We start from the raw sequence: 72,089 nt of genomic DNA on the forward strand, positions 1-72,089 counted from the left end.
GTTTTTGCAGAAAAATCTTGCCAAATTGGCATTGCTTTTCTTATTATTTATTATTATTCATTAAGCTAGATGGCTAAGGCTAAGAGTGTGATTTGTTTTCCCTGTGTTTTATGCAGCTGATACCCAACGTGGTGAAATATGAGAACTGGACATCTGTCACTGGAGACCATTTTGAAGTTCCTGCTACAATCAGAAGAGACCTTCAAAAGAAGGGCCATGTCCTGCAAGGCCTAGCCGGTGGGACTATTAGCCAATTTATAGTTCATAAATTAGATGCTTTGAAGGGAAATGGAAGCACTGGAAAACTTGTGGCAGTTAGTGACCCAAGAAAAGGAGGGTTCCCTGCCGGTTTCTGATGAGCCATTCTGTGGGAGTTGGGACGGTTGGAGAGGCAGATCTTTGCTCTCTTCTAGTAGTATCATTTTCTCTCTTGCTTGAAGAATCAAATTACCTATTTGATTAAATGGTGGCAATTGAATATTGGATTTTTTTATAAAAAATGAAGTTCATTAATGCTAAGCTGATTACATTCAGAAAAGACAGTGGACTGAAAAATGCTAATTTTTTAAATAAATTCTCGAGATAAAGACAGTTATTAGATCCATAAAAATGTTAAAAGTCAATGAATTTTAAAATTCTTCAATATATACGAATATTAATTAAATATATAAAAATATTTGAATACATAGTGATATAAGAGTATCGACAAATCTAAATATCTATATAAGCAATATACTTAATATAAATATCAAATGTTGCAAATATTTATACTTTTTAATTGTTTCTTTAAATTTTTTTATGAGTCAATTGATCAATACAACATTGCAAATATTTGAATGTATACATTTTTTAAAAAAAATGATATGATAAATTAAGTTTGTAATTGTGAAATATTTAATTGTAATCATAAAATGAATAAAAAATATTTTAAGAAATAAAATAAAATTAACATCTAATAAATTATTACAAATATCTTTATTTATAAAATATATTTTGACTATTTAATTTATATCATTAAAATAAAAAAATAAATATAAAAAAATCACAAAGTAAGGGATGCATCCTAGTTTGATTGAAAATACAAATGATACACCAAATTACAGCTTTAACAAAAGCAATTTGACCAAGGAAACAAACATAGAAAAAAGAGGGTTTTTTTTTTTTTTCTGATTCTTTTGGTGATCAAACAAATTAATATATGAGACTCATGGCAAGGTTCCACATCTGTGACAAACTTCAACAAGTTAGCAGTGCTGCCTAAACGAGGCTTGAAGCCGGGGTACTGCCGGAGAGAATCCTTGGCAATGAACCTGCAAACAAGCACTACAACGGAAACAAATTGTTTTGCTTTTCAGGTTGAAAGTATTTTATGAACCAAAGAGTTAATAGTAAGTGCAGCTCTTTTAGCATACTCTGAATGTTTCAATACATCAGCAACCTTTCACAATTATGCATTGGCCTTGTTCATTATACAGGAAAGGGCACTTAAAAAATTTTACATGAAAGTTTCAACTGGGAATATAACTTAAATTTAGAACCTATATATATCCTTTCAAGAGTATTTATAATGTACAACACAGCATTGAAAATTGATTTAATCACCACTTTCCCCTAGGTAGAAATAACTACTCATATGCACAACATCTCAGATCTCAGTTTGCTGGAAAGCTGCTTCAAAAAATGTCGGCAGCATAAATTGATGCTAATTATGTTTGTAATGGCATTTACCAAAAGGCACCTCTGTATGCAGGAATAAAGATGCAGTGATCGTCTACCATCATGCACGTAGGATCTTCTACCGTAAAGGCTAGGCAGGCTCATGAGGACGGGTAGCCCATAGTGTACTCAAAGCCCGAAGACGCTGGAAGTATTCTCCCAAAGCAAGTAAGCCTCGAGCAGCCTGGCGAGTTGTTAGGATGCGAGACATCTGCCGCAGTGTTTCCTGCTGAAGGTGGTCAGCCTGCATATAGAAAAATATCCGACATTAGTTTAAACTTGAAAACATCACTCGGATGCCTTTTCTTAATCTCTAAAACATTAATAAAATTTTATTACCGAGATTTTAACACATCAAATTCTCCTAAACGTGATTTTAGTAAACAAGGCAATGTTGTGCTCATACATTGTGACGGCAACTACCTTCTCTAATTGAACTGAAATGGTTGTTACCAACCTAGTTCACAACAATAAATCTATTAACCAAGACCTCCACGGTTTAGGACCTTTCTGTCTGGGAAGCCATAGGTTTTCCAAAATAAGATAATTAGAAAATTCCAAGGATATCATGTAACCCATATTACCCATCATAATAGGTGCAGCATATATTGTTAGACATCATTTTGAAATGCAAAAGAAACAAGGATTGATTAAAAATCCAAGACTTGCCTATTATAATTTCACTTCAAATGCATGGATAAAGAACCAACTGATGGGTAAAATATATGGACTATGAAAAGAAGAGCAAAAGCAGAGAAAAAACTAATTCCAGAAAGTTCTTGGAATAAACTCATGTGTGGCACCTGGCATGATGCAATTTGTACCTGGTTCACAAAGCTGACTAAAGCTTCTAACTTCTCCATTGCAGTAGCCACCTGAGGAATGTAATTACCTTCACCCAGCTGACCAGCCGCCACAGTCGCAGCCACAGTTTCCTGAAGTTTCTCCATACCTTGCGAAAGGGCATCTTCAGCTTGCTGACACGATTGTTTCAGGTTACAAACTTCCAAAATTTGCTGTTCTGTCAAGGGGTCAAGCTGAGGCACCAGCACCTGTAATCAGTATATAATCACAAGCAAATATTATTCAACATTTAGCAATAGAACATGGACCAGAATTCCAATAAAAAAAACAAGAAATTATGCCCTTCAAGTAACGTGGGAGTACAGAGTTACTTTGCTAAAGAAGCATTGATCAACGAGTGTGCTTAATGATAATTGGATGGAAAGACCAAGAAGAACCAACATTAGGGTTACAAATGGCCCAGTTCAGTGCTTGTGCCGGGAAACTAAATATTTCGTTCATGATAAAAAAACCCAGGAAAACCCTAACAGAGAGTAATTACAAAAGATTATCATAGAAAATCATTATACATAACTGTTTTTTGTTTACGTATGCACAAAGGGGAGGGGCGGGGGTATTCTAATATGGATCAGCAGTTTCTTTTAGGATAACTGAAATATCAGTTTCAGAGGGAACATGTGAATAACTAAAAGAGATCTGTCTAGATCAACAGAAAAGCATTCAGAAGAACATAATATCCACTTGATGAGTTACATATCACAGCAATGTTATATAGACAAACCAACTAACCAAAACGGATAGATAGAATTACAATTCTCTAACCAAAAGGGATATGAACAATTAAGGAGAGAAAGGCCTCTACGTTGATCAAGTCAAGATAGACAAACCTATTAACTGAAGAAAAAAGCAAGATAAACAAAGAGAATAGATTTGCTTCGCAAGCATTGTTTCCACAGACCATGGCTTCTGAGATCCAAAAATAATCAAAGAAACTTTAAATCTTTTTTTAAAATTTTAGACAAAAAAATACGTAAGTTAGACAAGATAGAAATTATTTGTGCATATACATCCACCAATAGACAAGTCAAACTAACATAGTCGTTCATTTAAAGTTTCATCAGTGCCACCTGCAGAAAGAATTTGCAGTTAGACCCTCAGCTATAGGTTCTTCCCCTCAAAAGTCCAACATGCAAAAAACGAATGCATGATCTACAATTAATTAAACTAAATTATGCATCACCTTAAGAAGTTCTGAAGGGCGAAAGCCTCCAATCCAAGAAAAAAATTGCTCTGCTGATGTTTTCCACATACCAGACATCACATAGAAAACATCAGCCTTTGCAGCAGTTGATTTCATGCGGAAAAGTTCAAAATAATGGCTCATGCCATTTTCAACTAGCATGCGAAGCTCTATATCACTTATATGGGCATTCAAAGCAGTCCTCAGTTCACATATTTGTCTACTTTGTTCTTCCATCCAATGTCCATATTCCATCTCAAATGTGGCAATCCCTGCAGAATTCTCAGATTGGCTAATCAATGAAAACACTAAAGAATAAAAACTAACTTGTAATGAGAAGAAAAAGGCATCATAGTGAATTATTGAGAAAGATCGCATTTAACACGTCAAAGAGTTTTCAATGAAGCTTTATATCATACCATAAAAAATTTCAAGGTGGTCTGACAATAACGGACCAACTGTCAATGTAAAATGCCTTTATAGCACACAAATACAGAATGTAGTTTAATTTTTATCAAAAGAGTGTAGTTTCTGATATTATTTATACAATAAGCTATATAATCTTCAAGTGCATGTGAAAGGAGGTAGCAAAGATAGTCTATGCACCCCAGTTGGCTCCAGAGATATGACAAGTTGAGAGAAGTTGAAATATGTTTATCTCGTAAGGTGTAAATCGACACCAGTGAAAAGAACTACTCACTCATGAAGAGATAAATACAGCTTCAATTAATCAAAATCATAAAAGTGGGCTTGAGAAATATGACACAATGAGAAAAGTTTAAGTAGCTTCTCTCTAGAGGTGCAAAATTAACTCCTAAAGAAGTTAAGATCTTTCATAAACAATATGCAACTTCCCTAGGAAAACTTGTAACTTCCAATAAACAAAGTGTAATTTCGACATTTTTTACTTGAGGAAATAAAGTCAGCTGCAATTCTAGAAAAAGTTTAAATACATTTTCTTAGAAGACAAGAAATGACTGGCTCATGTTGGTTTCACTAAGATTTCACTAAGGCGCAAGGGGGGGGGGGGGGGGGGGGGGGGGTTGTTAATAGTAATACTTTGGCGTGCACATATAGTTGCACATAGAAAACTTGTCGGTTAGGAATATATAATCTTTAGAGGAGAAAAAAATACAAAGAGTAGATAGAAAATAAGAAGCATCTAATATAAGGATATCACCGGGACATTATTAGCAATATATGACTTCAACTTGGGCATTATTCTCTGTGGTGAGAATATGTTCCAACAAAGTTTGTTTAATAAAAATGTTATCAGGGGCCAGGATGAGAGAGTTTCCTTTCCCCCAAATAATTGGTAGGTAACAATTTTCAAATTCTAATTCATGCTTTCTCAGAAAAACCATTCTAATACTTAATCTGATGGTGCAACATCAATCTAACCACATAAAAGTAGAAAGAATACATGATTGTAAGTCCCAAAGTACAAGAATTTTGAAATGTCAGATACTGAAACAACTAAATAATCTTACAGATTATCAACAATACAAAGCAATATTTGGAGCAAGGAGTTCAAAAGTAATAACAGTAATTGCCAGTGCTTTTACAAACAAACCTGAGTTTACTGCTCCAGAGAATCCAAGATGACCACTTTCTAACCCACCACCCATATAAGGACCCTGCAGTAATGGATTTATTGCTTAAGTGGCTTTAAACATTTTTAAAATGACAAAAAAGAAAAAAAGAAATAGATATAATATTCATCTTCTTCAAACCTGCTGCCTCACTCGTTCAAGCTCTTGCTCCAATTGAATCAACTTTAAACGACTATTTTCTAACTGTTGAACATATGCCTGAAAGGCAATGCCAAAAAAGTTATTACAAAAATTCACATGTGCCCTTCTGGCCATTTGTTTCAGTGCACATCCATATCCATATTACCTTTTTCCGCAAACGGCTTTTACGAGCAGCCTCACGGTTTTGTGCGAGACGTCTTTGTATCTATAGAAATTAAAGGTAAAATGCACAAACAGATTAGACCCATAATAAGGTAAACAGATTATCACCAAACTTACAACAATTAAAATGACAATTATTCTATGGATTTAGCAACTAACAAATCAAAATGCTTTGAGGTACACAAAATTTTTTTCCATTTAAATTAGATTGTTCAGATAACAAGCATGTTAATTAAAGAAGTGGATCACCATTGAGCTACACACAGTTGCATACAAGCCTAGATATTAATAAACAAGGAAGCCTTATTAGTTAGTGGAAAATAAAAATATCTCCATGCTAACAATAGAAAACTACAAAACATCAGATAACAAAGTCATTAGCACGAACTAATGGGAAAAACAAACACCATAACTGCATTTCCAAGACTCATCTTAAAAAAGTTAAAAGTTTCCATGCATTTACCACACTTCAGAACCGCAAGATTTGAAAACACTGCAAGCAACTACTCTTTTAGGAAACACAAGTGAGCATGCACCAAATACAATTCAGAGGGAAGAAAAGGGGAAACAATTAATTACAATCCAAGATGGCAAAATAAGAGCTTGTTTGTTTGCAAGAAAAAAAAATGCGAAGGATGGCTGAAATCTGCATGTGCCAGAAAATGATCAGGGAAAAAGGAATCAAACCTAGAAGTCCAGGAACTGAAAGTGGTAACATCTTTTTCAAATTCCAAAGGAGAATCTATCAACAAACCAATAGGTACAATCTATCCAATATCATACAGCATCATCCAGAACAATATTTATATCCATCAAAAAGAGAAAAGAAATAAACAATCAGCATCACGTACAATTCACACTTACCTTATCAATAGGTTTAGTTGCCTCTTGGTCATACTTGTTAGAAGGTGCTAGCATTTCATGTGAACCAGTCTCAGACTGGAAAATGAAAGTAACAAAGATTACTTATCTTCAAAATCAGATAAATGTGTTTTAGCTACCAAGCAAAAGAATAATATCTCCAAAATTTGCACCTCGTTCTCTAGCTTATTATCCACTTCTACAATCACTGATGCAGATGTAGTTGGATTGCCATTACTCTTAAAATTTTCTCCCCACATGCTAATCTGGTGGATAGGCTCATAGATATCCATCCTTCTTGAAGGTATAAAGGGGGTGGATGGAGAGTTCATGCTTCTTGAACTGATAATGAAGGCAGCTTTTGCATAAGTTATATTGATATTCAAGGCATTTGAGAGCTAAAGTCTGGAAGGAAACAACACATAGACACATATAAGCTTTGCTCAGAGAGTAAGAAAACAGGCATAATAGCAAACATGTGACCAGAAACAGAGAAGATGGTTATAAAAGTTAATTGACAACCCTCAAAATACTAAAATGACAAGATGCAGCACAAACAAATGGAATCTACTGAAAATTTTATATTTTGCTTTGCTAGGTAATGTTCGTAGGTTTACATGTTTTCCGCATATTTTAAGACAATTCCAATCAGATAACTTACATTCTAAATTGAGAATCACCCACCAATAACTCAACACGTTTAACTAAGGAAAAAAAGGCATAGTCAAAGTGACCATGCATCATGTCTTTGATTTCCCAAACATCATGCTGATAACTAGATCACTGGAAACAGTTATCTCTGTGAGAAAGAAAAATAAAAGAATTCCAGGAAAGATAATGGACATTACTTTCTGATAAAATTATCCATATTTACTGACTGCAAAAAAAGGGGGTGCATTTTTCCAATACAAACCTCATTTAAAATAATTTAAAAAAAAAAAATCATTCATGATTTAAAATGACAAGTAACCATTTTATTGGTTTTATTAGAGAAATAGAAAGGATCAAGATTTCCATCAAGGAACACCTTCTACTCTGACTATTTACTCAATACATTAGATGTACCACTCAAGTCAATGCAGACTGTCAGCTGTGACTAAAAACAAAACCCTTGATCTGTGTATCAAAATTTGGGAGAGAAAGAGAGAGATGGTTAAATTTCAAGATTACAATTGCAGGCACAGCTTGTTAAAGATGGCCCCATTATGGTATAGATAGAATGAGTGTTCCTGACGGACTTAAGCAGGTGACCATCAAAGAGAGTACAATCAACCTCAATGACCTCTCAAATGCACCATGGAAGTTTCGTTAAAGAATTGAAGAAACATCTTAAAAAGAAAATAATAACAGTAAATTCCTTATTCCTATCATGGCACTCAAACAAGCATGGCATTAAAATTTTCTATTGGCTACCACTTCGGGAAAACTAATTCAAGAGTAAACAAGCAAAATCTAGCTCCTAACTGTCAGAACCAATGAGAAAGGCGTAAAAGATACCAAGAAATAGAAGCAAAAGAATTGTCTTAATCTAAAATTGATCTTTCAGTTTCAATTTCAAAAGAATCATTTTACAGGCTCCCATAACAGCTTCAACAATCACGATCCCCGTACTTCTGAAGCAACTAATCCTATATTCCTATTACCTTATAACCATTCCCTCTCTGCAAATAGTGTATCCACGTATGCAGGTTTGTCTATTCTTCTTTCTGTTTTCCCCCTTTTGACTTACTTTTGCTATTCTAAAGTTAAAGTTCCCATTCCTTCCCCAGTCTAATTCAGTTTTGTCACTATCTGCTGCTGAAAAGTAACTTCATAATAACCCTTGACGATACTTACATTGTAAAACTATGGTTAGCCTCTTCCTCTTCTATACGGACATTATAGAAGCTTAGCAGTTAAGAAAGATAAATCTCTGGTAACATTGGCTTTGGCAACACTGTCAATGCAGTGCGCAGTCATGGATTATAGTGAACAGTGAATAAAGGATGGACAGTGATTTTTTTTTTTAACTTCCTCAGCTTGTATCGTTTATAACTCCACTGAAGGGCAATCAGTAATGCTAAATCAACTTGAATTTAGTGCTTTCTAAGAAAATACTGACCGAGTATTTGTACCCAAGTGTAAGAAAAGATTGAACACCAATCATGACATCCCTTTTTTCATATCATTCTCCTCTATCCAGCTTAGTCTTAAGCTGTCAACTCTTGCCATTATTGGAGCTCACTGTTAACTTGTCTCTTGTGTTCATGGTGGACCTATTCGTACTCACAAAATTCTTCATTGCCATCAAAACTAGCAAGATATTCTTCCAAAGGACCTTCCCTAATATGCACAAACCATTTAACAAAACTTGCAGAAAAACAGTTTCTTTGGCTTCAGAATTAGATTGGATGGGACTGGAACTATTGCATGTCCTACTAAAACCGACTGGTCAGACTAAAACAGAGGAGAAGAACAAAAAGTAAACCAAATAAAAAAACTATGAATATGAATCTGGATAAGGAGGATATGTAAACATCTACTGGAGACATTCAATAATAACAAATTTAAAAAAATAAAAACTCCCAAAATCAAATATGAAAGAAAACATTATAATCCTAATCAATATTTATTCCATCTGTTTTCACTTCTCAATAAAATTCCAAATAATTCAAAAAAAAAAAGACCAAAAGCATTTCATCGAAGAGAGAAAAGAAAGCAAAGATGCATAACTAACAATTAAATACTAAACCCAGAACTAATCTAATTAGGCAAAAAAAAAAAAAAAATACTGCCACAAGGAGGAAAATAGAAAAGTTACCCAATAACTTATTTCAACTGAAAATCCATTTTTTGAACTCCCAAAAAAAAAAAAATCAGTACTTTATTAATTTCCATCTTATAAGAAAAAAATAACAGAGGAAAACTCAACTTATAAAAAAAAAATTAATTCAAAGAATAACAACAATACTACAAAAAAAAAAAAAGAAAGAAAGAACCCTTTGTCTAAACAACTTAACCAGCTTCAAAAAATAAGTTTGTTCTTTAGTGTTATGTTTGCTTTTAGTTTTCCCAAACTTTCTCAGGAACCAAACACCACGAAAAATTTTCCAAAATAGAAAGGAGTAAAGAAAAAAACCAACCTTTTGCTTAAAGGGTCGTTAGAACAAGTTTCCCGCTAAAACTTGAGGTCCAAAAACAGCAAAAAGCAAAAGCAGCAAAAATACCCGGTTGAAATCCAACAATCAATGGCTCCTTCTTCTCTCCCAAACCCCTCAGTTCCATCATTCCCAACACCAATCCTACTGGGAACACGACACCTTAAAACACTCTCTTCAAACTGTTCCGTATTTTTTATTTATTATTTTAATTTTTTTCCCTTTATTACTACTACTATATTAATTTTCATACAACTATTTTGTATTCTTTCGTATAATTTTCTTTTTTAAAAATATTAATTGCATTTGTCTCAGTGTTATCGCGATCTATAGTGAGTCAACACCATAACCATTAACATTTTTTTACATTTTCTTTATAAAAAAAATTTTGTTTTAAACTTATCATCTTCCCACCATTGCTAATGTGCGCAGCAGGTGCTTCTTATCCTACGCACCTTTGCCCACTTAACCTACGCATTATCTCACCGTTTTTCGGGTGAAAAATCGCCATTCTATGATCATAACTGTAATTGGTACGAGACTTGAATCTCACTATAAAATATAAAATTTTTTGTGGGGTTTACATAGATTTGAATTATTTTAGATATGATTTTCTTAAAGTTCATATATCAATTGATATTAGAATTACCCTTCGACAATTACAATTGTATGATTCAAGTAGTGATATCGGTGTTGCAATATTAGGTTGAGGTTAGATTAAATTAGTCCAAACCACTTCGCATCGCCGTTGAGATTGCCAAACTTGATCAATTGTTTGATCTTAATTGCAAATGATATGCGAGTTGAATCCCGTATCAAAAGGATTTCTTTGTAAAATTTATGTGAACTTAGGTTCTTCACTCTAATAGTTTGCTTTTGATAAGTGTTTTTCTTATAGTTAGTATAAAATTAATGTTATGCATATTTTTAAATTATAATAAAATTTTAATTTTTTATATAAAATTTAAAAATTTTTAATGTGATATATAGATTATAAATGTATATATTAATATGATATTTTAAAAATTATTTATATATTACATATCATCATTTAAATTAATTATATTAAAAATAATTATTATTTTAATTCAAATATCATATTAAATATTTTTAAAATTAAATAATAATTATCATTTTATTAATTTATTTTAAATTTAAATAACATATTAAATATTTTAAAAATTAAAATATTATATTAAACATTTAATTATAATTTAAAAATCGTGACACTAACGAAATTATATCACCTTCAAAGCGGATAAATTGAGAGAGTAATGTTCAAGCGCTGATTAAGAGCGTGGGGGAGGGAGGGAAGGGAAAGAAAATGGCAAAGGCAAAGGCCAAACGTGTTTCGCGGGAGGAGTTAAGGCGTGTCTTAACTCGCATAGCAAGCGCGTGAAATAGGCGCTTTTGAACTTTTTGTTTTTCTTGATTTTGTTGTTTTGGTAGTGGCATGGTATGGGCAACGGCAAATGGATTGGGAATTTGGGGGGTACTTTGCACTTACTATTTTGGACTTTTGACTTTTTGAGAGTGAAAACAAAAAAAAGAAGAATATTAAGATTTATTACTATTTGGGGTTTTTTTGTAAATACTAAGATTTTACTGGGGTAAGAATAAAAATTTGTAAATACCGTATTGATGGCATGTCATATAGAGAAATTTGATAACATTTTTACATGAATAAGGATTGAAATTCAAATATTGTCGATTTCTTATAAATTAAGATTACATTTGACACATAAGATTAATAAAATGATAAGATATTAATAATTTTATCATATTTTTATTATTCACTTAAAAAACTTTATTCTTTAAAAAAGTAAAAAAAAAAAATTTAATTCATAAGAATAACAAAATATATCTTATTATACTCTTAAAAATTATATCAACAATTTAAATTGTATAAACTTAAAAAAAAATAATTTTAATCAATAAATAAATTATTTTATCTTAATTCTTATGTATATCAAATATAAGATAAAATGATATTATTTAATATAATCCTATTTATAATACTATCTTATCATATCTTATTATAATCTTATGTACCAATCATAACATAAAATTTTAAAATAAGTACAAAATGTTATCGTTCAGATTAGACAATTTCAATTCGATTGAAAGCATGTTCTTTCTTTGTTTTTTGGTAATGTAATAATATGGCTATTAATATTGTTTAATTTTTTAATAAATACTTCATCCTTCCCATAAAACACTTTGATAATAAATTTTTTCAACTTTGTCACTAAATTTTTAGATGTTTTATTAAACTAATTTCAACAAAAATAGCTACTTGATCAAAAATTAAAAAAAAAAAAAACAATAACCTACTTGATTCAAAGTTTTTTAGCAGGCTTTTAAATTTTTAAATAACAAGATTAGAAAATAATATAGTCAAAATTATACAAGTTTGACTAAAACAGTCATGATAAATACTATAGATGAGCCTAAATGGATAAATTAGAATTTGATCTCGTCGACAAAAAGGATAAATTAGAACTTTTAATCTTTAAAGTTATCAAAATTTAAATTTTGATCATTGAAATTAAATATTTAGAATTACACCAACTAATCATGTAACTGTTGACATGATAAATTAGATGTCAATAATACTAATATGTTGATAATGTCGAACAATAATTTAGAAAAAAATTAATGATATTCTTATCTTTAGAATGGTAGTCACTAAGAGCTAATATTTTAACAAAAAGAAAAATAGTCCCCTAAGGTGTTTAATATCTTTATTGCAAAGAAATTCAACTTTCCAAAAACATGAATTAATTATGCAAATGATAGAAATTAAGATATCTTTAAGTACACTGTAACAATGGGATAAAAACATCAATAAATAAGCTTTTGCTTTTGACTGCCATTGAGCAAGCATCAATATGGCAAAAAAATAAAACTGAAAGGGGCTTGCTTGCAAACTTTATGTTCTTAACTTTTTAAGAGTAAGTTTATGTTTTAGATATAGAAAATAGAACAATGTATGAAACAACAATTCCTCTTCCTATTATCAAAAAAATTTATATAAAATTTGAATTTTAATTCAATTGATTCGAACAATCATCATTAAAAAATAGCATCTAGTAATTTGAAATTTATATCCTAATGCCTACATCTCTTTCTTTATCTTCAAGTTGTGGTATTCTTTATAAAAATAAAATTAAAAAAACATGCATGTATGTAAAAGATCAAATTGAAATTATGGGATAAGGCTCCTCTTATTTTGCATACAAAAGCACATGCTTTACATACAATCTTATATTGAAACTGTTATATTAAAAAAGTGGTATTACCAATAATAATTAACAGTATACACACTTCATCATATGGAAATTAAGTATATAAATAGTGGGCAATGCTTTGTTTAAACCACTTACCCATACACCTACAATATTAGGGTTAGGAGTCCAAACCCTTTATCAAATAATAAATTAATAATTATCTTCAACTGCTTGATCTAGTGGTCAAGACAACCTTAAAAAAGACATCAAAGCTGGGGTTCGAACCCCAATCTTCTCCCTCCTTCTTAATGTAAAGCTCTGTCTTGCTTAAATGACAAAAAAATAATAATAATAATTAAAAAAAGAAAGGAAAGAAAGAACAAAATCCCATTGCGGAGACTACTCCTAATCCATAAGCTAAGGCTGTTAATTAGTTTGAGACAAAATTATATGAATAAATTATAAATAAATTCTTTTTTTATTTAATCGGAAGTTTGGTGATCAGACTTAATCAAGAATGCATGACCCTTCCTCTCGTTTGCCCCTTCACATCTTGCAGGAGGCAAAGCTGAATCTGATCTCAACGTATCCAACTTGTCTCTCTTAACTTCAATTGTTTATTTATTGCATTAGTATTTGTTTAACCTCTTTTTTTTTCTCTTAATAATCAAATCAAGTTTGTTGCTGGTTAATGGGGAATTCTTAAAAATAAATCAGTTATAATTCGCTTATTATTATGAGAGCATATTATTTATAATCATTATAATATAATTAACTAATTATAATTTAAAATTATGTGAGGTCCATCAAAATTTCAAAATACACATTTAAAAATGCTGAATCCTTACATAATATTTTATAATTAAACAATTGTAGTATTGTAATAAAAAAAATTGTGGGTGAAATGCTTTCTATTATTGTGTGTGTGTGTATTATTATATAAGAGAAATTTTACTTACACTAGTGTAATTCTTTTTTTTATCGTTGGATTAAAATTACTAAATTTAAAAATATTATTTTGATTCAAATGAATTATAAATTTAATTTTGATTTAAAAGTCTAAAAAATGTAAAAATTACTTAATATAAGTGAATTTGTACTCATATAAATAAATAAATATATAAATATTCCTGCTTATGCTATTGTTTAAATAAAACTTTAAGATATCAATCCTCTAATTAGAAAAAAAAATCAAAGAAAAGTTATCGTCATTAATTCAAGTCAGAATTATTAAACTTCCTAAGATTTTTAAGGATCAAATCGTCCTATCCACTATTTTCATAAAAAAAAATGTTGTGAATTAAAAAAAAAAAAAAACACTTCACCGTTAATTTTGATTAATATTGCATAAACAATATCACTCCATACCCTAAGGAAATATCCCAACCATTAGATTTTAAAATTACAATTAAAAGGTTGAGATTTATGAGATGCTTGAAAACAATTTTGTTTGTCAATGAGTAATTCGACCCATAAATAGATTTATTCTAAAAAAGAGAGTAATTCAAAATCATATTGTAAAAAAAAAAAACCAACTTTATTTCAATTAAAAAAAGAATGAGACAATTTAGGATGAATTAATTATTTTAAGACTTACGTTAGGGGGTAGCCCACAATAGGGTAGGCAAAATACGAATCTATACCATTTCAATAAAAAATTAAGTTTGTTAAATAGGCAAGTTGGCTTAGGGCATTACTTTAATCTATAAACCCTTTTTTTTAATGCATTAGTATAGAAACTTCATGAGAACTTTGAACAATGATCACTTTTGCTTTTATCCATATCTGACTAAAGAAAACATCTAAGGTGCCCAATTCCAACTACTTTAATTTGTTGTCCCAATTGTTAGGACAATTCCGTTCCCATTTTCATGGCATTAGTTCTCGAAATGACATTCAAATGCCATTCTAATGCTGGCTAGCTAGATAGGATACCATGGATTCCATATGCATTAATTAGCAACACTACAAAAATAGTGGCAGATGGGGAGCTAGCTTTTCTACAATCTCTTCAATTTTAGTGAATTTGGTTTTGTGACGAGAAAGAGATATTAGAACCTCAATATTTTTAACTTTAAGTTCTTATTTTATGTGGATTTTGTCAAATTTTATATTAAATTTGTTTAATTATATATGTTGATTCGTTAGTTGTAGGGGCATATCCTAGTAAAAGCATAACAGGCATTAGCCCCAAGTTTTTGACAAATCTTTTATTTATATATATATATATATATATAAAATGATCTCTTTTAAATAAAAATTATTAATTTTATTTATTTATTTATTTCATAATTTAATTTTATACATTAGAAGGGTTAGAATCATATTAGGATTTCCCTATTTATAATACCCACTCATCACAACTTGCAAATCAAACATTTTAAATTATAGTGATGTGAATTTAACAAAAATCAAATTAATTTTTTAACTTTCTTAATAAAACTTCAAATTTTCAATCAAGTATCAAACGCATTTTTTTTTCTTTTTCTTTATAACTTAGTACTAGTTCTCTTCTTCGTATAATTTTTCACTTTTAATTTTATTCTAGATCTTTATTTTATATTCTCCTACATTCTTTTCAACAAAAAATTAAAATCACTTTATAAAAAATTTGAGCATAACTTTAAATTTCAAAGTTTCAACTTTTTTTTTAAATATATATTTATTTTTCTTATTTCAATAAAAAATATTGTGTAACTATTGATTTATTTATATTTTTGTTTTAATTTTAAATTGTCAAAAAAAATTAAAAAAAAAAACCAGTTTTCATAATTCATTTGAAAGAATGTATAATTAGAAATTCTGGTACTAATTTAAAATTAAAAGTATTGATACTCTTTAAAAGTTTAATATTGTCATAATAATTATTTTATTTTATAATTTGTTTGTTTCATATAATTTAAAAATTTATATAAGGACGTGATACTTAATTCTAATTGTAATTTCTCTTATAATTTTATAAAAATAATTTATTCAATTTCATGTAAAATAAGTGGTTTTGTGTTATACTTATAACATAATATAAAGTTTTTTTTTTTATAGCAGACCATAGTTTAAAAATAAAAAAAGGTTACACCTATTGAGATAAAAATTTTAAAATTATTAGATAACATCTCTTAATAATAAATGCATAAATCAAATAAATTAAACTCTCGATACATAATATAAAATTAACAACAATTGTTTAATATAAAAGGATGGTATATTTCACTTATATACCTAGAATTAAAATTTTCAGAAATTTCTCATTTCACAATATGACAAGAAATTCAATATAAGAATTGGATTCGATTACAATTAATGTCTGTCTATTTAAGGAAAAATTTTAATTTTTTATAAACCAAAGACTATTTCAATTAATATTTAAATATTTCATTCAACGATAAATATAAATAATTCTTATTCAAAGAGTCAATTCAAATCAATCATTTTAAAATAATTAATGTTTGATGGTATGACAATTAGTGAAATTAAGAATTAATTATATATTATGGATAATATAGTACGAAGAAAGGATTCAAGAGGATAACTTTAACAAATTAATTGGAATAATTTTTTATAGGTATATTTAGGTGTGGGTGGCAATGATGTGTGAAGTAGTTGCAATGATATGATTGGATGGTGCAATCCAATGGTTGGCTGATTCCATGGTGATTTTCCATTTCATATTCTCTGCTTTATTGTTTGAACAAAGTAGAGAAAACGTCACGCAATTACACTTTTCCTTTTTCCTACTTGGTGGTTTTATTCTCAAGTGCAATCTAAAGTGGCTTGCCACTCACACCAAGGATGGGTATTGTTGGCGTCACAGTCATATGGGCATTACTAGCCATACTTTATGCTAATATTATTTGTTATTTTATTTTATATTAGAATTTTTTTTTTAAGTGAATTGTTTCATGCATAGTGATCTCAATATATAATCAGACCATTCTCATTTACACATTTAAAAACGATCATAAATAAATTAAAATTATATATAATATTATATGCGCATTGCATTTTATATTAACAAATAATACTTTTTAGATAAAATTTGGACAAATTTTTTAAAAGAATTGTACGTAAATTTTGAAAATAAATCATGTTCATGTATTACAAGAATAAAACGTTCAAAGAGAAACAAAGGCCAAACAAAAAATTCCAATTCAGGCTCAAAAATTATGGTTGGAATTTATGAGATTGGAGAGTTCTATTTTTTATTGTATAAATTTAAAAACCCTATAATGGGTTTTAATATGTAAATTAAAAAAAAAAAGCCCATTCATTAAACCAAAAATTTAAATAATTGACTTTATTATTACTCCATGTTGAGACCCGAGGTAAGGTTATGAGTCAATTTTTAGTTTTGTACGACTCAATTCCTTTGAAGAAACATATATGACTAGGATTTCAAACAAGATCCATAATTGTCTATTGATTCTTTATTTAAAATTCTCCAAAAAGAAAATTTACAAATAAATAAAAAGGCTTCCATGATCAAAATCCAACAGCCTCTCCCTTATCTTTATCATCATTACATTTCCAAGAAAAATGTGATAAGTAGTAGAGCAACCAATTACTTAGAATATTAAAAAACCTGAAAATTATCAAAATAATTAAATGAATGTGAAACAATAAAGTTTGTATTTTTTTAAATAAAAAGACGTTGAAAATATAAAAAAATATTACAACTATTAAGATTGAATTTCAAACTATTTGATGTCAATTTTTTTAAATAATTACATAAATTAATTAAATTAAATTTTAAATTCAAAATTGTATTAATCATATATCATGCTATTAATTTTCTTTGATCAATTTCGACGGATGATTCAGCTTCCCTTATTTAGTAATGATCAAGTGGCTTTGTTCAAGACGAAGACGTAACCTTTATGTAGCTTTGCAGGCAAAAATGAGGGTAACCTAAAAGGCTTTCTCATCCGACTTGATAAAGTAAAATACAAATCCACCATGTTTTTTAAATGGTTTTGGCTTCTTGAAATCGAAGCTTACAAAAACCTTTCTTTTTTTTTCTTTTGGATAACGCTTATCAAAAAAAGGTGGAAAAGCTGAGGTCGGAAAGACGATGCAAAATTCAGACATCACAAGGGACAATGATTTTGACGGGGGAAATGAAAATAAGTCGGTAGAATCCAGTTCTAGCGACTTTATGATCGAGTTCTAGTAGAAGATCAAAGAAACAATTATTGCATCCGTATTTTAGTTATGGGCCGACCTAGGTTCCTATCCCTTCGAACGAGGGCAAGAAATATAGCTCTAGCTAGGCCCTGTTTAAAATGCAAACAAACCGATGATGTTGATCTGGCTGCTAGGGTTGAATTTCCAAGCTTACCTGTTGATTTAAAGCCGGTTCGACAGTCTACGGAGATACTTTAACTGAATTTGTATGGAAAAAAATAATATTCAAAATTTAATTCCAATAATTTATATAATTATTTTAAAAAATTAATATTTTGAAGTTAGTATTTTTTTTCATTATGTTTAAGTACGTACGGCATTCAATATAAAAAATATATATTACAATGGTTGTTGATTCTGAGTAACGATTATAGTCAGCGGTTTTTTTGCAATGCGTAACATGATCAAGAGTGGATCCAACGACGCAATTGGTGGATGATACGGGAACTGATTAGTACCAGCTCAGCAAGGGAGTCTGTTAGTTTGATTATGCCACTTCACCTAATTTGTTAAGAGTTAGTTTAAAAAAAGAAATGTTAATATTTAATATGGAATGATCATTTCAAAAATTATAAGAATTAAATCATTATATTTAGTAAATATTTGATGATTTTTTATAATAATAATTTTATATTATCAAAAGTTATTAAATTATTATCTTAAAAGAGTGATTTAATTCAAATCTAAAAGGGTGTGAAATTTTTATCATAAAATATATATATACATAATTAATAATAATTAATAATATTAATTTAATATGTGAATTAAAATTTTATTTTTAAAAAATTGATTTATCTATTAAATAAATATTTATTAATTTAAGAATTTGATCATACTTTATTATAAAATAAAAATATTATTATATTTTACAAATTGTTATTTTTAAACAACATTAAAATCATTAACTTGTATAATTATTATAATATATATTGTTATTTTCATACTTTTTAATAATACCAAAAATAGTAATATTTAATTTATAAGAATTAATGGTTATTAATTAAATAAAGTGATTTTAAATTACGATAAGATCATTTTAATAATAAGATTACCTTAAATAACGTTTGGTATCATTTTTAAGATTATTACAATGATCTAATTACCATAGTGATCAAATCATGTACCATGGTGATAAAATTACCAACATGATTTGATCATTAGTGATTTTAGATTACTATATTTGGTACAATATTATAAATCACTAATATTTTTAAATCACTGTATTTGATATTCTACGAAAAATAAACCATATAGTACAAAATATCCAAAATAACCTTATGAAAAATTTAAAATATTTTATACTTATTGAATCAACAATTCATAAAATAATTAAATGTTATTTTATATAAAACTACCAAGTATAAATCAATTTGATAACAATAATTAAATTCATTATTTTTTTCTAGTTAATATAAATTTATAACACAAAACCTTTTTTAAATTAAAAAACTATTTTTTAAAATTTTTAGTAGCTTGGGCAATTTTTACTATATTTTTTGTGAGGTTAAATTAATAAAAAAATAATATTAAAAAATATTTTCTCATAGTGATAAAACTTTTCCATCATTTAGGTTAAGAATCAGATTGCTTCTCAAGACAATGATCTTGTTACTTTCATGTAAGATTTTAAAATTATTACCAAATAGGGTAATTCACCATGATTTTTAAATGAATTATCTCATATTAAACACTATTTTAGTAATTATATTATCATAATGACCTTGAAAATAATACCAAATACTACTTAAAATCAAACAAAACACTTCAATTGTGAATGTTTGGATGGGAATTTTGTAACATTAATAGTCCATTTAGATGGATGATAAGATTAGTTCTTGTAAGATTAAAACCAATGATGACGGTGAGATTAAATACTATAACGGTAAAATTAAAATTAATGATGAGATATATATTTAGATGTAAATACAACGATATGATAAGATCAACTATAATGAAAAGAGAAAATAACCAATAAAGACATAAGAGTAAAAATTATATTAATAAATAATTAAATTATTTAAGATTTATGAAATTGATAAATAATTAAAATTTATTAAAATTATTTTTATCAAATAATAATTTTACTAATAAATATTCTAAATAAACAAAAATGATAATAACATATTTAGTGATTTTTTATTAAAAAAATTGATAACAATATATTTACGCAAATGATAATAATCTAGAAAATAATAAATTTTTATATTAAAATTATAATTATTTTTATTCAAATTAAAGTTTTAAAAAATAAAAAAATAAAAGGTAGGTAGCATTTAAGCTAGCATGTAGTTTCAACAAATTAAAAACAAAAATTGAAGCAAGGGTTTCAAAGGAAACATAGATTGCGGTGGGAATAAAAAATCCCAATGAACCATTCTCCCTCCAATCTGAAAACGGGGTTCCAATGTGAGATTTTTTTTAACAATCGCATCAAAATTTGTAACTCAAATGCCTTTGTTACAGAATAATTATATAAAAAATTATGATAATCGCGCTGAAACATGACTCCAGTGACATCCAAATCCATCAGAGATTAGTTGTGTTATTTTAAAAATTGTCATAATGAACGCCAATGAAACATTTTTTGTTAGAGAAATGCTATTTGATCCTAACAAATATCGGTAGCATTTGGATGCGTCACATTATAATTTCGTTGGTGAAATTGACAAAAATTACTTAATTTTTTGGTAAAGAGCCAAAGAAATTCATTAAACATTTATTTTAAAATTGTGAGTTGGAATCTCGGATTTGTGAGATAGAAAAATATTATTTCTGACTGTGGGATAAAAAGAAAAAAAAAAGGGAATTATTTTCCTACACATAGGCTTAGTTGGTAAGACATGATTTGGGCTAGGTGGGTTTGGGCTGGCCTTAAATCGTTTGTCTTGTACTTGTATAAATATTAAAATTTTGACCCTACAAAAATGCTACTCGGTGCCATAAATTAATTAAACAATAATATCTAAGTTTGTTCAATTTGGATATGAGCAAATCTCATCGGCGAGGAGAGATAAAAATAGTTGGTTTAAAACTTTGAATGCTGTATTTTAAAAGGAAAAAAAAAAAAACTTTGAATTTCATTTAATTAAATATATGAAAAGGAAAAAATGCTATGAATTGAGTTTTTTTTTTTAATGACTTATTCATTATATGATATATTTTATTTTCGAAATATTTTTTACAATAATCAAATTTTGATTGACAAAGAAATTATTTTCAACTAGACTACAATGAATTGATTTAAAGCAAATCAATGGTAGGTTAGATCGGGTGAGGTATTAATCAAAGGCAAAAACCATAACCTTTGGACAGAGACTTTATCCCTTTTATTAAATAATAAAAAGGACCAATTGCATGAGCCTAAGCATTTTGTTTTTTCCGACTATTGAATAAAATCATTCATCTTCAATTTTAATACTAAGTAGTTGGTCCATAAAGTTAATATCAAAACCTACTCTCCAAACCTATCAAATACTTGAGTTCAAAATAATCATCTAATTCTTACCCCCACATGCTTCAAATATTTTATATGCACTACTTGTTCGTTTTCTTTTATTAATTAGCTAACTTAGTTGGTGAGAAAGAGACTGTTTTTTTTTTCCAAGTAAGCTTTTTTTTTACTTTTTTATTTGGTTTTACATGTAACATTGAATTTTCGACTCTTAATAGTTTAAATACAACATTTTAACAATATCTCCTTTTTTTGGTCAACTTTTAGATAATATATGATAAAAATATAATTGAACCAAATTAAAATTCAATAAAAAATAATTCTTTTATACATTATTGATAAATTTTTTAAATTCAAATATTATTAGAATATTGTCACATCTTTCATTTTTTTTTATAAATTTATTAAAATTTTAATATATCTTAATGGTATATGTGACAACTGCTAACCAGTTACTAAAAATTTTAAATTCCAATTAGTAAATGAAAGTTCTATTTGAATAAGTAGTGAGATTAAAAATAATAATAAAATTTACTTTAATTATGATTAAAAAAAATTATTGTAATTATAATTGAAAAATTTTAATAAAAAATTTATGTTGATTTAATCTTATTGAAATTAATATTTAAATTTAATTGAAAGTGTGATAAATTTAATCATATCGCCAAATATAAGGTGAGATTCAAACGGCTACGAAATCATTTTTCAGTTTATTAACTACGACTAGCTGTACTCTTTTGATTGGCTTCTCAATTTTGATCAATTTTAATATCTTACTACAATGGGCCCAATTCCATGGGCCAAAATCTTGGCCTTTGACTTGGTTAATTGTAAGTCTTTTCCCACCAACTGAAGAGAATATATATACTTTATTTAAATAGAATTTTTGGTGCCACTCAAATGCTGAAGAAATCTTGTTCTTAAATTCCTTATCATTTAAGCATATATATGATAATTCATATGCGCACTGGAATAAATTAATCTATCAAAAGTTGATAAAATATTTACATTTAAAATAATATCCCCACTAACTTCCTAAAGTAGACAAAAGATCATCTCATTATTCTTTAATTTATATATATTATAAATATTAAAATTTGAATTTAAAAAATTAAAATTATTAAATATTATTTTTAAAAAAATATTGTATGAACTATCTTATTTAAATGCCTCATCCCTTTTACTAACAATTCATGACATGATAATCCAACTTTATGAATGTATGAAATTTAAATGAATAAATTGGTTTAGAATATAGAAGTTTTGAATTGAAATTTTAAGATAAAAAACTAAATTCTATAAAATGGAAAAGAGATATATCTTGTTATCTGCTCATAACAATTGAGTGTTAAATTTGATCAAAGTATTTAATCTTCATGGGTAACGTTTCTTTTCAAAAATTGAGTGTACAAATGATTCTTTTGGAAAAACCATAAACAAAAATAAGCCAATGGTAAAACAAAAAAAATTTTGCTAAATCTTTTTTTAACCTTTTTTAACTTTTGAATTTAACTTCCCTGAGAGCAACAAAAGCAAAGGACACGTGAGAGAATTTTTTAATCAATGTGATATTATTTTTAATGTTATTTTAAATGATGATATATAAATAATTTTTATATAATTATATTTAATTAATAAATTTATAATTTTAAATAATATAAAAAATTTTAAATTTCATCGAACCGTTACAAACATTAAACTTGAACTAAACAACAGAAAAAAAAAAAAAAAACAATTAAACTTAATCGAAGGGTATTAGCTTACCTCTAATAACACCTGTCCTTACTTGCACTTCCGGGCAGGCCGGACTCATCGATCCTTTTTTTAACATGATGAGACGCTGCCCGTTCTGCCCGATTCCTGACTGGGAAAATTACGGGCAGTCTCCCCAGTACTCTCTCTCTCTCTTGCTCTCTTCTCCTCCCCTTGCTTCAGAGTGATTATTCTACCTATATCTTTTCTCCCTCTCAGTTCTCCTTGATCAGGATCGGACGGTCCACAATGAACACTTCTACTTTTGCTCGTTTCCTTTGCTTTTAGTCCCTCAAATCCTCAGATCTACTATCTCTCCTCTCTGATCTCCTTTTACCGGTATGTTTCCTACCTTTAATTTCCCTTCTTCTTCTTCTTCACTCATTTTCTCTTCAAATTTCATATTTCCTAACGTCTTCGACTCTTTTTAAACTTCGATTATTTTTAGTTTCACTGATTTTACCTTAAAAATAGCTTCTTTTTACGAAAAAACCTCTTCGGCCGGCGAGTTTTGCTCGTAATTGAAAGTGCTTTATTGTCTTTTTCTTCTAAAAGAGTTATTTTTTTAATTTAATTTTCTTTTTGTTTATTTTCATAAATTTTGAAATTTTGTTTTTCTTTTTGTTTTTTTTTGGCTATAAGCTATATTTAGTACTAATCTCTGCAAATAAAGTAAATAGATCTAACGGTAGAGTTTCTTTTCTATGCAGGTTCCTTTTTTTAAAAAACAAATTTTTAGAATTATCGTTAGCCGTGAAAATGGAGGCTGACCACGGTTCAATGGCAGTTACGGTTAGTTACGCCGCGCTAACATGCGCCGGTGAAACTCTAGCTACTATGTTCTTGTCGACTCTGGTCAAAACCAACCTTTTAGCTCTGGTAACACTTAATAAACTTAGCTTTCCATTTTTTTATTTGTCTTTTTATAGTTTTTGCCTTAATGCTATCTTGCGCCATAAAACCCTCTTTTTTGCGTCTTTTCATTGCTTAGCTCTTGCTTTTCTCTCCTCTCTGTTTTTTTCTTTAATTTTGTGCTCTTTTTTTTCTGCGGGTTTCTCGGTTTTGCTTTAGATCAGTGCTAAAATACGCCGGTGTAGGGCTTCTTTTAGGAATTTCTTTTTGTCGTTGGCCAAAATTCGCATACTTTCATTTATAAAAAACAGTTTCATGGTTTTCTTGTTAGAGTATTGATTCCACCAAAAGAACAATTTTCATTTTCTTATTTGTTTGGCACAAGATTCCTGCTAAGATGGGCCGTTGTTGTTGGGACTTAAGGTTGTTTTACTTTCTTCTTTGGGGCGTGGAGTTCCTTTTTTTGTGGTAGTTGGGGTGTCTAACATGCGCCGTGTACGTATTGGTGTCTTTCTGCTAACTTACGTGATTGGCGGGGGAGAAAAAGAAAAATATTTTATTGTTTAAAAAAATATCACGTATAATTATTATAATATAATTAATGAATTATAATTTAATATTATTTTGATAAAAACTTTATATGAAGTTTGTATTTTTTATAAATTTTTATATAATTTTTAATTATAGTATTATAATAAAAAAATTATAAATAAAATATTTTCGTCGTAGTTGATTGGGGTAGTTTGAGTTCCGTCTTTTGAGTATCGGACCCGTACGTGGAATTTAGTATTATATATATCTATACTAAATCTTTTTGTTGTGTCTTGTTTTAAACACAAAAAGTCAAACTTCTTGTTAGGGAATCGAATATTCCTTGGATAATAATATCCTTGTAAAATCATTGGATGACACGTCACAATTTGGGTGCAGTACGATGAATTTTCTTGAGTTATCACTTGAAGGGTGTGCTGCCATTGTTTTTAGGATTCGGATTTTTTTTGTCTGAAATTGAAACTATAATTTTGCAAAATGCATATTTAAAAAATTAAATGTATATTCAAAAATTTTAAAAGAGATAGGAAAAATAATTAAATAAATTTATTTAAAAAATTTTTAAAAAAGTGAAATGTAAAAAAAAAAATAAAATTAGTGTACTTAAAATCACTTTAAAAATTAAAAACCAAAATTACCCGTGAAATAAAAAAAATGCCAACCGAATATGAGCGAGGTGGAACACATAAAAGAGCTGTGCAGTACCATGTCGGAACTCTTTTAAATAGATGATATCTGAAACTTGAAATCATAATTTTGTATTATTTATTTGGAATGATTTAGTAATCACTCTTTATTTTTGAAGATATTTTGACAAGTAAAAAAACATTTATTTAGGATGTACTGTACCACTACCACCTAAGGTTTGGTGGAAAAATTCTTACAGGATCAGGGTATATAGCACGTAGACAGCCCGGTTCTCTGGAGATTTTATTCTTGTTCACTTTTAAAACTATCGGATTTTGACTTGGGAAAGCGACAAAATGCAGGAGTCGAATCCCTCTTTGCCCAAGGAAAAGAAAAAAAAAAAAAAAAATCATATTTCGTTTTCAGTGTGCGGTGGGAGCATATTCATCTACCACCCAAGTTTGGTTTGTCATGTCATTTGCGTCTAAGCATCACCAAACAGAAATAAAAAAAAAAAAAAGAAAATCCATCGTTGCTGTACCTCACTTTGAGTGAAGAATAGTCTCTGTTCCAAGATGCCTACTAGGATTGATTCCCCCTTTTCTTTTTGCATGCTGCACAAGTTTTCATAAAGCTTCCTATATTCGAATCCCATGCATGACTGTTTTTCTTAGCCTCTAAAGGGTGCGGAGGTCTGATACCTTGAATCAGAGCTGGTTTTAGTTTGTTGATTATACAGTCTCAGTTTTGAAATAGCAACGATCAGTAAATCTGCACTTGATATAATTGTTTTGTTGCTACAAAAAATTCAGTGTTATGGCTTATGTAGTTTCTGCTTAACCTGTGCTGTCAATACATCCTTTTGACATTGGTTTCAGAACTCCTTTGGGTTGCTGCTGACTAACAAAACCAGAGTTGGAGACCATGCACAAATCCAGCATAAGCCAGAGGATGCTGATGGGGAAGATGGCAACGAAGATGATGGAGAAGATGACGATGATGGGGACGGTGACTTTGGAGAGGGTGAAGAGGAGCTGTCCTCCGAAGGTGGGGAAGATAGCAACAATCCCAACGGCAACAAGAACAACCCAAAGAAGGGACTGGGAGGTGGAGCAGGTGGGGCAGAACAGAATGGGGAAGAAGACGATGATGAAGAGGATGGTGAAGATCCAGAGGATGAAGACGATGATGATGACGACGAAGAGGATGAAGATGAGGAAGAGGATGGTGGAGAAGAAGACGAGGAAGATGTTGAAGGAGTAGAAAACGAAGATGAGGATGAGGAAGACGAAGATGAGGAGTCCCTCCAGCCTCCAAAAAAGAGGAAGAAGTAAACTAGGAGATTTAGTGTAGACTCCCCTAAAAAACTCTTTTTATGTAACTTGTTCCTCTAACATTAAGATCTTATTTAGCAAGTGCGGAGGCCGTTTAGGATAATGTTTTCACGCATAAATCATAGTATTTCATTTCCTTGGCATAATAGGGTACTGTACAACTGTTTGAGCAGCGGCAAAGATTCAATTCAGAAAATGTATGATTCCGCTACTTCTCATAAAGTCAATGGATATGATAGTTTTGCTAACATGTGGTCAAACTAATAAGCATGGCATTAATCAAAATCCATGGAAAACCACAAAGATTGATAACCTGTGTCCTCAAGGATCCTGACTAGCTGATATTTCTAGAATGGAAGGCTTAAGCAGGTGCTTGTGCAGAGTTAGGGGGTCATCTTTTTGCTAACTATATAAATACGATTAATCTCAGTTAAACTGTTCATTAAGCACAGAGGAAGAGATTTCTATTAAATCAAAGAGAGCAGAACATCATCTCTTTGGTCCTAGCATAATAATTTTTGCATAGCTAGAAAGCATCCAGGATTTCTGCATAAAATACAGGAACTTAATGGCTCTGTAGTCAACAATGAACAACACCGTGGTTTATTATTTATATAGAAGCAGGTTGCATAAGTTGTATAACTAAAAATTAAACGCCTAAAATTATACGTTTAAAAGCTGGCTCCAACTTCCATCCTGGGATTTATTTAAAGTCCACTAGAATAATTTTTGAACAGCTATACCATTTATGTAATTATGTGAAAAAAAAAAAAAAGGAAACATATTTACATTGATCTCAAATTGCATCAATCCCTAGTTAGGAACCATTTATATATACATATATATATATATATGTATATATATGAAGGGGGAAGTAGGAATTTCTAGAATGCAGCTAACCAATTTTAAAGGTACTGCTGATTATCTTTCTTCATCTACTCCATAAAAATGTTCATTCACCTCAATCCCCCCCTCCCAAAAAATGTAAAATGAAATAAATATCACACACAAAAGCATAAGTGAAGAAAAATGAGAGAGAGAGAGAGAGAGAGGACAAGGGGAAGAAATTCAGACCATTGGAATTTGTTTGATATTGAAACCAAGGCTGACTTGGTAAAAAATGCATAAGAAAAACATTACGACATAAGCAAGGGATCAAATGGGAAACTACATAAATAACTATACAAATGAGCCCCAAACAAGACAGACATATTTTGAGTATGTAACTACAAGTAGCAACTTAAATCCAGTCAAGGTACAAAAAAAGAAAAAAGGAACTTGGGGCTTTCTTAAAAGTGACTTTTTGTCATATTAAATATTGGGTTCTATACTGTTTATAAACTACAATCATAATTCACCAATGAATCCTTCATAACTGCAGGAAAGAAAACAAATAAAAAGAATACCTACTTAGAATAAAAGAAATCCTTAAAAATATTTAAATTAAACACAAGAAGAATTTTTTATGACCAGAATACTGACTTTTGAGGAGGCATGTCCACTTGTGTAATCTAAATTTAATCATCGAACTATATGTATTGAAGATCATTATTCAAAGTAAATAAATTAATCACATTCATCATCCTACTATCCCAGATCTGTGAATAGTAAATGATGGGAGAAAAAATTTGGTATAATAAAAGGAAATGAAAGAAAACCAAAATACCAGAGAAATAAAGAAATTAAAATTTAAGAAAAGATATCTGAAAGTTATCATTGCTTACAAACTTGTATGCTAAAGAGAGTGGTGAAGAAAAGAAGAGAAGGAAAGATAAAGAAAACAAAGGAAAGATAAGAAGTGCAATGGTCCTTGTCCACCAAATTCTATTTGAGCTCAGCAAAATTTTAAAATCTAAACCATAGGAAACATTGTCAAACTTCAAAGTTTTCCAAAGCAAATGCCATGAAACATTTCCCAAAAGTGCATGAACATCTTGAAACTCAGCTCCAAATCATCTGCAAATATGGAGTCCAAGCCATGTAATTGCAATAAAACAAACTAATGTATAGAATGCTTCTCAAGCAAAAGCATTTTCTTTAAACTAAACCCTTTAAACAAATTAAAGCTTCCAAATAAAAAATTTGACATAAAAGATGATGGAAAAACTGAGGGAGAAATTTTTGCAACCAAAATTAAGAAATAACAACAGCAAAATTATTCGAAAGGGAAACAAAAAGAACTGTTAAATTCAAAAATAGCATTAACTGGATGATTGACCATTCAGTGAGTAATCATGAATGAAGGTTACAGACAGCCATATAATGCAAACAAGGCTTCCAATGGCACAATGAGCCAAAGCCCCAAAATGAAACAAAGGAGAGATGCCTTAAAGCAAAAAACTAGTATGATTAGGGAACCAAATGTTAAACAGACTAGACCAGGAAATGACCTTGGAAAACTACTAGTAAAGACCCTTGTATGTAAACTGAAATACCAATCATGGCAATGCAGGGAACAGCCCATGTAAAAAAAGAGTAAACTGATGCACCAAAAAAAAAAGAAAGTTAAGTAAATTTGGTCTAAATTTGTGATTAAAACAAACACCAAGACATTACAGAGTTGGTAGAGCAGGTTGATGGAATGAGATGAGGAATTTGTCATAGTGGAAAGAGCTGCAATGCGTACGCCAACAACTAATTCAGAAAAGAAAAGTAAGAAGTGTTGGGCAAATAGAAAGGATGATACATAATGAGTATATTAAATTAAAAATATATATATATATATGTGAAAATTCGTGAACGCTCACAGAAAGGGATTATGGTGTTGGTGATTATCTATATGTTACATGGACTTCTCACTTTACACTACTCTACCGAAGCCGTGTTCAACACTTCTAGGACACTAGCGTATGACTCTTTGATCCTCAAAATTAATGTAAAAATATTCCAAAAAATAAGGAATGCCAGAGTCAGTTGCATATAGGAATCTGACAATGAATCTCCAGTCCATGTAACATAGGTGATTATCAATTATCATTATCATTACATTTTAAGTTAACTTATTATCCACCTATAAATAGCAACCAATTCAATAAACAGAGAGGCAAGCTGTGGACTATCCCTCAATATCTACTTCCTTAAAATCCATCCTAGTGCTCATAAATTGCCAAAAGAACATCTAATTTGAATAAACAATTAGACCAAACATCCAATAATTCAAAATTGGAAATAACCAATTTACCCAAAAAGAATGTACTCCAATCAACAAACGTAATAGGACTACCAAGTATAAATATTAAACAAACAAAAAAGATAAAATTTCCAATGGACAACAAATTAAAACCATACCAAATGAATGTTGGGTACCCAGAAAAGGCCCCAGTCCTATAAGTCCCCCGACCTCTCCCTGCCCCTGGCTGCTGCCCAATTTGCATATTTGCATATAAACGATGTAGCCCTTGACCTGCCACGTCCTGACCGTGCAATGACGAATTTGCCCTCCCAAACCCTCCTCCCACCACATCCACATGGCTCGTCGGCACCGTTGGCACAGCCGCAACCGGCGTCTTGCTGGTAGTCCCCAGCGTCGCCACCGGACCAATTTGCCTCCCTAATAAGCTCCCATAAATCGGTTTGCTATGGCCCAACAATGGGAAATTTTGCGTCGCTGCCAACGCCGCCAACACCTGCGACTGCTGTTGCGGCTGTGGCGGAAAAAGTACAGCCGGCTCCGCCGCGTTTATATTCTTTACATCAGCCGGTTTTTTCTGGTGCGATTGATCCGCATCCTTCGCAATCGAGTTGGGGCCCACGGAAGCCAGCTGACATGACGTCATCCGATTGAGGATTTTCTTTTTCGGTTCTTTCAACGCCTTACTAGCTGATTTTCGTTTCTTGAAGAGAACGAATCCATAACCTTTGCATTTGCCGGTGGCCTTATCGACGATGACGTTCCAATCCTCGATCTCACCGAAAGGTTCAAAGGCCGACGCAAGGGATTCGCGCGTGGTCTCCCACGCGAGGCCATGGACGAACAATTTCCTATGGGAGGCGTCCCGATTGACATGGCTGCAGACAAAGGAGAGGAACGAGGAGTTTTCGAGCGCAGCCTCGGAGATGAGATCAATGAGCTGGTCTCTGGTGTAGGGTTCCAAGAGCTCGGGAAGGGTTTGCGCATGAAAGTCCGAGTCGGGTGGTCCGGGTTCGGATTCAGGGACTGGGGGATTTCCGGGTTTTTCAGAATGATTGGATTCGGTTTGGATTTTCCTTAAGGGTTTTTTAAATTTTTTATTGCTGAGATTTTGCTTTTCGGGTTTCTGGATTTTCACCATCGTCTTTTAGATCGAAGGAAAGATGGAGACTGCAAGGGGGAAGAAGCAAACTGTGTCGTTCAGATACACAAAAGGCGAGTGTTTTCGGAGTGGGCAAAATTACAGAAGCAGCCGCCTAAAAATCTGTGCTTCTAAATAGGTCCTAAATTTTTTTGACTTTGAAAATATGTGAAATGTGAATAGCGATATTTTTAAACTAAAAAAACATCATATGAAAATGGTAATAACAAATAAAAAAAACAAATTATTTCCCATAAAAATAAAATATTAAAGTCTTTATTTTATAATTTAAAATATAATATAATGATATAATATAAATATAAATATGACTAAAAGCAGTAGACCTCATGCCATTTAAGTTAAGCTTAGTAGAATTGAGTCTCTTTTAAGTTTTTGACTCTATAGGAGGAATTCTAGTCTTTTGGCTATGGATTAGAGTTTTGCGAGTGTCATCACAACAAAACCTGAGAGTGGATTATTTGCCATATGTAGCTAGTGTGGCTTGTACACGTCATACATATCAATAGGAGTACGATGGCAGAAGGATTGGAAGGGGTCTAGAATAGCCTGAAGCTCATGAAGGATGAGAATGACTGAGTCGAGCTAGCGACTGACTGTGATAGGGTGGATGCGGATGAAAGGGAGAAATGGCGAGTGGGAAATTTACTGACAGACCGCCCTTTTAACAAAGACGCTATGATCAGCACGTTCAGGCTCATTTGGAGAATAGCCAACGAGATGCAGGTTAGTGCACCGGACGCCAATCTATTTATCTTTAAGTTTGGTACGAGGAAGGACAAAATGCGGGTTATGGATGGATCACCTTGGTCCTTTGAGAGAAAGTTATTGATTTTCGCTGAGTACGATGGGAGTTCAGACCTTCAGAATACGACTTTACGAAAGCCCATTTTTGGGTAATGGTATATGATCTCCTATTAAAATGGATGAATAGCAGTGTTGGGGAGATAATAGGGAGAAAAATGGGAAAATACAAAGCATTTAACTCCAACAGGAATTATTCGGAGTGGGGAAAATACATGAGGATCCCAGTGGAGCTAGACATCAGAAAGCCTTTGAGAAGATTTGTGGTACTAGGCAATCAAGGGGGAGGGAAGGAGATAATAGGAGTAGTTAAATACAAGCGCTTACCCCCCCTTCTGTTATTGATGCGGAGTTATCGGCCATACAAGCATGGAGTGTGGATTATAAGAAGATAGGGAAAAAGACACAACTTCTGACTCCCCTTATGGGAGTTGGCTGAATGCGTCCTCCGTCAAACAAGGATATGGATCTTTCACTACTGCCACACGTATAGGATGGGAGAGAGATTGGACAGGTACTGGAAACATGTTTTCGAGGAATCTGGGAAATGACAATGGTGGTATTCTAGGGGAGCAGGGGTGCGCATAGCAGATCACAATCTCCCCAAGATGCGACTGTGAAGGATAATCAAAAGGAGGCGTTACAGTTGGCAAAAAATTAGGACAATGAAATCAACGCAAACTCTAATCAATCCGAAATCTAAGGGATGGATTACGTGGCGACTGGTACAAATTTAAAATTATCTCCGAAAGATGGTGATTGTGATAATAGGCATGGCCCAAAAACAAAAGGGGGTATGACAGAAGAGGAAATAGGTTACAAGGAGTGGGACCTACGACCATCAAAGGACATGCATGGGGACGCTGCAAGCCATGCAGAAATTGCGTTTTTAAAAGCACACGTGACCAACATGTTGGGGACCTTCACTCCAATCGAAAGCCAATTCGGGTACAGTAGCAAGCTAAACTCGATAATAGAAAGACGGGGAGAGCTGAAAATGAGTCACTGTGCTAGATCAACAGGGAAGAGAAAAGCAAGAAAAGTTGCGAGGAGAGAACATTATTCAGACAAGCTTGGGGAAATGAGGGATAAATGAATTAATGGATACAGGGGATAAAGAAACAAACTGTGAGGGCATAAATCAACATAAGAAAGGGAGAGTTGATGAAAATACAGCAATCAAAGTGAATCTAACAGCCCATTCTCGTCGAGAACAATGAAGTGCTTGGCGTGGAATTGCTGGGGGCTTGGGAACCCCCGCGCAGTTCGAGAACTTCAACAGTTGTTGAAGAAAGAGAAACCCCAAGTAGTTTTCCTTAGTGAAACAAAACTACATGAAAGAAAGTTAGAAAGAATAAAAAGAAAATGTGGATTCAATGCATGTATTGGTGTTAGGTCATCGGGGCTGAGTGGGGGTCTTGCTATGATGTGGAACATAATGACGAAAATTCATCTTAGAAGCATCTAAAGAACCACATAGATGTGATAATGGAGGAAACAAATGAGGAAGGTAATTGGAGAATTACGGGGGGATATGGCGAACCCGATACAAGGCTAAGGCAACACACCTAGAGCTTAATCCAAGACTTGGCATCACAATCCAATATGGCATGGTTGTGTATTGGTGACTTCAACAAGATAATGTGGTCCCATGAAAAGACTGGTCAACGACTTAGAGATGAGAAATAGATAGAGGATTTCAGGGAGGTGTTAGGGGAAGTAGGCTTAGATGATTTGGGTTTTAGTGGAACTTGGTACACATAGGAGAGAGGGAACCAACCTGAAAATAATGTTAGAGAATGACTTGATAGAGGAGTGGCTAACCAAAGGTGGTGAGAGCAGTTTCCCAGGTACTTAATGCAACATCTCACAACTTCGGTGCCAGACCATAGTCTTATTATGGTAGATATGGAGGGAAGGCAACAAACAAGGTCAATGCACAGGAAACCAAGAAAATTTTGGTTTGAAGTGATGTGGTTAAAGAAGCAGTCCGAGAAAGAAATGAAGGAGGCATGGGACGAAAACTGTCATTCACATAGTGGAAGAATTTTCAAGAAAATAAAGAGTATGGGTGGGCAACTAACAAAATGGCACAAGAGGAAGTTTTCGGGCATGCATGAGGAAATACAAAGACTGACAAGGGAACTCCAAGCCACACAAGATGAGAAGGTTGACACGGTCAATTTGGGAAAATTACGGTAGATCAAAGTTGAACTAAATAAAGCATTGAAAATGGAAGAAGCTTTCTGGGCACAGAGATCTAGAGTCTAATGGTTTAAAGAAAGGGACTGCAACACTGCGTTCTTTCATGCAAAGGCGTCTCAAAGAAGAAGAATGAATTAGCTGAAGGGGATCGAGAATGAGAAGGAAAAATGGTGTGAAACATAGGCAGAGATCCAAAACATAATCACTAGCTACTACCGCCAAAGATTTCATTCCTCAGGGTATAACCCATATGATGAAATTCCTGAGACAATAGAGAACCGAGTCACAACCGACATGAATGAATTTCCCCTATCTGAGTTCAAGGCCGAGGAGGTTCTTATCGCATTGAAACAAATGCATCCCACCGCCCACACTTTTCTTTCAAAAATTTTGGTATAGTGTTGGTAACGGTGTAACTAAGTTTTGCTTAAATGTTTTAAATGTGAAGGAAGACCTTAGGGGAATAAACCATACCAATATCATCCTTATACCGAAGACAAAACAGCCAAGACAGGTAACCAAATTCAGACTGATTAGCTTTTGTAACGTGCTCTACAAAATCATAGCCAAAACACTAGCAAAAAGGCTAAAACTTGTGTTGCCCCACCGTATCAGTAAAACCCAGAGTGCCTTTGCCTTGGGGAGGTTAATCATTGACAATGTCCTGGTAGCCTATGAATTGCTCCATTCCATGAAAAACAAGCGGGGAGGGAAAACCGGACACTTTGCTCTAAAACTAAACATGAGCAAAGATTATGATAGGGTTGAGTGGAATTTTTTAGAACAAATGATGCTCAAGCTTGGTTTTAGTTCTAGGTGGGTCTCCCTCATTATGAAATGTGTAATAGTTGTATTCTATTCAATTGTGGTTAATGGCTAGAATACTAACACTTTTACTCCAGGGAGAGGACTTAGACAAGGAGACCCATTATCACCTTACTTATTCCTCTTTATTGTGAAGGACTATCTTCAATACTTACAAAAGCTCAAGGAGACAGAATGGTACATGGCATCCGAGCGAGTCGCAATGGACCCCGAATTACTCACCTATTTTTTATAGATGACAGCTTACTTTTTGCAAAGGCAAAATGGAGTGAAGGTGAAAGGGTGAGGGACATGCTAAAGACATATGAACAATGTTCGGGTCAAAGAATTAACTATGACAAATCAACCCTCTTCTTCAGCAATAATACAGACAACCATCAAAGAGAGATGATAACGAACCTATACGGAGTCAGGGTTACGAAAAACTTGGAGAAATACTAAGGCTTACTTGCAATGGTTGGTCGAGGGAAGCGATAAGCATTTCGAGACATGAAGGTTAGAGTCCAATCAAGAATACAAGGATGGAGCCATAGGAAGCTATCTTTCGGGGGCAAAATGGTCTTCATCAAAGCAGTCCTTCAAGCAATTTTAGCTTACTCGATGAATTGTTTCTTGCTACCGAAAGGGCTATGTCACGACCTCAATGGCATTCGTAGTAAGTACTGGTGGCAGCATGGTAATGGAACAAGATGCATTCACTGGTCAAAGTGGTGTGTTGCCTCAAAACTAGTGGAGGAATAGGCTGTGATATAGAACTGTTTAACAGGGTAATGCTTGGCAAACAAGGATGTGCAAGGACAACCTAGTGCATCAAGTACTCAAGGCTAAATATTTTCCACGGTGTTCTTTTATGGAGGCTGAACTGGGACGAAACCCCTCTTACACCTGGAGGAGTATTTGGACATCTTGTGACTTTATCTGGGGTTTAGATAGATAGACAAACAGATGCAGGTTCGTATATTCAAAATAATTTTAATAAATAATTATTAATAAAATTCGAATTTAAAATTTTTTTATTAAAAAATATTAATTTAATCGATTGAATCAATCACGGAAAAAAAGAATAAGATAAAAAATAGGAAATGGAGGAATAGTGAGAATTTAGGAAGACAAATGGATACCATTACGTAGGCCGAGCTTCATCCAATCTCTGAGGTAGGCTTCAAACCCAACGCATTAGTGAAAGAGTTTATAAATAGTTCAACTAGATGCTGGAATAAGGAGCTAATTCATCGGATTTTCTTGGAAGAAGAGGCAACCACTATTTACGCCATACCATCAACCAAAACTGGGGTTGAAGATCAAATAGTGTAGCACTACAACAACACAGGTTACTACACTGTTAAGAGTGGCTATAGATTGCTACTACAAAAGCAAAACGATGGAGGCCCTTCCCCGAAAATAGCGGACAGAAGTAGTGTGAAAATGTAGACCACTTTATGGGCATCAGAAACACCAAGCAAGGTAAAGTCACTGTTTTGGAGAAGTTATCACGGCTATTTACCGGTGTTAGAAACCTCGCCGAAGAGGAAGATAGGGGCAAACAGGATGTGCTTCACGTGTGGAGCAGCTGATGAAACTACCATTAGATTATGTCCATACGCGAGCCAAGTTTGGGAAGCCATGAACAGAGCACGGGCAACGGAGGAGAGGACTGAAGCTGACGCAGAATGGGTAAAGAAAATATGCCTGTCAAGCAACAAAGACTCATACGTGCAGTATTATTGCGTGGGTAATATGGAATGAACGTAACAATGTGCTGCATGGGGAGCCAAAAAAGAGTTTGCATGAGATGGTAGGGTTCACCTAGAAATACATACAGGAAACCAAAATCGTACAGGCCACAAGTGAGGGGGTCCAAAGACTTCACGAACGATGGCAACCACCAAATGAAAACCTAGTAAAGGTTAATTTTGATGGGGCAGTACAGAAGAATTCGTAGAAAAGAGGGGTGGGAATACTGATCCGGGACTCCTTAGGTGCAGTCCTAGTGGTCATCCCAATAACAGAAATAGGGGCACCTTCCATGTGGAAGCCGAGGCAGCCTTATTAGCACTAGAGTTAGCTGCAGAACTAGGATTCACCAGAATAGTGCTTGAGGGCGACACATTGAAGATTATCAGATCTTTTGCTGGGAGAGAAGTCGACCTATCACGAGTAGGGACCATCACAAAAGACGCCAAACAAAAGATGAAGAATTTCTGTGTCTGTCAAGTCCAACATAGGTCGAGAACATGCAACAAGGCAGCTCATCTACTAGCAAAGAAAAGTTTAGAGGAATTGGATAGAAACATTTGGATAGAGGAATATTTATTGGAAGATTTTTCTTTAGTGAATGAATGAATTTTTTTTTAAAAAAAATTGAATAAAAAAGATACGAATAAATTGTACGATTTAAAATTTTTATAAAAATAAAAATATATATTTTATATTTTTTTGTTGATATAAATAATAATATTTAATTTTTATATAAAATATAATATAAATAAATCATAATATTTTACACTACAGAAATATATGAATTATTAAACCATAATACAATATATTAAATATGAGCTTTCATGTAATAAAATTTTAAAGTAATAGAGTTGGAGAAAACATATTTAATTTATAAGTCTATGAATGATTTTTTAAGTTTTAAATATGTGAAGAGTATAATTAAAATTTTTTTGTTAAAAGGTAAAAAAAGTTTTTGAATTATAATTAAAAAATTATCCTAGATAATTTTTATTGTAATTAATCAATTTTTTTGAATATTTATTTGCATTTGTTTATGTTTTTATTTGGATGAAAATTTTAACACTATTAATTAGTTTGTCAATTAAGATGAAATTTCATTTGATATTAATAAAATATATGAAAGTTTTTCATGTTACGTAATTAATATAAGTAAAAATTAAATAAAATAATTTTTTCCCTATTTTTTTTTCTTTTTTTTTTTAAAGATCCTCTAAGGGTTTAATTAATTGTAATTCAAAAATTGAATGATTCTATTTTATTATGTGACTAGATTTCATTTAATTAAAAGTTTAATTGAATCAAAATAAAATATTAAGGATATGGTTGATTGCAATAAAATATCATAAACTTAAATAATTATTGAATTTTTGTTTAAAGGCTTTTTAATCTTTTTGCCAAAATTTTTTATTGTTTTAAAAACACGAAGAATTAAGTTGTATCATTATATAAATCATCACAAATAATATTGATGTATGATGAATTTTTGTTATTTTTTTACTATTTTTATTTATTTAAGAAATATTTTAGTATTTTTATAATGGGGCTTAAACATTTAATAAAATTTTTATTGAATTAAAAAAATTACAAAATTTTCTTGACTTGAAAATATATAATTTTGTGATATATTTATAAATTGTATATTATAATTTAATCATATTATTTGTTATTTAAATGAAGAATATTATTAGTTAATATATTAATTTCAAGGCTTTAAAATGTTTAGATTAATTTAATTTTTGTTAATGAATCAATATTGATATTAATATATATTAAAATTTATATTTTAAAAAAATATTTTTATTTATATTAGTTAAAAAATGTGAGTCTATTTTTATTATATAAATGGATCAAATTTAAAAGTTTTCATAAGAAAAACCTAAAAGTATACAATTTTAATATTATTTAATATATTATTAATATAAAATTTTAATTACAAAAATATTATTAAAAAAATACATTTTTTTAATATATATTTATAAAAAATCTAATTAAAAAAATATACCATCATCTAAATTTTGCTTATTATACTAACAATATGTCTTAAAAAAAAAAAACCGCAATTGCAAGAGAGATAAACTGCCGCAATTTAGCCTAGTTCGTATTGGATAACGTCAGCGGAGAAAATGCCGGGGATATGTTAGTCAAAGTTGATAAAAAGCCAAGGTTATTCCGGGAAACGCGCAAAAATAAAAATTTCTAAATACTTTTCTTTTTTCTCTTCCAAAATTAGAAAAAGAGAAAAAATACAAGGAAATGAATCCGTGAAATTCCGTCGGAAAAACAATCACAAAAACAGTAGCAGCAGCTTTAAGAAGAAACAGAGGAGAAAACAAACGAGATTTCTCTTTTTTCTCTATAAATTTCTAGTTTATTATTGTTATTATTATTATTATTATTATTTTCCTCTGTTTCTCTGTTAATAGACAATGAGCGATCAATCGGAGGAATCGCCTCTCATGGCTCCCCCACTGATCACCGAGCCCGGCGAGATCGACCTTGAGACCGGTCCTGCCGATCAAATTCAGTGTCGAATTTGCCTTGAAACTGACGGTATTTTCTACTTCTAAACCCTCATTTCCTCAAATTTCACTTTCCTTTTTTTTTTTTAAATAAAAAAATTTTGTTTCTCTGATTTTGCTCTGAATTATGCTCATTTTGTTTATTTCTACACCTTCCTCTCGAAAGAATTCTGGTAAATCCAATAAATTCTAAAATTTATTCCTGAGTTACGTGCATCACTCCAGTATTAGAAGTTCAATTTTTTTTTTTGGTGACCGAACTAATTGGATTATTAGCCGAATTTAGAGAGGAAAATAGTAGCAATTTGATTATTTTCAATTTCTCTATTTATTTTTTTTAAAAATATTTTTGAATAAGAAATTCCTAAATAAAATCTTTTTGGCCATCCTACACAATAATGTTTAATAATCATAAAAAAAAGCTTAATTTTTGCTGTCAAGTGTGCGATTTCTAGAAACTTGTGCTAATAGTTCAATGTGCAATGGTGCTTCTCAGGTAGAGATTTTATTGCTCCTTGCAAGTGCAAAGGGACTTCAAAATATGTACACCGCGAATGTTTAGATCATTGGCGAGCTGTAAAGGTATGAATATTAATACCCTTTTTCTTCATTTTTGAACAGAGAAATTCGAATGCATTATACTTTACTTGTACTATGGTTTTATTGGTGTGCGTACGAATGGTTTTCTTTATAGCTGTTATTTTATTGCTTACACTAAATTGCACTGTTGGAGTTTTACTGTGTTCGTTTGGATGTCAATTGTTCTCATAATCTTGATTCAATTTCTTTATTCTGCCCGTGTCTGCTAATAAAGTAAAAGCTAGACATCTATACAACATAACAAATATATATATATATATATATATATATATATCAGCCACATTGGTCCTTTGTTCAGTAATGGAGACAAAAAGTATTGTTTTTACCATATATATTCCCCGTAAATGCGAGTTTTACTTCAGTTGACTTAAAGAGAGCCTTTTCAAAGTCTTCCCCCCCTTTCCCCGCCCCAATGTTTGGCTTTAATATAGTAATAATTAATATAACTCTTCCATGGCACAAACGTAGCACATTTTGTGTACTTTATTAACTGAAATTGATAAAGGATGACATTGGATCAATAGTAAAATCATAGGGATGAAAAGTTGGGGACAAATTCTATTTCATTTACCCTCTTTAGTCTAATGTGGTTACATATTACTATATCAACTTCATTCTATATAGAAATTCATTTCATTGCATGAGGATTGTGATTGCAAACTGATTGGCAGTCACTCCTCAAACTAACATACTCAATTGGTCTTGATCAAAGGCAAGGACATACAGGATATAAGTGTTTGTCTATTCTGTAAAGTTTGACCTATCAATGGTTCAATACCCTGTTACTGACTTACTTTCCACTGCTTAAATTCAATTTGACTTTTAGTTTTAACCTAACGAGCATAATGGTTTCAGTTTTTCCCATCTAGTTGATCTTATTTGTTATTCTGATAGCTTCCAATAGAGTCCTAGATTGTAAAGTGTTCTTATCAGGAATTTGGAGAACTTTGTGCAGCATACCTTGAACTGACTTCAAAGAAAGGATATAACTCTAAACATTGAATAATCAACTTGAAGTCAAGTATGATATGCTAAAATTTAATAGAATTTCAAGAAATGTAGCTATATTAGATTTTCTGAGACATTGGTATCTGTCTAAATGGCCTCATAGTTGGATATACTTCACTTTAAAACTGGTGTATTTGGACATCCCTTGACAAAGATCAGAGAAAAAGTTTAGAAATAAATGGTTTGAACAGTTATAGAAGATTTACAACAATCAATCAAACAAGCATTGATATGAAATTAATTCTTTTTAGTTACTGATTTAATCATTAACCTATGTTACTCATCTTCTTGAAGACTACTTACATACAAGGATGACCAGTCCATAGGATAAAGTTGATTTTAGCTGGTTAAGTCTGCAAGCACACACTTGCATAGAATGATAACCAGTCATCAGGAGGGAAATGGACATTGGTGCTAGCTTGTCATCTCTATATGTGTGTGTGTCTTTTGTGAGCATATCGCCTACAATAATTGTACTACAATCAATCAATCAGATATTGGAGTTATGTAGGGTCTACCAAAATGTTTTGTGGTGTTCACTCTTATAAGTGGTGGGCCTTCACATAATTCTTGATTGTGATTGGACAATTGTAGCGTTGTAGTAAAAAGAATTGTAGTTGAAATGCTCCAGTGTCTTTCATGGGCATCGCACTGTTCTCCTTTTTACTAGTTACCATATCTCATAATGTGTAGGATTTTTTTTTTTGTTTGTTTTTTGCAGGAAGGGTTTGCATTTGCTCATTGCACAACCTGTAAAGCTCCTTACCATTTGAGAGTTCATGTTGCAGCTGATAGGAAGTGGCGAACCTTGAAATTCCGATTTTTTGTGACCAGAGACATTTTATCCATATTTCTGGCTGTTCAACTAGTATGTTGTCATTTCTTGATTGTTAGTTCTGGCATTGTTAGTTTACTTCTCCTATTGTAAATATGTTTCCTAGGTATAATTCCTGGTTCTTTTGTTCAGGTCATTGCTTCACTGGCATATTTGGTCTATTTAATTGACAGTTACCAGCATTCATGGCTCCGTCTTGCATGGGGTTTTGAGAGTGAGCTTAGTTTCTATTACATATGTGGTAAAATCTCAAGAACCTGAAGTGATATCTTGATTATATGTCTTACAAATAATAGAGTTTGTTAATTTGTCTTTTGGATTATTGATTGATATATGGAAGGGAATGGCTTTGGTGTATCTCACTTTGATTGCTTATTTATTTATTTTTTTATATCCTTTAAAAAATTGTTAATTACTGAACAGAGCAAAGCAACTTCAGTAATATTGCACAAAGTTTCTTATGGGACATTTTTACTTCCCTTAGAAAACTTTGGAATGCTTTTCTTACAGGATTAACTATCAAGTTCCCTAGGTTTGAGAAATAAACTTATTCGGTTCCCAATGTGTAAATACTAAATGCAACATTGGAAGAGATTGTCTTTACATATGAGGTTGCTGCATGCAAGATGTGTCTCAACCTTTAAAGCTTCTTTCCTTGATTGAAAACCTCAACCTATAAAGATTTTTCCTTGGTTAAAAACCCCAACCTATAAAGCTTTCAACCTTAGTTGAAAAACTCAACCTATAAAGATTTCTTTTTTGGTTGAGATACTGAACTTATAGAACTTCTTTCCTTGGTCGAAATACTAAAGCTATAAAGGTCCCTTTATTGGTTGAATAATCTAACCAAGGACAAATGTTAACAATTTATTTTTGGTTAATATACCTTCTCACTTTAATAATAAAAAATTTGAATTTAACTTCATGTTATTTTAATCAAACCTTGTAAGTGAAAGTATATCTCAACATTTAAATTTACAATTTATAATGATTAGTTGCTTGATTGATATCATGTCTTAACCTATTAGAAATTTTAATCGATAAATTTTTGCCATGTTGAAACTGTGTCTCGAAACCATGTTAGCTTTGTGTAGAATTCATTGCCTAGGCACTGGAGTCCCCTTCATGATGTATGATGCTGAAAACTATGAGTTCATTGCAGAGAAAATGAAAAAAATATTTAAGGCATTTAGGAAGTTATGAAATATTTTTTTGGAATTGAGCTCAAAGTGGTGGAAAAAGCCTTAGTTAGGTCTTTAGCGATACAATAGTAATTTCATATGTAAAAGACTAAAATTTCATTTTGACCTTAATTTTTTGAAGCTTTACTATCAATTATTAAGGGGTGAAGCTTTCTTCACTAAATTTTCAATGATAATTTCATTTCTGCTCCTAGTTGGTTAAAGTACCAAAGTGAACAAAAATTTGAGGTTGCCTGTTGTTTTCATGGCCTTTTATATGATACCTAGTTATATGCTAAAACTTGCTCTGTGTTTCTTTCTTTGAAATTTACCAAACACTGCTGGGTGAATTGACAAGATTGCTTGAAGAAATTTTTTATTTATCTGATTTTCATGCTTTAGTAATTCTTACTTGTATGAAATATTCATTAACCCAGCTTGGATATTGCCGCTTTTGCTGATAGATAACAAAATGATTGTTGAATACAGGAGCATTACTATTTTTTGCTTTGCTGGGGCTATCAGGGTGCTTTATTACTTGCTATGATCGAAGAGTGCGTAATGATTTGGCTCAGCCTTGTAGAGAATTATGTCTTTGTTGCTGTCAGCCTGGGTATAACTCTACTTGTAAACTTCGATGGATGTTGTTGAATTGTACTGTCAGTTTGATATTTTACTATTCATCATTACTTTTAATAAAACTTTATCAATTACATATTGATATGTTAAAGGATAGGGAGTTTATTACATACTTTACATATACGATCAACCGTTGCGATCTAACATCATTTGCCTCATCTTCTCTCTCTCTTCCCCCTTCCTCTTTTTTGAATTTTGTCTCATGATTGGTATAGCAGAGTACATTTCATGTTTTTCTCTATTGTTACACCTCCATATATGTCCATATATGTTTGTGTGCAAACCCTCACCCAAAACATGCACAAATATGTGAAAAGTAAGTGGCATTTTGCATCAAATTCTTTATAATCATCATAGTGCATGAAACTTTTTGCATGTGTTATATACCATTTTCCATCTCTTTAATCAAGTACTCAATGCCATGCAATATGCAATTTACTTACTCACTGCATAGGAACTGGTGAGCTTCCTTCAATCTGAAAGGAAAATGTATGCTCAAACTGTCAATTTTCATATATTTGGAGGCATCAAATGATTTTTTAATCCTCCCCTCCTTTCCCCCTTTTCTCTTTATTGATATGACTTGTGCCATTTATTTGTCCGTGGATTCAAGACAAAGAGGAATATTAGCAATCCTTTCCAAGTTAGCAAATAGTTGTTCTCTAACACAAAATAAACTCTACATTAACCCCTTCATGTTTTTTTATATATATTAACATCCTCTAACTATACTTAAATCAATGTTTACTGTGCTGCTGTATGCACATTTTGTATTGGAGCACAAAAGAGCACAAAAGATAGCTCAAACTGATGTTTTTGGATGTTCTGTCCGGTAGCTATTTCTGTATCTCTGATGTATCTGTGGTTACCGTTTACCTTTCTCTTCGACAGTTGTCATATTATGCATCTTTGGGTTTGCTTTCCTTTTTCTTTTTGGGCATGTTATTTATTTATCATGTAAAAAATACCATCTGCATAGTTTAGAAGAGTCTCTCCTGTGTTGCACTTCAAGTTTGAAATGTATATTGGCTTCATTTTTGCTCATTCTATTGATTTACCTAATTCTGAACCTTCCATTTTTCTTCCTCCTTCCCTTTCCAGTGCTCCTCTCATCGGTAAATCCTTGTGTTATGAGGGCGCCATTGTTATTGCTGCTGACATTGGAATGGTGTCACTGGGGAATGGAATATAACTTCAAATGGTCTGAAAAAAGTTTTTAGTAATGATGCATGCTAGAATCTGATTTATTTTTAGAGCGGGTTGCATTAGCTTCTTATTTATTTGATATACTAAGCGTTTGAAGTGTTGCTAATGGTGGGATTGAAGCACATAAATTGTTATTATGGAAATCATATAACTTCAAATGGTCTGAAAGAACATTTCTGTATTTGACAGATTCTAGGATCTAATTTATTTTAAAGCAGGTTGGATTTGCTTCTTATTTATTTAATATGCTAAGCTATTGAAGTGGTGCTAATGATGGGGATGAAGTACATATATATCATTCACTAATTAATTTATGAGTGTTGGGGCAAACTGATCAAATTATTAATTTGTTTATTTTCAACTCTCACAGAATGTGTGCGGACTGCCATTTACCTGGCACTCTTTGTATGTGGACTGACTGTACTACATGTTTTGAAAGCTGTGCTAGTGCTGCTACTGAATGTGGTTGCCTAGGTGGTGCTGGTGAAGCAGGGCTCCCATTATTGTTCATAATGGCATTGATTGTGCTGGGACTATTTACTGTGATTGGTATATTTTACAGTGTTTTGGTTGCTACAATGGTTGGACAAAGGATTTGGCAGCGGCACTATCACATACTCGCAAAAAGAATGCTGACAAAAGTGAGTTGCACTGACAGGTCTTCAGCTTTGGTTCATGTACTGCTGTATGTTAAAGTTCAATTCTTTGGGGCAGTAGGTCAACTGGTTTCAACTAAACTAGTTGATGAAGTTAATTTCTAGGTGCTAGTTTGTACGATGAATAAGCTGCCTTTATAAGAAATGAAATGGAAAGGACTGAAAATTATCACCTTATTCCTGTCTGTTTTGCGGATAAAAGTATTTTTATTGACGTAATAGCTTCTATGATGGGGTAGACAAAAGCTTCATTTACGTTGTACTTTAGGGTTGTCAGGAAATTTGGTGTTAAAAAATACGCACATTAATTGTGGCAAAAGAAGATATATTACATATCTCTGCTCCTGGCAAGGATACTAATATAATTTAGATCCTCTTTCTACATTTAGCTTGTTTTCCATCTCATATGAAGTGTGCCAACAATGCTCAGAGGTCCACCGGTGTTGTTTGCTTATGAACTGTTCATTTTGCAAAACTTAGATGAAGTAGATTCTGGGAGCATGATGTTCTGCATTCAATTCTCAGCCTTTTTATTGGTTCATCTGTTAGTTATATTTAAATTAGCTACCAAACTATCATTTGAATATGCTGCATCAGTCTTTTTTTCTTAAAAAATGTGTCTTTTTAGCTTGTTTCTGAATTGCTGTACAGTTTAACATAATTCAGCTTTATGTGTACTCTATTAGGAATACGTTGTTGAGGATGTTGATGGTGAAATGACTGGGTCTGACTGGTCTCCTCCCCCTCTCCCACCTGAGCATGTCCAGCAGCTGAAAACACTTGGCCTTCTGTGAGTTCGGAATTATATTTTATCGTTGACAAAAACAACATAATGTAAAGATGGACTGGCTCCCTATTTTGGTAGGTCAGTCTTCACTCCGGGCTTATGAATCCACTTACTCCAACAAAAGAGTTTTATGCATTTATCTAGGAAGAAAATTTACAGAGGTTGTTAATATCATTCAGTTAGAAGTCTGTGAATGATAATATGTGAAATTCTTAACACTTTTTTTTTTTTGTTTTCTATATCCTGTAATGTTTACCATTAGTTTCACTTCCATGAGGAAACTGGAACATGGTATATATAACTGACAACATGCATTTGAAATCCTGCCAAATATTAATAACCTTGTAGAGATCCGTTTTCTTTTCCTGAGTGGTTCCTTTTTTAACTTATTTCATTCAAATTAATTTCGTTTGCTGATCCCCTATCTGTGATATGTATTCATTGTTGATGTATTATCGAAACTTGAATATGCTGCTTTTTTTTTAATAAAAGAAGCGGCAACTTGGGGATAGGAAAAAAGATTTTAAGTATTAAGATTTAAATTTCAATGTTAGATATCATTTTGTAAGAATAATTGCATGAATTAATTAAATTAAGTTTTGATTTTGCATTGAATGTTTAGTGATACTTTCGTTGCTGTGCGTCCGATATTTTGTCTGCCGCATTTGTTATAGCCTTATATCTACTTAATATGTTATGTTCGCCATATAAAGATAAACCGGAAACCTAGATGTCTTTCCATGTTTAGAACTGCTAGAGAAAAAAAAAAAAAAAGATTAGGGCACTAAAATGAGTCAGCAACTCAAGGCGTTTGACCCAGAGTTTAGTATTAACTCTTTAGAGTAAGTTTGGATTGGGTAAATTGGATTATTTTGGTTTTGGTTGAAATTTTGCTGCTATTACACTCAAGAGGATAATCCGATTTGAGTTCGATCTCTTCAAGTAGGGATGCGTTAGATATAGATTCCTGCTTTTTCAAGTCGGATTAGATTTTGAGCAGTTTAGTTGAAGTTTTGCGGCATTGTGATTGAAAGCAATTACAATCTTACTTCTTACCTGCTTTTGTTATCGAGAACAAATTAAAAGCAATAGGTATTTTGAATCAAAATATAGTGTCTTTTTTGGCATTGCGTTTTGGATCAATTTTTTTAGCAATTGAGATAAAATGCAGCTCAATCACAACGCCAAACGAGATTCTTTTTACATGGCAATGGGTGGATATAGGAAATTTTTTTTAATCGAAATTTAGCTATAGTTGTCAAGAATTTCCATGAAAGCAACCCATAATGCGAAATTTCTTGGTGAATCCCACCGCATGTGGCCCCAACTGCCGAAAGAAGGAGATGAGGAGAACTAGGTTCCATCCTTGGCCGACAAAAGTAACGAACCACGTGGATGCCATGTGCAGACACGCAAATAATCCATTTCATGACAAAATCAATTAACCTACCGAGGACAATGACAATGTAAAATTTAGGCTCTCAATGATTTTAGCGAGGCTAATTCATTAATTGTTTGGCTTCATTTGTCTTATTTTTTCTTAAGATTTAATTCAATTTGGATATGGAAATCCAATAAGTTAGGTTCAAAGTGTTGATTTATTTTTTCACTTAAAATTTTCCATTTCTACGACAAATTATAAACTCTTTCACGCTATCTTCTTTTATCTTTTTTTATTGGCTAATTGCATATTTTGATTTGTTGATTATATAATTCTATATTCTTGGAAGAAAGGTATAAAGATTCAATCATAATATGACTTAAGGATTGCTTACCTTTTCTTAACTAAAAATAATTTTATAAGATTCATTTTGCTATTATTTATAATAAAAATTGGATCATAATCTGATTCAAGAAATTTTATTTTATTTTCACTATTAATTACAAATGGAATTAATTTATATCCGGCTAACGCATATCATATGCCATATATTTTATTTTACATGAAAATGAACAATAATAAACCAACTTAATGTGCCATATTGTCTTGAATTAAAAAGTAATCATATTTATATCATTAGAGAGTTGAAAATCGATAGAATATTATTTGTTTAATAATCTAAAAGCGACGGGGAAGGTTACTGGAACTTTCCTCCACAATTTCAGTGACGACTTATTCTCTTAGTACCACGGCACCACCCACTAAAAGAGAGACACTTGTCCTCCACTTCACCGAAAAATCTCACGCCCTTCCCGATTACATGACACTTCAACACATTTACTAAATTACCCTTGGATGTATTGGTGGGCGGCCGCCGACAAAAGTTAGCAGTTTTGTTTGGTTGTTTTAATCGGTCGTCCAAGGCTTAACTTAAAAAAGGGTCTTGCTTTTTTAATTTAGCAGGATTTAATCTTATTTCAAAATTGAAAGTTCACTGTAACTGTTTGCAAGCAGTTCCTCTTTTGTTAAAAAATGCCTTTTTTTTAACCTAAAACTTAGTAAAGTTTTACCATCGGTTAAATAATTTAAATAGTGTTTAGTAAGGGACTATTATTCCAAAATTCTTGACAATTAAATAATTTAAATAATTTAACCTGAAAAAGGCAGAGCATGAACCCCGGGAACTGAGAGGCTCCCATTTTCAACATTTTTCAGGTTTTACATTTCAATTTTCGACAGGCCGGTCATTGTTTTTGTTTTTTTTCTTTTAAAATATAAAAAAATCCTGTAAATTTCTGAAGTCCACAGGAATTTAAAAACCGCTAAACCCACCGTGGCACCATGTCATGTCTGAAAGACCACCAAACCAAGCAAATCCAACATTAAAATTTAAAAATTAACTCACCAAAACTCAAAACCACCGGTCAGCCTTATCCATTCCGTTAACTGTCCACTTCCAAGGACCTTCCCCCCTATATATACTTCCCTGATCAAAGTCTCTCTCCATAGATCATTCAGGTCTCCAGCTTCACATCATATTTTCTAGACTTTTGATCACAGGGTTAGAGATGGCGGATATTGCTATGCTTGTTGCTGAGGAGTACGAAAGGAGGGTGAGGCTTTCAAGAAATAAAGTTGGGGCTGAAAAAGAAGAGATTAACTTGGTTTCTAGTGTAGCTGTCTTGGCTCAGAAGGTCAAGAGCAAAATTGGGCAGGAAAGAATTGAGGTTGTCAAGTTGGCTTTAGAACCAAAGAGCCAGATCGGTGTTGCAGCTTTCAATGGAGCCTTCTCTGCTTGAAAACTTTTCTCTTCTTTCGTTCTTTCCAAAATCATTTCTCCAAAAAAGTTGTAGACAAAAAAAAAAAAAAAGTCCATTTCATTTTGTCATTTTGATTTGTAAATTCTGGTCTTCTTTCTAAAGCAAAATTTCTGCTTATGGTGATATGATCCTAGGTTCTAACTGGGATCCTCATATTGCTGACTGTTTTAAATGGCTTGCTCGTTATAGCATCCGAAGGAAACAATTTTCTCCGACATGATCGTGATAACTGGGAATGATAATGTTGAAATCATTGAATACCTCGAAAGCTAGTTGTTCCTAATTGAAACAATCACTTTCATTTTCAGCAATCAAAACTGGGAATTTTCCGCAATGGTAGTTTTCAAATTTTGATTTAATTGTAGTTGCAGGTTTAATTTGCTGGATACCAAGAGTAAGGTCGGTCCATAGTATATTTTTTATTGTTGGGAAAACGGTTTCAGAGAGGTGATTGGACTGAGTATAATTCTTCTTAGGCACACTTCTAGGGCTTTGCCAGTTGGCTTCATATATTTGAGTATGGTGAACAAAAGCTGAGTCCAATCACCATAAAATAGACTTAATTGACTAGGCCTGAGTGCATTTAAAAGGCCTCTTTGAGAAAGTATTGGGCTTTTTATTTTGAGAAGTAACAGTGTATGTTGGATCAATATTCTATTTAATTTCTCAACATAAAAATGTAATATTTATTGAAAATAAATTATAGTATATATGCATCTCCAATTTAACATAAATTTCATTTTTATTCATTCATTTATTGAAAAGAATTATATTTATAACAGTTGTAGTTCTTTATTATTATTTTTTCCTCCTTCAGGCTTATTCATTCATTTATTTATATTTTTTGTCCCGTTTAAAGGTATTTTTTTCAAAAACAAAATCGTGAGAATATATCCTTAGGCTCTCGAAACAAGCCAACAACACCTCATAATTGATGCAGTCCAAGACAAGTCTAAAAAGATGTTACAATTTAGGTGAACAGGTGGGAATGTGACATCAATTATTAAGCATTTCCTTTATGAAGATGGCTTCATATTAAAATTGTTCATCAACCACTCGCCCTTTGCATTAAAGAAGGTTACCCTCTGGGCGTGCCAAAGCACCGTTGAAGGGGTCATATACTCACTTTCATAGGACTGAAAGTTACAAAACAATAATTGTTATATACACGAAGATTATACTAGTAGTGCCGTAAAATTAATTTAGATTTCGAGTTTAAATTTTAGTATTTATCCTTTTTTTTATTACTAAACTGTGATATTGTTAAAAAATAAAATAAAATAAAATAATTTCTCACTGGCAAACCCTAGATTAAACAAAGATTTAATTGACATATAGCAATAGATATAATATACACAACGGCTAAAATCTAGAGAAAGGCCGGGCAGGTTAACAATGTTAAAATTTTGTTCATTAACGAATCCATGAATGATGCAAAATATGTTAAATCTAGGACCACTGATGATCTCATGCTCCTAAGTCCATGAGGTATGCTATCATTGCCTTTTATTTATTTATTTATTTTTTTTGAAAGGACATTGAAGAAAAGCAAAAGTTTTCACAATCAGAGAAATATACCTAACCCGCTGCAAAGGCACAAACATGACGGTTCGTGTCGGCAACTTGGCATAGATTAAGTAGAAACCAGTGGCAACAACATCTCCCTCTACGTTTTCCAACTAGTAGTTTAAAATATTTGTACAAGTTTGGAGAAATTCAATTTAAATGCAGGTGTGTGAAATCAGTATATCCAGGGTTCTTTCTTTCTTTCTCTTTTTCATAGTTGAGTTGCAATGGATTTGAAAATTGAGGGCATCAAACAAAAAAATGACTCTGAATTTGTCTATGCCTTGGCAGTTGGCACAGTTTATTTATCAGTGTCAGGAATCCTGATTCTTGCATCAAATCCTCCACTCCCTAATTCAGCAAAAAAGAAGAAAAAAAAAAAAAAAAACTCCACTTTCTTCACCAACCAATCTTATATAAAAAATATATTGATAATGAAGAAACATCTATGGCTTATAGGCTTTAGCAATTGCCCACCTACTTTTGACAGTAATTAAGCATTGGTAGCTACCATGAAGCTGATTCAAAAATTAGATCACAAAGCCACTATCAACTGTTCCATCTATGAGAAGTAGGCTTAATTTCTGGCCCTTGATTATCCCCTTGGAATTAAAACTAATAAACAGAAAAAAAATCTACATTTCTTTGAGAAACTTTCATACCCAAAACAAGGTATCGGCAATTTGCACAGTACAAAATTCTCTGTGCATCTTCCAATCCAAGGAATTTGATCTATTTGGGGACCAAAAACCTTGCATAAATTAGCCCAGAAAAAAGACGTTCAATCGAAGCCAACATGTTCAATTTTCATAAGACTGCTCATATAGAAATATATACATAAATCAACTAAAATCTACATAAAAAAAAACCCAAAGAAAGAGAGAAAAAAAATTATACATAAAATTCTTTCTAGTTATAATAATTTACCAAGTATCTGTGCTTCTGTCAGCCAAGTAAATCAATTAAAACATAAGAATCCTAGTAGCATAAAAATCAGAACAATCTGTGTAAACTGTTGCCATGTAATGCAGATAACAAGAAAATCATCTCTTCATCACTCCCATCATACTCTACCTGATTTTGCAGCCTGTGATAATTAGCCACTATCTCGTCCGGCAAAACTTTAGTCCTGCAAAGTGGACATGTAGCCCAATACTGTTGAAGCCACCTATCCAGGCAGTCCTTGTGGAAGGTATGCTTACATTTCAATTTCCTCACTTTCTCACCTTCTTCAAGCTCTGATAAACACACTGCACACTCATTTGACTGATCCGGCTGCCTCGATGATGATCTTCTCGAGTAAAGGATTGTTGGGTTCTTTTCTTCAATGCATTTCAGGTACTGCGTTGTTGTGATCAGGCGTTTTTCAGAGTCACAAACCCCGCCAGTGATGGACCTTACAAGGATTACAACTTCAAGGAGTAAGAGAGTGAAAAACACTATGGTCATGGTGTAGAGGCGGGAGAAGAATTCAGATATAGCAGCCATAGCTTGTGTTGAAGGAAACAAAAAAAGAATGATTAATGATGGATACGGAAATGAGAAGGGGGAAGACATTATATTTATTTTATATAAACAGTGATGTGTAGATTCCGTACTTGATTTTACAAAGTAGTGTAAGTTACAGTTTTACATTTATTCGAGGATGGACAAGGATGTTTTTGACTTTTTAACTATTGGTATGTTCATAGGACTTATCTCTAGTGTTGACATGTCTCTGATACAATTATATGGGCAACCTAATTTTTTGTTTTTTTATGGGTTTAAGGTCCTATTTGAACATTATATTTTTAATTTCTTTTGTCATTACCTCTGTTAGGTTAGAGTAACTAGCTTACTAGCCAATGAGTTAACTTAATGAGAATTTAGTATTTTTTTTTATTATTCCGAATGAGAATTTGGTAGTTAGGAAAGTTAAATTCATCTATAATTGATTAAGAAAATAAAAATAAAAATATGTTTTTATGAATTTAAAACTTAGTTTATTTGATTTATGCGATTAATTTTAAAAAGTAATATTTAATAAATTAAAACTTTTTTATTTTTTATTATGATTTTTTTTTATAAAAAATTATATTTTTAATAAGAACTAAAAAAGGATTTAGAAAGAGGAAAAAAAAGAAGAATTATAAGAGTCATCCTCATTTTGTAGAATATGATCCAAATGCATAAAAAAGATAAAAGTCTAAAAAAACAGTTATTAACCTTTCATATTTCAAAAAAAAAAAAAAAAAAAACAAAGAAATAAAAAACTTATGGAGTCTTTTTCAACAAAAATCTTTCATGATTATGGTTCATTGAACTTGCAAGTGAGAATAATAATGATTTAGTCATTGACATACTGAAATAGATTTTATAAGCAAATGTGTAACCATTATCGAATTCAATCAATTGTCTAAATTTTTGTCTTAATAAAAAATTGTCTAAGTTTTTATTTTTAAAGAAAAGAACTTGGATTAATTAACTTATAATATATAATATATACATATTATTTAAATTTTCAAAATTGAAGCCAATTTACCTTGTACACTCTGTGTAATATTTAATATTTTACTTATATACTAATAAAACATTTAAATATATATATATATATATATATATATATATATATATATATATACAGCTTAATATATCCTCAAGTTTCATTAAAAAACCTTCAACATCTAGTATTAATTTTCCTTATTATTATTATTATTATTTTTACAAAAAGAAGCTGAAGTCTATGAGATAGGAAAAGAAAAATTATTTGTATTAGAAATTGAATTCTAATTTGTAAAAATTCATATCCTAAAAAAATATAAATAAATCATTTAAATTAAATTTCATATTTAATTTCATCATTTTAACTCGATGAATATTTATTTATATCTGTCAATGATACATTTTAGGAGTTTAAGATATCTTCATTGCCATCGATTTCTAGCTTGGCGATCATATAGTGGCAAAATTTAATTTGGAGGTTGGTTCTTCCTTAACTAGCTAAAATGAATGCAGGATAGATAAGTTGTTGAAACTTTTTTGTGTTATTTTATGATTTTTATCTAATTCTAGTTTCTTACCAAAAAAAAAACTTTCTTTACTAGACAAACAAAAAATGTGGAGGAACGTATTGACAAAGACATGACACCAATTGATAAAAGCTCGTCTTATCATCAATCCTTGGTGGAAAAAATAAACAAGTGAACCCCATGTCTTAAATATCAATCTCCCTTGGGTTAATGTCTTTTCGGGGCTTTTGAAAACGATCTTTCGGCCATTTGTTTGCTCCATGAATGCTGCCTATGGCTCAACCTCTAAAATTCACTTTTTACAGCCCAAAGCTAATTTTTTTTTCATTTTCAGGTGGGCTTGTATAAACAATTAAAACCCATACGATCGTTTTGGCAAGCTTTAAAAACATACTCATTTTGGTAAAGCTATTTTTTTCTAAGAGAAATTATTTTATTTATTGTATGTGAAATTTCTAGATATCATAAATAAAATTAATAAAGTAATATATACATCTTAGGTAAATTTTAAAAAATAAAATATATGCCAATTTTTTTATCCTACTTACAATATATATTAAATTCTAACTCATTCCCCTTGTGAATAATTTCCTTTGTAAAAAAAAAAAAGGGATTTATCTCATACTTAAATCATCCCATAAATTTTTTTATAATTAAGAATACCATTATTTAATTACAAAATTAAAAATCTAATAATCTATTGAATTACTGGCCAGATTACACCACACCTTAACGGTAATGGCGGCTTTAATTCTTTCCTCTTTTGGGAACGAGTCCCAACTTTTAATTAATAAAAGGCCCCAAAATATTTAATTTGGAGGGGCGAAATGGAAGCCTTCCCTCATCAATGCGTCATGCATAAAATTTAATGTGATTTTTTTCCCAAAGCACTGGTGTTAATGCCCGGCTTCGTCCGGGTTGTCCATATTTATGTATAAAAAATTAATTAGAGAGATATAATATTAAATAAAATACAATGATAGTAATTAACATTTATCTATTTTATTTAATATCAAGTAAAATGTCTCTAAATTCTCTAAATATAAATGAAATTATAAAAATAACTCTTATAATTTGTAATTTTTGAAAATTATATCATGAATTTGTATTTATTTAATATTTAATATTTTTATTTTTCTATCTTTTTTTATTATTTTTTAAATTAATCAAATGTTGGAATAATTCTTAAGTCTCTTCCAATTGTATTATTCCTCATTTCAATTTTTTTTCTTGAAAAGTATTGCTACAAATTTCCTAAAATTTTTATTATTAAAGAATTTTTAACAATCAAATTATATAATTATTAAAATTTTTTAATTATTATTTTTATTTAGTAAATCCAATAAAAATTTTAATTTACATTAAAAAGGCTTAATAAAACATAATGAATAATAATCAAATTAAATTAAATGGCTAACAATTATATATTAAAAATTGTTAGGTCTTAAAAAAAAAGGGTACAGTCCTTTAAGCTGGATCACTTCTATTGGGCATGGAAAGAAATATCTTGATTGAGCTTAAACTTATCTTAATCCATTTTTTCTATTTTGTTTTCCTGCATCAAAACTACCTCAATTTAGGTGTCTCTCAAGTGGTAATAGATAAGAAACATGTAATTGGAGTTTTTTGGGTAGGTGATTTGAGGTTACAGAGATAAAATTATCTCCTAATAATAAATGACATATAGCATTCTTATTAAATTAATCAATAAAAATATTAAAAACCCTTTTCAAATTTTTATAAAATGGAAATTCAAGTTAGCCAAACTAAAAATATAACCAAGGCTAGCTTTCTAAAATAAAAAAGGTCTCAAAGGTAATAATCTTTTTATTTGGGTTAGACAATAAATTAGTCTTATCGTAATGTATCGATCCGGAGACTCGATTGCTAAATATATAAATTTAAAAGTCGTAAAAAATACAAAGAGTTGTCACCAAATTTTTTTAAGGTGTGATTGACCATTAAAAAATTAATCTTTTTAATAAAACAATAAAACAAATTTACAGTTTTATTAAAAAAATAATTTTAGTCTATAAAAACAAGATTGGATTCGGAAGTCGAAAGTCAGTTACGTGTGAGAAATGATTAGCACCCCCTACAACGCTCACAAAATTAGTACCAATTAATTATGTGTTATTTATAATTTTGGACAAAAATTATTTTTTATATGAAACTTAATTATAATTTCTTTTGTTTTGTGAGAAACAAAATTAGGTAAAAAAATCTTTTATTAAGGAATATTAAGAAAATCTTTAAATTAAAGAAATACATTCGAAGTTTCTAATATAAATGTAGAATTTGAAAATAGTCTTTTTAATTTAAGATCTATTATAATATTTTTTTAAAAAATAATAAAATAACATTATTTGTTAATGATAAGAATTGATAACTCTCTAACATCTAGACAGAGTATCAAAAATTATTTTTTTTAAAATGCTATTTTAATTTTATTTATTCAAAACTAAAATTTTAAGAAAAACTTTTTATGTAGTAAACAAAAAAAAATATAATTAATATTTGACATCCATAACCAAAGCAAACATATATATGTATATCATAAATGAAGACATTAACTTAAAACGAGACATATGCAAAATAATGATTATACATGAATTGAAGAATTTGGTTTTCAAATATAAAAAAATCAACTGAGCTTTCCAACATCTAGACAGAGTTTGGATACGAATTTTATATTTAAAATCCTGTCTTATCGTATCTATAATTAAAGCAAGTATTTATATAGATACATTATGAATAGAGACATTAATTAAAAAATGACGCATATGCAAATAAAAATTAAATGTGAATTGAAAAATTGGGTTTTCAAATATAAAGAAATCATTCGTGCTCTCCAACATCTAAGCAGAATTTAGGTGCAAGTTTTATATTTAAAATCCTATCTTATTATTTTTTATTATCCTTGTTAAATTTATTTCGAGTTGTGGAATTGTATGAAAATTTTTAATGAAATAAAATTTCCTAAATATCCTAGCATCTAGGCGACATTCAGAAACAACTTACTTCATAAAAGGCTTTCATACAAATCTTTATAAATTTGAAACAAGTTTGAGATTTTAGGTAAATTCGGATTTAAATTTTAAGAATTTATGAGCCTCTTTAAAAGTCTCCAACATCTAGACAAACTTTCAGAGGAAGTTCAATTTATAATTATTTCAAAAAATTAATTTTTATAAATAAAACATATCTAACATATGTTTAAACATGAAACATTGAATTAAAACAAGCATGGGAATCCAAACCATAAAAATTTAACAATGCATAAAATTGAACTTAATTAAATTTAAACAATCTAAAAATAAAATATAAGAATGATTAAGAAAATTACACATGAAAATAAACTTTGTGGTAACAAACTTTAAGCTTTATAAATTATATCTATCACAAGATTCTAAGTCAAGAAAAGTTGTACATTACCACTCTATTTTTATTATTATACTCATGTCAAATCTAAAAGAAATATATAAGATTCAATTACCACCACCATGGTCCCACGCCATGGTCTTCCATGGATGTTCATATGTATTATTTTTTATCAAAAGGAAGCCATCCTTTCATTGCTAGCAAATGAAATGCATTTGAAAACAAGGCAAATGTACGTGAAAAAGAACCCTCGTCTTGGCTTTTCAATGCATGTTCATTCATTTTTTTTTCGGAAAAGAAACAACTTCTTTGCATGTCAAAAGGTGAGGACTTAAAGCTTGAAAGGTAGTGTTTTTAGGAAGCCCAAAGATGCCATAGCCGAAAGCCACCAGTTTAGACTTTTCAGCTCACATGGCCTCCTCTCTTTTATCGTCCAAGGAACGGCACCATGGTTTCCCCAAGCTTTCAGCTGGGAACTTCTTATTCCTACCAATAAACCCAAGCCTAGTGCAAGGAAAAATAATCAGAAAGTTGGCTAGAACCAGCAAAGGAAAGAACTTTACAAATAAGAGAAAGAAAACAACCAAGCCATGACTGCCTATGGGAAATCAGGCAGGACAATTTGGACATTCCCAAACTGATTTTCATTTTTCATTCATCCTAGCTTAAATTAACTAAAAGCCACTCATGGAAGATGGAAGAGCAAGACCTTTGAAGTAAAGGGACAAAGATGGATACTTTATGGAGGGCTGAACACCTGCTGCCATTATAAGAGGCAGAAGTATTCGGCTAAACCAAAAAATGAAGTTCTAGCCATCCAAAAATAAAATAAAACCAAAACATGGAACAAGTAAAGCTTGAAACTTTAACAACAAACACCCAACACAAAATATACAAGGAACACATGAAAAACACTTTGTAGAGCAGATTATGGGGAGTGCAAGATGGCATGAAAATAAAGAATAAAAATAGCAAATAGATGCCCTTTAATGGCTGCTCACCTTTGCACTCTTATTATTTTTTTTCTTGGCTTTTTTTCCCTTTTTTTTTGTTCTCCTTTATTTTTTTTTTTCAAAACCAGAAGCTTTTCTCTCCCTCTGTTCCCCCTTGTTTCCAACAGCTTCTTCCCTCTCTCTTTTAATCGATTGCCACTCCTTCAAAGAGCAAGATCTAAATCTTGCTCAATGAGGGCCCTTGGATGAAATCTCATCCAAGGGCCAAAGTTTCTCCTTTTCTATTTTTTCAAGGAGCCACCTTTGGCCCTTGGATCAAGAGGCAATAAAAGATTTAATGGCCCATATTGAACACTGCAAAGGTTGAAGTTTTATATCCTTCAAACCCATGAAAAGATTATTTTACCTTTAGTGCAAATTTTTGGTATTTATGATCATTTTCTCAGAAATCAATGTTCCCATGATCATTTCTGAGATTTTCAAGCACCAAAAATCATAAAATAATATAATACTAAGATTTTAAAAGTTTCATGAAATTTTGAGCTCGGGAAGGCTAAATTATAAAAATACCCCTATAAATGTATTTTGGTAATTGGACCATTTTCCGGGCATAATGAAAATTTTTGTGTTTTGAAAAATTCCAAATTCAATTTAAAAACACATTGATTTCAATGAGGTTTTGAAATTTCACAATTGACCCGAGCTTTATTCATTTTGACCGAGTGTTACGTAATTTGACTTTTTTTGACCAGTTTTGACTTGAGTTAACTTTGAATTTTTGAATAGGTAAATTTGTGAGCTTTCTATGGGTCTTAAATGGTTCTCCTAAATGGTCTTGGCCCCTATTGGTAAATGAACCCCGGTTTAATCATATTGAGAAATATCCCAGAAAAAATTTAGTGTGTACAAACCTTAAAACCAACTATATTTCAAACCTAGTTGAATTGAAAAGACAAGAAACATCAAAAGTCCTACCACTCCCCCTCTAAAACCTGTAAACATCTTAACCTTTAACCGCTATTGTTGCCACCACGAGTCTTTAACGGTTGTCTTTTTATCATTCTTTATTTGTTCTCCCATTTTCCTTAGTTTTCTTACCTTTCACTAAAAATTCCTCATTTTGTAAAAAAACAAAAACCCCAACTCCCACAACTATCTTACTTCCATAAGTCACGATCGGTGATAGTTTATCTTCATATTTGTCATAACGATTTTGTGTTCGCCCGACGAATTTGCAAACGAAATAAAAAATAACAAAGTCGCCACCAATCTTTTTTGGCTAGGTGTGATTGGCCACCTATTAAAACATATTCTTTTAATGAAATCTTAAAATTAATTAAAATTTATTAAAAGGATAATTTTAGGGTTTGCGCAACAGTCTGGGTTAGGGAGTCGATTACGTGTGGGGAAGGATTAGCACCCCCACAGTACCTGTTTAAAACGATACCAATTAACTATGTGTTATCCTTTGATTTTGATAAAAAACAGTCCCATTTTTGCTGTTTGAAAAATAATTCTCTTTATTTTTTTTAGAAATTGATTTTTATATATTATTCAAGCAAAATAAATTAGAACTTTTTTATTGAAATAATTCTTAAAATGTTCTAGTATGTTTGTAATATTAGAAGAACTTTTTCTCACATAGAGATTTCTTAGGCATCGCTTCTCAAAATATCTTAAAATCTCATCCTCAGAGATTCGAATTTATTTTTCGTAAAAAAATCATGTAGTGTATGAAATGCAAAAAAAATGCTAATATGTTAATGCACATATTTTATTATTGATTTTTATTATTTTTTATTACTTATTTTATTTAAAACTTTGAAGAAAAGAGAAATTTTTATTATATTGAAGATTTTCTGTAAATATTCTAATACACCGATAATATTTAAAAAATTCTTCTCACATAGGGATTTCTTAAAGCATCTCTACTCGGATTACTTTTAGAATCCCATCATCGTATAACATTTTCTTTTTCCTCATTTTTTAAATTTATTAATGAATTTTTATTTATTACTTTATAACCAAGAAAAGAAAATTTTCATTATATTAAAATTTTTTTATAAATACTCCAATACATTGGTATTATTTTAAAAAAAACTTCTCACCTAGAGATTTCATAGGTATCACTACTCGGAGTATCTTTGAATCTCATCATCGGATGAATTTTTTTTTTAATTTTTTAATTATGTATTATTATTAAGTTTATTTTTATTTATAAAGTTTATTTAAAAATTAACAAAATTATAAAAATTTTAACTACATATTATAAAACAACAAACATTTATAATAGCAATTTTAAACATTTAACATGTATAAATATTAATAATAAAATTTAAAATAACAAAAATAATATTTTAAAATTTGTTTTTCCTGAACAGGATCGATCAATGGTCCTGTCGACGGTTCGGGATCGATCTGGCTTGGTCTGGGTCGATTTGGTCTGGTTTGAGCTGATTTGGTTGGATCGGTCAGAGGTTGAAGGAGGTGCAGGACAGTGATTCAGGTACGCGGACTCTGGGTCGGGTCACAAATTGACGCATGGATCATTAGGGCTTAAACGACGTTGTTTTGGGGTTTTATTGAAACAACGTCATTTTGGCTTTGGCAGTTTCTATAAAAGGCCCAAAATCTTTTTTTTGTCATTTCCTCCCTTTTTAGAAAAAAAAACCCCTTTTCTTCCCTCTCAGCCTAAGCGTTGAGGGGTCAGCCAGTCGGTGTCCAATCGCCGTCACCGTCGCTTCGACCACCGTTGGTGGTGATCGGTCGATCGTTGAAAAATACCTAAAAATACCAAAACGTTTTCCTCAACCCCCTTTTGCTGGATTTGAACACTTTTTCACCAAAAATAACCTCGATTGACGTAGATCGAGGTTTAAAATTTTAGTCTACTTCTTTTTTTTAAACTAAAACTAACACTCTTTTTTTTTTTTTTGTTTTTGTAGGTCTTGCTTGGCACTAGGTTCCTCCCTGCGAGGAGGACTATGTTGATTTTTTTTGGCAGAAAGCCTTTTCTCTTTATTTTTTGGCAGGATCCTCTTCTCTCTTCCCTTTGTTGGTTCGATCAGGAGCTCTATTTATAGAGCTCCGACCATGCCTTGTGCCTGAGTGAACGGCACAAGGCTTGATAGAGGGGGATGTTGTGTATGGCACCCCAACATAGCCTATCTGCCTTTTTTTTCTTCTTATGTCTTGTCCAGTGGTAGGGCATGATTGCAGTGAGCATAGGGCGTGTGTGTGATTAGGGATGAACAGGAACAACAGAGGGTGGCAGTGGTGCCATGCACGGCACCCACTGCCACCGACCATTTATTTTTTTCCTTTGTTTCTTGGCTTTTGTTTTTTTTGGTTTTGTATTTTTGGTTTGTTTTTTTTTCATTTTTTTGTGTATTTTTTTAATTTTAAAAAATAATAATAAAATAAAATAAAATAAAATAAATAAAATAAAAAAGGGTAGGTTGAGCCTAAATAACAAAATAGGCTTCAGGCCTGATCGAATTTAGGCTTCAAGCCCAATCGAATTGAAATTAGGCCTCAACCCGATTGAACTTGGGCGTCGACCCTAAAATCCGAGGATCCTTACTTAAAATTTGGATAAATTTGATGTCTACAGCTGCATTTCTTTGCACATTGCTGAGAATTAAAAATAGGCCAAAGACAAAGACAACAATTTTGTCTGAGATCCAAAAAGATTTTTTTTTATTTAAACTAATCAGAAAGCTTTTCTTATCAAATTGAAATGCTCCTCTTACTCGAGGCTTCACAATTTTAAAAATTTTTATCTTAAAAAGCTCTTATCAGTAGAGGTTTAATAACTTTAAAAATTCTATCTTAAAAAGGCTCCTCTAAGCAGAGGTTAACAACTTAAAAACTCTATCTTGAAAAGGCTCCTCTTAGCAGAGGCTCAACAACTTTAAAATTCTCTTGAAAAAGGCTCTTCTCAGCAGAGGCTCAACAATTTTAAAAATTCTATCTTAAAAAGGCTCATCTCAGCAGAGGCTCAACAACTTTAAAATTCTCTTGAAAAAGGCTCATCCCAGTAGAGGCTTAACAACTTTAAAACTCTCTTGAAAAAGGCTCATCTCAACAGAAGGTCAACAATTTCAAAATTTTATCTTAAAAAGACTTCTCTTAGCAGAGGCTCAATAACTTTATAACTCTATCTTGAAAAGGCTCCTCTCAACAGAGGCTTAACAATTTTAAAAATTCTATCTTAAAAAGGCTCCCCTCAGCAGAGGCTCAACAACTTTAAAACTCTATCTTGAAAAAGGCTCTTTTCAGCAGAGGCTCAATAATTTTAAAATTCTATCTTAAAAAGGGTCCTTTCAACAGAGGCTTAACAACTTTAAAATTCTCTTAAAAAAGGCTCCTCTCAGCAAAAGCTCAACAACTTTAAAAATTATCTTGAAAAAGGCTTATCTCAACAGAGCCTCAACAACTTTAAAAATTTTCATATGTTCTCCAAATCGAGTTCTCATCTTTGAACAAGTAAATTTCTCTTTTTTGAAATCTTTTGTTTGATCCTATTTTTCATTAGGAAATGGAAAGTCTCTGTCCTCAATATTCATGGATATATGTACTGAGTGCTTTAAATGCAATACATGTAATGTAATTAAAATTATTCATTATAGTAAAAAGGTTCTCGAAATCTCTCGCTCTTTGGATTCTTTTATTAGAATTCTCCACCAATTGTCATATGACTAATCTGTGCTTAACATCTGACCATTGTATTCTTCCTTAACAATATTTTATTTTTCAAAAGTCTGTAACATTAATATCTTGTCATGCTTTTCTTATCTTTTTTCATCTGCCTTTGTCAACTTTTAAAAAAATAATGCTAAGTTCTTGTCATCTTTCGTGTTTATGTTTCTTTTGATCATTTTAAGTTCAAGACAAACAAAATACAATCACACATTTCTCCTATTTGTACGGTGAACGAAAATATCAAATGAGGATAAAGGAATGGATAGGCATTATCTCCAAAGAAAAGCTAGCATATTTCATTAGATTGATAATAAGTGCATAGTAACAAAAATGTTTGAGTTGAAACATAGGTACCTAAGTGATGACTACAAGATAGTCATGAACAAAATATTCTCAAATTCTCTTTCTAAAACTAAATCAGTTGATTTCCTTGATTCTTCAGAGTTTGTCAAACTACACTTACCCCTGTATTGTGAGATCATCTTTCGATGATGCTTCTCTTGCACATCCAAGCCATATTTTTAGGTTTTCAGCTTAGATAAGTCATCATTTTTTATTTTTTTATTTTTTTGACTTTTTATTTTTTATTTTTTTTCAAGCAAAATATTTTTTTACAGCTTCTGGGTTTATCAGAGTAAGTAAATCACTTCCGTCCATTTCTACCAAAATCAATGCCTCACCAGAAAAGGCCTTTTTCACCATGCATAGTCCCTCCTAATTTGGTGTCCATTTTTCTCGATTGTCATGTTGATTTGGAAGGATCTTTTTCAGCACTAAGTCTTCTTCCCTAAAGCGATGGGGATGGATTTTCTTGTCATGTGCTCTCATCATCCTCTTTTGATATAATTGACCATGACAAAATACTGTAAGTCTTTGCTCTTCAATGAGGTTCAATTGCTCATAGTGATTTTGAACCCATTCTGCTTCCTCTAATTCTAGCTCCATCAAGACTTTCAACGAGGGAATTTTTACTTAACCGGTAGCACGACTTCTATTTCATATACCAAAGAGAATGTGGTAGCCCTAGTAGATGTTCGGACTGATGTTCTATAAGCATGCAAGGTAAAAGGTAACTTTTCATGCCAATTTTTATAAGTATCAATCATTTTCTCTAAGATTCTTTTGATATTCTTGTTTGCAACCTCTATTGCCCCATTCATCTTTGGACGATATGGTGTCGAATTATGATGATAGATCTTGAATTGAGTGCACACTTCATTCATCATTTTGTTGTTTAAGGTTTTGACATTATGAGAAATAATCATCTCTGGAAGCTCATATCTGCATATTATCTCTTTTTTTATGAACTTGTATACGACAGATTGAGTCACACTAGCATATGATGCAACTTCTACCCACTTCATAAAGTAATCAATCATCACAAATATTAATCTATGCCCATTAGAAGCTTTTGGAGTGATAGGACTAATAACATCTATGCCCCATATAGAGAATGGCCATGGAGGAGCCAAAACGTGTAATACTGATGAAAGAGTGTGGATCTTTTCAGCATAGATCTGATGCTTATGGCATCTTCTAGCATAATCAATATAATCACTCTCCATTGTCAACCGATAATAATTGGCCCTCATAATTTGTCTAGCCATCATATGACCATTCGCATGTGCCCCACAAATCTCATCATACATTTCTTCAATAATCTTTTTTACTTTAGCTGCATTCACACACCTTAAGAGCACTTGATCTCGACTCTTTTTATAAAGGATATCTTTATCCAAGAAGAAACTCATAGCCAATATTCTGATAGTTCTTCTATCATTTTTTGTTGCATGTTTTGAGTATTGTTGACTTTTGATGTATTGCATAAGGTCATGATACCATAGCTTCCCATCGATTTCTTCTTCGACACTTGAGCAATGTGCTAGTTTATCTTTCACATCCAGCTTTATAGGTTGGATATCAGTATTTGTATCTATTTTGATAATTGTAACTAGAGTAGCCAGTGCATCAGTAATTTAGTTTTCCTCTCTAGGTAATGCTTAAATTGAACTTGTGCGAATTGTTTGACCAACTAAGAGATGTATTTATGGTATTGGATCAATTTAAAATATATTATCTCCTATTTCCCTTATAACTGATAGATGACTAGAGCTAAATCTTCAAACACATCCAACATTTTGATCTTTTTTTCAATCGCTGCTTGTAGACCTATAACACAGGCCTCATATTCAGCCACATTATTTATGTAATTGAAATTCAACCTGGTTGTGATGGGATAATAATGTTCGTCGAAAGATATTAAAATTACCCTAATACCATAACCCAAAGCATTAGCAGCTCTATCAAAATACATCATCCAAGTCCTCTTAACAGGTTCATTTTCTTCAATGGCCATCACATCTTCATCAGGGAAATCTAGTTTCATTGGCTCATAATCTTCGACTACATGATCGGTTAGAAACTCGACTATTGCACTTCTTTTAATAACGTTTTGAGTCACATAAACAATATCATATTTTGAAAGCATAGCTTGCCACATGCTATTCTCTTCGTCAAAAAAGGTCTTGAAGATATACTTAATAGGATCCAACTTTGCTATGAGTCAAGTGGTATGATAAAGCATATATTGTCGGAGCCTTCGAGCTGTCCAAGCCAATGAACAACACATTTTCTCTAATAGTGAATACTTAGACTCGTAATCAGTGAATTTTTTGCTCAAGTAGTAAATTGCTCGTTCTTTCCTGTTAGTTTCATCTTTTTGCCTCAAAACACATCCTATTGAATTTTCATGCACTATTAAGTACAAAATCAAAGGCTTTTTTGAGGTTAGCGGTGCCAACACAGGTGGATTTGATAAGTATTCTTTGACTTTATCAAAAGCTTCTTGGCATTCGTCATTCCATTCCACTGGATTGTGTTTTCTAAAAAGCTTAAAAATAAGATCACATTTGTAGGTGAGTTGAGAGATGAAATGAGCAATATAGTTTAATCTTCCCAAAAAGCTTCGCATTTCTTTTGGGGTATGAGAAAGAGATAAGTTTTTGATGGCTTGTATCTTGTCTGAGTCCACCTTTAGTTCTCTTTTGCTAACCACAAAACCAAATAGTTTTTCTGATTTGACACCAAATGTACATTTAGAAGGATTCAATTTCAGTTAAAATCTTTTCAACTTGTCAAATAGCTTTTTGAGATTAACTACATGATCCTCTCATTCATAAGATTTTACAATCATATCATTCACATATACTTCTATCTCTTTATGCATCATATCATGAAAAAGAGTCACAATTGTTCTTTGATAAATAGCCACAGCATTTTTCAACCTAAAAGACATTACTTTGTAGCAAAACATCCCCCATATAGTCACAAATATAGTTTTCTCCATATCATCTCTGGCCATTTTGATTTGGTTGTAACCTGAGAAGCCATCCATAAAAAAAAAATATGGAATGCCTAGCAGTATTATCCACCAGGGTATCGATATGAGGTAGAGAAAAATTATTCTTAGGACTTGCCTTATTCAGAGCTCGATAGTCAACACACATTCTCACTTTTCCATCATTCTTAGGAACTGGCACTATGTTGACTACCCATTCAGGATATTTTACCATCTTAAAAAATCTTGCATCAAATTGTTTTTTCACTTTTTTTTTTTAAATTTTTAGCAGCATCTTTGGCTTTATGTGCCTTAGCTTTTGCTATACTGACTTGTATTCTGGTTTTAAAGGTAACTTGTGTTCTATAATATCAGTGCCAGTCTCGGTATATCTTGGTAAGATCATGCAAACACATCTGTATATTCTTAAAGTAGTTCCTCTAGCTTCTGCCTTTTAACTAGTAAAAGGGATGTACCAACTTTATCCTCTCTTTTATTTTCATTATCCTTCAAATTCACTAATTTAGTAACTTGTTGGTGAGGCTCTATCAGCTTATCTTCATGCTTTATTAATTTTAACAAATTAGGAGGTAATTTGTAATTATTTAAATCTTCTTCATTATCAAGTTCATCAACATGAATTAAGTTTTCAAAATCAAATTTGAGATTATTGCCATAATTATCTTCATGTTCATTAATTAAGACCCTACAAAGGGTAAGATGAAAAGAATATTAGCACACAAAAATGGAATAACAAGAAAATGATGGAAAGAGAAAATGGAAAGCAAAATGAAGATGAAAATAATAGAAGAAATGCAAATGCATCTTTTAAGTCTTTTATTAAAATGACAAACATAAAGAAACCACAAAAGATCACCCAATGCTCATAAAAGCAATTAAGGATTTAAAGTTTTACAATACATTACTTTTCAAGAGTTTTAAAGATAACATGTAGCTCTATGACTCTCCAATTATTTAGCTCAAAATTTGAAGGAAAAAGGTCCATGAACAACTCTTCATCTCGCCTCATCTTTTTTTCGTCATCCACTATTTGAATGGTCAACTTAGAAAACTCTTTCACGAATCCTGCACTTTGAGCTCTAGGCAAATCTAGGTAAATATATCCTCCTAAACGAAAAGAATCATAAAGGTATGAAATGACCATAGGCTCTGACTCCAGCTCATATCCTTCAAGATTAGCCATCCTCTTATCTTTTTTCTTATTCACCACTTTCATTCTATCCCCTCTTGTTGGCTTATATCTTAAGCTGAATCTATCTTTCTTGTCATATATTGCTGGTGGCTCTATGGTTCCTTATAGGTTTTTTTCTAGTCCAGTTTCAGGTTGCCATCCCATTTCAGTGAGCTGCTTAATGACCATTTTAGTAGTTGTAGACAGGGTGGTAAATATAGTTTAGATCCTTCAGTCATATAGGTTGTATTAGCAATATCGAAAGATCTATATGAGCACTCTAAGGCCTCATCTGATGCTTCTACATAAAGAGTATTTATCGGTTGAGTAACTAGTAAATCTTTTTCTCTTACCACATATGTTAATTTTCCATCAATAATGAATTTAACTTTTTTGATACAATGAAGATGGAACAGCACCCGTCATATGAATCCACGAGCTATCCAATAAATAATTGTACGAGGGAGAGATATCCATAACTTAAAATTTCACGTTGAAAGTGCACATGCCAATCTGTAATGGTATTTTATATCTCTTAACACCTCTTTTCGAGTCCCATCGAAAGCTCAAACTATCATATGACTAGGCTTCATATAAAATCCATCAACAGGGAGTTTTACCAGAGTAGTCATAGGCATAACATTGATGGATGAACCATTATCGACAAAAACCTTAGCCATTATATGACTTTTACACTTTATAGTAATGTGAAAAGCTTTGGTACTTTCATAACCTTCAAGAAGAATCTCTTCATCACTAAAAGAGATATAATTTGAAATTGTCATATTACTAATAAGCTGTTCCACATATTCAATGGAAACATTGTGAGATATATATGCTTGATTTAGCATTTTTAACAAAGCATTTCAGTGTGACTCTAAACTAAGCAATAATGACAATAACGAAATCCTAGCTGACATCTTGTTTAGCTTTCTACTACACTATGCTCGCTATGTTTTATCAACTTTAAGAATTCACATGCTTCACTTTCAGAGATCGACTTTTGACATTCTTTTTCTGGGGTTGCAATAGGGTTACTCTGACTTTCTTTTTCTTCTCTTACCTTTGCTTTCTTATTTCTAACTTTTTTTAGAGCCTCTGGGGTATAACACCTTTCACTTCGAGTCATGCCTCCTATACCCGTTATGTTCATAGCATCTGGGTTGACTATGACATCATAATTATACTTTCATGATACTGTTTTATCATTTTGATATGAAAAAAACCAAAAACTTTAATTGTTACTACTGGTCGAAAGATGGGTTTTTTTAGCTTCAGTGTTAATTTCTTATCATAATAAATAGTTATCGATTTACGTGTAAACTTATTCTTTGAATCAATGGTAGACATTTCAGTTTTCATCAACTCTTTTATTTCTTTAAAAAACTCTATCTGACGATATCCATCAGCTTCTACATTTCTTGACAAAATTGGTTATAATTCTCGATAGAGTACCCTTAAGCACCTTTATGATTGTTGCACTTCTCAATTGAATTGACCATTTTGGAGTGATCTTGAAGCTCTATTTATTTTAACATATCCACTTTAACTAAGGCTTCGAACACCTTAGCCATCTAAGTTTTGACTTTTTCTATCTCTTTTTTCACATAGCTTGCTTGTCCATCAATTAAAGCATTTATTGATGGTCTGGTATGGTTCGATAGAGAGTTTTCATTAACATTTAGAGTCCCTCGTTGGCTGGTTTCAAAATTTAACACCCTTCATTGATTAATCCTTGCACTTTACGTTTTAAGGCAATACAGTTTTCAGTAAAATGACCTGAGTTTTCATAGTGATAATCACAATACGCATTGGGATTATATCATTTAAAAAATGAAGGTTTCAAAGGTTCAACAATGACAAGGGCTAGTAAATGTTTCTCAACAAGTTGAGGGTACAAATCTATGTATATCATGGGTATAAGATTAAAAGTGGTTTTTTCTTAGATAGTTCTCGGAGCTCTCAAACCATTATTAGGATTAGGTCTTCATTCTGGTCTGGTGGGTGCAGCAGAACGATTGTAGGTGGATGTTTGAAAGGATGGCTGAAAATGAGGTGGATAAGTTGGTTATGGTAATGATTGATATGAATGAGGGATGGATGTAACACTGTTTATGAAAAGGTAATAGGTCTGGTAAACTGGTACAAGATAAGGCGTGAAACTTCTAAATTGTTGCCCCGTATAGTTCACCGTCTGAACTTTATTCTCTTTCTTTTTGAGAGCTCTACTTTTCTTTGCTCCACTTATCTCTATTACATTGAGCTTGCCATTCTTTATGGCATTTTCAATGATCTCACTCGATTTCATCATATCTAAAAGTTCTTGGTTGCATTGCCTATCAGTCTTTCATAGTATGGTGTTTTCAAGGTATTCATAAATAAGACAGTTGTCTCTTTCTCGGTGAGAGAAGGTTGAACTTGTGTGACCATATCTCTTCATTTTTGTGCATATTCTTTAAAGCTCTCTGTTGTTTTTTTTTCATGCTTTGTAAAGATAAACGATCTGGAGCTAGATCCCTGACATTCTGATATTATGTAAGAAATACCCTTGTGAGCTCTTGCCAGGAATAAATATGAATCCTGTCTAGTTAAACATACCATCTAGTTACAGATCTTGTAAGGCTATCATAAAATACGTGTATTAATAACTTATCATCATGAGCATGTGTCGTCATCTTATGATAATACATGATGATGTGAGTCATTAGACATTTCGTGCCATCATATTTTTCAAATTCAAAGACCTTAAATTTAGGCAAAATGACCACATCTGGGACCAAGCAAAGGTCGACTGCATCTGTGGAGCCCTAAAAATTTATTCTTTCTATGGCCCTAAGCCTTTCTTCCAAATAACTTCATATTCTCTTGGGCTCTAGTATTTTTTACTTTCTCGAGTGTCTTTCTTCCTAGCTTTTCTCTTTCCTTAGGATCATCCAAATTAGGAACCAAGATCAACTTGAGTGGTTTTTCATCATAGCAGGATTAGAAAAATTTTGGAACTGTTTTGGAATAGTGCTGATGTCATTCCTAGATAAAGATTGAAATACCATCGAGAGTAAAAATTTGTACTCTAGCTCCTTGAGAAGATTGGGTTGGCCATAGCTCAAATCCTGGAGGGTATATAGGATCCACCATGTCTGGCGATTGCTCTTGGAGGCTAGGATTTCCTTCCATTACTTTTCCTTTATCAAGTTTTTTGAACATATCCATTATTGTACTAAGATCCCTTCTTAGTTTTTCTTGAGCTTTTTCAATTCTCACAAATCGATTAGCCTGTTCTTATTCCATGATTTTTGTTTGAGTCTTAGTATTGTATGAATAATGAATAGGTTGGGTCCAAAATTTTGAAAGGCGAGCTATTCTTAAACCTTTGTTACCACAAAAAGTTTTTAGAAAAATTAGAATTTCATATGTTAAAAGTTTTATTATTTTTTATTTGAAAGGAAATAAAAATGGTGCAAATGATGCATGAATGCAAATGGGAGATATTTGCTCTTAGACAAATTTTGACACTAGAAATTTTCATTGATTCTATACAACTTTGATTATATGGGATTTATCATCCTAGAATTATATCCATAGAAGCGTTTGACTTGCTCATAATGGTCCTTCACCTCGTCTAGAAAGTTCACTAGGCGCTGTCCATATTCTCCTATGGGATTGACTTCTTGTTTTAAGGCCTCTACCTTCTCAACCATTTCCCACGTTTTCTTCACTGCTTTACAAACTTAATTGGTTATGTGCTCTATGTACTTTACCTTTCTAAGTTTTCTGCTTTCCATATCATACGGGCATCTCTTTTTGAATCACATGTGAAGATCTAACCTTTTGTCCTCTTCTACCACTCATCTATTATTGTTAAAATATAGTTCTTGTGGTCTTGCAGTTATAGTTCTAACCTCTGGATCACCCGGTGAAGTGATTCTTTTTTGTTTAGTACTTCAAGATGCTTTTTTCTCTTTTTTGCAAGAATGGTTTTCAACATTTCCTTTTCTTTTTGGTATTCCACTACTCTTGCTGAAGTCGTATTATACAACCTTTTCCAATTTTGGTATTCTTGAGAGATTCTAGTGGCTTCCTCTTACTTTTTTTGAGCTTTACCCTTTCATTAGTTCATTTCTTCTCAGAGCTCATCCACTTCGTGTTGTCGACCAAGGTAAGATTTAGTGACCTTTCCAATCTTGAATTGAACTCGTAATCTCTTATTTTCTTGGTGCAGGTCTTTCAAATCATTGTTGGCCACATTTCATTCTTTTATGATCTTTTCCAATCTGCTCAATTGTATTTTTGCTTTATATTTTAATTGTCTCACCTTATCACGAAGTCTCAAATTTTTTCTTCTTATTTCTTTTTTTTTTAGCTTCTAATTCTTTATTGATGAGCTTGACTTTTGATAATTACACTTTTGTCGAAAGATTAGCCAATTGGCATGAGCTATCATCAAGAGAAAGTACTGTATCTTTAGGTCACCTTGCTTTTCAAATTTGATAATCAGGGGTGACTTTGTCGATGAGAGGTCTTAATCTCATCTTTCGTGTTTTCTTTCATGCTTGGATCAACTGCTCTGAGGTTCTTAGTGAATTTGGTTCTTCGTAAATGAATTCTACTTTAGCCAGGCCATGAGTGGCAGAAATAAACTGTTTTGCACCAAATTGCCTAAGCACCATCAATGGAGCATAACTTACAATGCCCCATAGCCCTAACATCGATATTAATGGCTCGTTTCCTTCATGATACAACAAGGGTACCCAAGGCATCCAAGGTGTCATCCATTCAATTTCATCCCTGATAAACCTTCAT

The 72,089-nt window shown here is 31.6% G+C and overlaps 7 protein-coding genes across 9 annotated transcripts in view; 4 read left to right on the forward strand and 3 right to left on the reverse strand.

Annotated features, from left to right (window-relative positions):
* Positions 1–538, forward strand: part of LOC111316940 (glutathione hydrolase 1-like) — a 3,062-nt gene extending 2,524 nt beyond the window's left edge. Inside the window, exon 7 of the mRNA XM_022919184.2 lies at positions 117–538. Within this exon, the coding sequence (XP_022774919.1) occupies positions 117–356 (240 nt within the window). The 3' untranslated portion in view covers positions 357–538. The remainder of the gene's footprint in view (positions 1–116) is intronic.
* Positions 539–1,384: 846 nt separating this feature from the next.
* Positions 1,385–9,811, reverse strand: LOC111316941 (transcription factor TGA1-like). Of its 2 annotated transcripts, none has more exons than XM_089753966.1 (9): positions 9,660–9,811; positions 6,711–6,879; positions 6,541–6,615; positions 5,660–5,719; positions 5,494–5,571; positions 5,334–5,397; positions 3,761–4,032; positions 2,541–2,768; positions 1,385–1,960 (listed from the first exon to the last, which is right to left on the reverse strand). In XM_089753966.1, exons 2-9 carry the CDS (start codon positions 6,867–6,869, stop codon positions 1,808–1,810), a joined length of 1,089 nt encoding a protein of 362 aa, XP_089610092.1. In that variant the 5' UTR covers positions 6,870–6,879; positions 9,660–9,811; the 3' UTR covers positions 1,385–1,807. The 2 variants fall into 2 exon arrangements, with proteins under 2 accessions (XP_089610092.1, XP_022774921.1); XM_022919186.2 differs by having other exon boundaries at positions 6,711–6,942.
* A 13,576-nt stretch (positions 9,812–23,387) lies between these two features.
* Positions 23,388–26,901, forward strand: LOC149511989 (uncharacterized). The gene is made up of 3 exons (XM_089753645.1): positions 23,388–23,627; positions 23,999–24,167; positions 26,198–26,901. Exons 2-3 carry the CDS (start codon positions 24,048–24,050, stop codon positions 26,651–26,653), a joined length of 576 nt encoding a protein of 191 aa, XP_089609771.1. The 5' UTR covers positions 23,388–23,627; positions 23,999–24,047; the 3' UTR covers positions 26,654–26,901.
* An 898-nt stretch (positions 26,902–27,799) lies between these two features.
* On the reverse strand, positions 27,800–31,088 carry LOC111316942 (UBP1-associated proteins 1A-like). Of its 2 annotated transcripts, XM_089753644.1 has the most exons (3): positions 29,942–31,088; positions 29,210–29,266; positions 27,800–28,028 (listed from the first exon to the last, which is right to left on the reverse strand). In XM_089753644.1, exons 1-3 carry the CDS (start codon positions 30,922–30,924, stop codon positions 28,001–28,003), a joined length of 1,068 nt encoding a protein of 355 aa, XP_089609770.1. In that variant the 5' UTR covers positions 30,925–31,088; the 3' UTR covers positions 27,800–28,000. The 2 variants fall into 2 exon arrangements, with proteins under 2 accessions (XP_089609770.1, XP_022774923.1); XM_022919188.2 differs by lacking the exons at positions 27,800–28,028; positions 29,210–29,266 and adding an exon at positions 28,317–28,609 and having other exon boundaries at positions 29,942–31,086.
* A 7,593-nt stretch (positions 31,089–38,681) lies between these two features.
* Positions 38,682–46,351, forward strand: LOC111316943 (uncharacterized). The gene is made up of 7 exons (XM_022919189.2): positions 38,682–39,066; positions 39,532–39,617; positions 41,365–41,511; positions 41,611–41,719; positions 43,149–43,272; positions 44,875–45,145; positions 45,847–46,351. The coding sequence occupies exons 1-7, from the start codon at positions 38,943–38,945 to the stop codon at positions 45,952–45,954; spliced, it is 969 nt and encodes a 322-aa protein (XP_022774924.1). The 5' UTR covers positions 38,682–38,942; the 3' UTR covers positions 45,955–46,351.
* A 2,342-nt stretch (positions 46,352–48,693) lies between these two features.
* Positions 48,694–49,414, forward strand: LOC111316113 (uncharacterized). The gene has a single exon (XM_022918127.2). The coding sequence runs from the start codon at positions 48,897–48,899 to the stop codon at positions 49,125–49,127; it is 231 nt and encodes a 76-aa protein (XP_022773862.1). The 5' UTR covers positions 48,694–48,896; the 3' UTR covers positions 49,128–49,414.
* A 2,085-nt stretch (positions 49,415–51,499) lies between these two features.
* Positions 51,500–52,277, reverse strand: LOC111316114 (RING-H2 finger protein ATL16-like). Its single transcript, XM_089753386.1, has one exon. The coding sequence runs from the start codon at positions 52,269–52,271 to the stop codon at positions 51,708–51,710; it is 564 nt and encodes a 187-aa protein (XP_089609512.1). The 5' UTR covers positions 52,272–52,277; the 3' UTR covers positions 51,500–51,707.
* Positions 52,278–72,089: the final 19,812 nt, after the last annotated feature.

The sequence above is a fragment of the Durio zibethinus genome, chromosome 24 (genome assembly GCF_047325235.1).
Source record: "Durio zibethinus cultivar Kanyao isolate XHJ-2024 chromosome 24, ASM4732523v1, whole genome shotgun sequence".
NCBI classification, from domain to species: domain Eukaryota; kingdom Viridiplantae; phylum Streptophyta; class Magnoliopsida; order Malvales; family Malvaceae; genus Durio; species Durio zibethinus.

Coding starts and splice junctions, on each gene's coding strand:
- LOC111316113 (XM_022918127.2), top strand. CDS start 48,897: ATGGCGGATATTGCTATGCTTGTTGCTGAGGAGTACGAAAGGAGGGTG.
- LOC111316941 (XM_089753966.1), bottom strand. CDS start 6,869: ATGAACTCTCCATCCACCCCCTTTATACCTTCAAGAAGGATGGATATC. Junction 6,616..6,710: donor ATAATAAGCTAGAGAACGAG/GTGCAAATTTTG, acceptor TTCATTTTCCAG/TCTGAGACTGGTTCACATGA. Junction 4,033..5,333: donor CTCTGGAGCAGTAAACTCAG/GTTTGTTTGTAA, acceptor AGAATTCTGCAG/GGATTGCCACATTTGAGATG.
- LOC111316942 (XM_089753644.1), bottom strand. CDS start 30,924: ATGGTGAAAATCCAGAAACCCGAAAAGCAAAATCTCAGCAATAAAAAA. Junction 29,267..29,941: donor GGGTACCCAACATTCATTTG/GTATGGTTTTAA, acceptor TACGCATTGCAG/CTCTTTCCACTATGACAAAT. Junction 28,029..29,209: donor CAACCTGCTCTACCAACTCT/GTAATGTCTTGG, acceptor TCTTTCCTGCAG/TTATGAAGGATTCATTGGTG.
- LOC149511989 (XM_089753645.1), top strand. CDS start 24,048: ATGGAGGCTGACCACGGTTCAATGGCAGTTACGGTTAGTTACGCCGCG. Junction 24,168..26,197: donor AAACCAACCTTTTAGCTCTG/GTAACACTTAAT, acceptor CATTGGTTTCAG/AACTCCTTTGGGTTGCTGCT.
- LOC111316114 (XM_089753386.1), bottom strand. CDS start 52,271: ATGTCTTCCCCCTTCTCATTTCCGTATCCATCATTAATCATTCTTTTT.
- LOC111316943 (XM_022919189.2), top strand. CDS start 38,943: ATGAGCGATCAATCGGAGGAATCGCCTCTCATGGCTCCCCCACTGATC. Junction 39,618..41,364: donor ATCATTGGCGAGCTGTAAAG/GTATGAATATTA, acceptor TGTTTTTTGCAG/GAAGGGTTTGCATTTGCTCA. Junction 41,720..43,148: donor TAGTTTCTATTACATATGTG/GTAAAATCTCAA, acceptor TGTTGAATACAG/GAGCATTACTATTTTTTGCT.